General features: G+C 42.5%; 6 protein-coding genes across 10 annotated transcripts; 4 read left to right on the forward strand and 2 right to left on the reverse strand.

Moving 5' to 3' along the window:
* The first annotated feature begins 1,056 nt into the window (after positions 1-1,056).
* Positions 1,057-16,947, forward strand: grhl1 (grainyhead-like transcription factor 1). The gene is made up of 16 exons (XM_085766799.1): positions 1,057-1,262; positions 3,507-3,696; positions 4,003-4,076; positions 5,050-5,180; positions 5,276-5,514; positions 6,244-6,326; positions 6,695-6,848; positions 6,973-7,084; positions 7,534-7,628; positions 9,647-9,890; positions 10,121-10,248; positions 12,311-12,339; positions 12,591-12,676; positions 14,342-14,427; positions 14,997-15,061; positions 15,519-16,947. The coding sequence occupies exons 1-16, from the start codon at positions 1,243-1,245 to the stop codon at positions 15,631-15,633; spliced, it is 1,851 nt and encodes a 616-aa protein (XP_085622925.1). The 5' UTR covers positions 1,057-1,242; the 3' UTR covers positions 15,634-16,947.
* Positions 16,948-27,832: 10,885 nt separating this feature from the next.
* On the forward strand, positions 27,833-31,478 carry klf11b (Kruppel like factor 11b). Its single transcript, XM_085767035.1, has 4 exons — positions 27,833-28,001; positions 28,891-29,169; positions 29,831-30,812; positions 31,068-31,478. The coding sequence occupies exons 1-4, from the start codon at positions 27,963-27,965 to the stop codon at positions 31,367-31,369; spliced, it is 1,602 nt and encodes a 533-aa protein (XP_085623161.1). The 5' UTR covers positions 27,833-27,962; the 3' UTR covers positions 31,370-31,478.
* A 2,395-nt stretch (positions 31,479-33,873) lies between these two features.
* On the forward strand, positions 33,874-36,343 carry dnaaf2 (dynein axonemal assembly factor 2). The gene is made up of 2 exons (XM_085767225.1): positions 33,874-35,742; positions 35,836-36,343. The coding sequence occupies exons 1-2, from the start codon at positions 34,033-34,035 to the stop codon at positions 36,253-36,255; spliced, it is 2,130 nt and encodes a 709-aa protein (XP_085623351.1). The 5' UTR covers positions 33,874-34,032; the 3' UTR covers positions 36,256-36,343.
* Positions 36,342-42,004, reverse strand: lrr1 (leucine rich repeat protein 1). The gene is made up of 5 exons (XM_085767227.1): positions 41,366-42,004; positions 40,114-40,212; positions 38,974-39,226; positions 37,818-38,292; positions 36,342-37,138 (listed from the first exon to the last, which is right to left on the reverse strand). Exons 1-5 carry the CDS (start codon positions 41,546-41,548, stop codon positions 36,883-36,885), a joined length of 1,266 nt encoding a protein of 421 aa, XP_085623353.1. The 5' UTR covers positions 41,549-42,004; the 3' UTR covers positions 36,342-36,882.
* Positions 42,005-44,661: 2,657 nt separating this feature from the next.
* LOC146963775 (transmembrane protein 151B) lies at positions 44,662-49,186 on the reverse strand. Its single transcript, XM_085768024.1, has 3 exons — positions 49,010-49,186; positions 48,725-48,892; positions 44,662-46,449 (listed from the first exon to the last, which is right to left on the reverse strand). The coding sequence occupies exons 1-3, from the start codon at positions 49,184-49,186 to the stop codon at positions 44,818-44,820; spliced, it is 1,977 nt and encodes a 658-aa protein (XP_085624150.1). The 3' UTR covers positions 44,662-44,817.
* Positions 49,187-49,536: 350 nt separating this feature from the next.
* Positions 49,537-66,703, forward strand: rpap1 (RNA polymerase II associated protein 1). 5 transcript variants are annotated; one of them, XR_015034694.1, is made up of 28 exons: positions 49,537-49,618; positions 50,794-51,008; positions 51,931-52,079; positions 52,293-52,385; positions 52,579-52,759; positions 52,864-53,010; positions 53,117-53,347; positions 54,395-54,510; positions 54,602-54,700; positions 55,061-55,162; positions 55,257-55,424; positions 56,418-56,597; positions 56,719-56,853; positions 56,963-57,133; positions 58,620-58,777; positions 58,917-59,087; positions 59,180-59,375; positions 59,520-59,629; positions 59,762-59,957; positions 60,802-60,948; positions 61,159-61,301; positions 61,639-62,071; positions 62,912-63,030; positions 63,137-63,368; positions 63,480-63,656; positions 64,932-64,988; positions 65,885-66,162; positions 66,218-66,703. XR_015034694.1 is itself a non-coding variant. In XM_085766697.1 (27 exons), the coding sequence occupies exons 2-27, from the start codon at positions 50,798-50,800 to the stop codon at positions 66,032-66,034; spliced, it is 4,278 nt and encodes a 1,425-aa protein (XP_085622823.1). In that variant the 5' UTR covers positions 49,537-49,618; positions 50,794-50,797; the 3' UTR covers positions 66,035-66,703. The 5 variants fall into 5 exon arrangements, 4 of the variants coding, with proteins under 4 accessions (XP_085622823.1, XP_085622825.1, XP_085622822.1 ...); XM_085766697.1 differs by having other exon boundaries at positions 52,858-53,010; positions 65,885-66,703; XM_085766699.1 differs by having other exon boundaries at positions 65,885-66,703.
* The last annotated feature ends 3,083 nt before the right edge of the window (positions 66,704-69,786 follow it).

The raw sequence follows: 69,786 nt of genomic DNA on the forward strand, positions 1-69,786 counted from the left end.
TACATTGTCTCTATCACCATTAACGCACATCACACATTACGTAAATCTCTGTAATGGGCTTTGCTGATGCAACAGTCCAATACTCTGCAGATGGTGCCAGCACATACATGACATGAATGATCTGTGTTTGAGGATTTCCACAATTTTCACAACTCTTGAACTCGTGAAGATATGTACAGTATGTAGTAGTGATGTGATCGACTGTGGAGCACTGAGGGCTTGGCCTCACCAGCTTTAACATTGGAAACATATCATAACCAGGCTGACGAGGATTGATTACAGCACAAGAAACTGGTTTCAGGGTGCTTATGGGCACATGAATATTAGCCTACTTTAAGACTTTAAAAAAAAAGGTGTGAAACTTTTCCTTTGAAAAGAGCTTCTTTGTACATGTGCATTATAGGCTGAGTCAGCTTTTAGGGCTGCAGATTTCTGGCCACATCTTGCCACAATGGGTTGAGATCAATTCCTGGTTTCCAATACCCATGGATTCTTTGTCTGACCACTTTTGTGGGATTCTCTTCAGAGCATATGCACAAACATTGCATGTTTGTTACACTGCAGCCACCATCAGTCCCTTCATACAGCTGAGTGAACATGAGGCATATTCTTACTCAACACACACTATGTGCTCATAAATGCTGCAGTGATTAGCTGTTCCTTGCTCTTCCAGGTAAATCAGCACACACCCTCTGGGTTGTTTTGATGAATATAAGTTCCTCCAGTTCCTCAGAAGAGACATGTGTTGTGATTCAGTTGTATTACTGATCCTATATTTTCACTCCTGTTTACCTCTGACTTCACTGTGACTTCTTCTTTTCTCTCTCTTTTTTTCTGTTTGTTTGACTGTATAAAGAATTTGCATGCCCCCCGCCACTACAGTGATTAACCCTCCATGATAAAATCACATCTGTTAAACCCACTGCTTCAACGCGAGTGCCCCCTCCCCTCCCGCTCTTCCAGCCACTCCTATGGGGAGCCAATCAGGATGTCAGCGAGGGTAATTGACAGTGCAGCCCCGCCCCCTTGTCCACCTGTAATCCAATCCGCGTCCCTGTCACAGGTAAAACCGGCCTCAATTTCTTAGCATTGCCCCAAAAAAGCGAGAAAAGCCGACAAAACCCGTTCTCTTAGTAGGGGAGACCTTGTTTGTTGCCGCGGCCCTCATCCAGTGTTTTCTACGGTAAAGAAGACGGATCGGATTTTCAGTACCAACTAGAAAGTCCAGTTCGACCGACCGAGATGTCACAGGAGCATGACAAGTAAGTTGTCCTGACTCTCCACTTTTAGCCTGCACAGGGAGTAGGTTGTCACTATAAGGTTTTAAAACTATTTTCTGGATTTTTTTTAACTCTTTTGTTTGAGTTGATGGCACATATGGATTTAAAAAAGGAAAAAAGGAAGCTGCGATCACACTGTGGTCCACCTCTGACCTGCAATGACGCCTGATTATTCAAGATTTATTATGATATCTGTGTAGAATCTGAGCTTTACTCTAGGACCACTGTGTCTCCTTATTCGTTTTCTTAAGGGTAAGTTTACAAAAACAAGTGTAAGCCAGGCGGGAAAGTGATCATACAGTAGATTATCTCACAGTTTCTCCCATTGTGCAACTCCGCTTATTTCACCTGTCATGTTCAAGCCTGTACAGGTGTATCTCCTCCACCTGTCGTGCGAGCAGAGGCGCCTGTTAGAATAAAACACTGTCCCGTGACAGCGATGGGCGGTTTAGTGTTTGATTTTGCTTCAAGCTCTAACAGTTTAAATGTGGATAGTCTTAATGATGTTTGTTTAGGAATAAACATGGTCCTCAGCGGGGAGTCCTCAGTTGAAGACAACGGTCTCTGCAGGTGCTTGTATATCCAAGTAGGCTGATGTACTATAACAGGATGTATATGAGTATGTTTAATTTTTCGGGCTGGTTGTGAGATATGATCAGTCTATATATGTATGTTGTTGTGAGGGTAATGACAAGGAGACATTTGAGGGGAGTGAAATTGTACACCTGTTAGGCGTTGGCCAGACAGACAATGTGAGCAAGCAAAGGGCTATATGAGGTTTTAGTGGATTTTACTCCACATGACTCAAATGTTTGTGTTAAATTTAAGGGTGGAAGTGAAAAAAAATATTAAGATAACTGCAAATGTGTCCAAATGTTGATACAAAAGTATTTGTGTCTTTTTTTATACTGCATGTACATTAAAAAAAATACAGGTCTATTTCCTTCATGTGAGCTCTAATTTAATATCTGCTTTAAAAGCAATTAATCTCTTTTTGTTGTCGCCATAGTAATGGATTACATCTCCTTAGAGGGGAGTTTAGACTTTTATTGGCTGTAAATAATGGATCCTATCAGATTGCAGTTTATGACTAGCACAATTAGATATAGGATTACTAATGATCACTTTGGTTTGACCATTGAGAGGAGAAAAGGCTGCATTTGTTGTAGACACTCAACCTGGAAACTGAGCCAGTCCGTTTACAGTTTACCATAATGACTTTGTTGTGGCAGAACATTTGCAGGTGGATGATTGAGGATGTGTTAGAGGGGTGAGCATTTTCCAAAGTCTGACAAAAGCACCTGTGATCTGGATGAAACCATCAACACAAACGTTGGACTAATTACTTTGTTTCAGTCAGGAGGCCTAGCGCGCTCTAAGTAAATAGAAGCTGAGCAAATTTACTTTAAACTTTGCTCTTGAAATAAATGTTCAACATTTTCTTACATGCTGAAGCTGAGCACTGTATTGTCATTTCCTTCTAAATGCAATACATCAAATCGAAGTCTGTGATCTTTAATTAATAATTGAGGTCATTACATGCAGCTGAAATACATGGAGATGCAAACCGATGTGTAAGTCTGACACTGTCCTGTTTACAAAGCAGCGACTCTCAAGGCCTCACGAAATGGAAGAGGAAGAGAAGGAGAGATATGCGGGCGGCAGTGACTGCTCATAAGAACTCATGATTATTTTCCACAAACAGGTTCCTTTACAAAAACAGTTGCAAGGCGCTGTTAACGAAGGAATGCAGCAGGGTCAGATACGTCATTCGCGGTCAGCTCCTCAGCCAATGAGCGATTCCCGAACCAGAGTGGTTGCACTGGCTGAGCCTGTAGAGCATCTTTTTCTCACCCTCAGCTCGGTGGTTCGATGGCTGAGATTTGTTGCACAATCATGGAAAATCCTGAACAACTGGTCTCACAGATGAAGAGCATCTGCATGGTAGATCTCGGCCTCATAACCTGTTTGTCTGTTTTGAATGAGGCCGTGATTGTAGGTCTTGGTTTTATGAACACATTCAGTTTGCTCAATACTCAAGAGACGCCTAGAAGCCTATAGAGGATGTGTTCATACAGTACATTTTGAATGATTCCCTCAGTTGTTGCCATTAACTTACTTTTTTCTCTTTTTAAATATCACATGAAAAATTTCATCACATGAGCTGACCTCTGACTTAGATAAAGCACGAACATCAGTAACTTATGAAGCTCTTCTCTTTCACAGTAAACGTGCGGTCCTGGTTCTCCAGAATGACCCGAATTATGGAGGTCCACGTCGCTCCTTCACCACAGAGGACGAAGCTTGGAAGTCGTTTCTGGAGAACCCACTGACAGCCGCCACCAAGGCCATGATGAGCATCAACGGAGACGAGGACAGTGCTGCTGCTCTGGGCCTGCTCTACGACTACTATAAGGTATCGGTGGGGGGGAAACCTTAGAAAGTCACTTTCATGACCACACTGGAAAAAAAAAGTCTCCAACTTTCTGTTCAATCAAAAGTGAAAATCGTATGTTGGGGGATTAGTTACAGTACAAATCCTTAAAGGTTTTTTCCTTTATGGTCGTCATTCATACTGACAGCCAGCCATTAAGCAACATCTGTGAGGCAGAGCTTATGTCATGTAACTGATCCAGGCGGCCATATAGACGGCACGGTGACCCGAGTTGTTGGATGTGATGTGGTCAGACGCTGAGCGGCTGTGTTTACCCTTCCCATACAGGTGCCCAGGGAAAAGAGAACAATAGGCCAGAGCAAGCCAGAAGCACTGGTCTCTGATGTGGATCCCAACAAAAGGTGAGTGACATAGCTGTCCTAATGCAGCCGCCACCCCCCGCTACCCCCTCCCATAAAAATAAAAGCGCAGCAGAGGGAGCCGCAGCATGACGGGAATGGAGAGATTCAAGCTCTTTAGCATTCTCTGAATTTTGTGTGTGCATTTGCATATGCAGAGCGCTCATGTAGAGAGACTTGTTCAAGTCTGCTCATGCATGTAGCTGTGACCTTGGTTTTATCTTAAACTCATTAAGTTCAAGTTAAAAGATGGTTCATAAGGTTTTATTGACTTTAAATTGGGCTGAAAGATCTTCTGACAAATCTTAATTAAATTAGAAGTAGGCTAAGCGATATTTTTGTGTTAATATAAGTCTTAAATAGTTATATCTTCCGACAGCAATCACTTACATAGAGTGTTTGGACCGAAACACGGGTCTCTCAGTCCCTCTGCTCTGCTCTGAGCCGAGGAGAAAACTTTTCTCGTATCCTACAAGTTTTATCCAATGAGGAGAGAGAACGGCATGCAGGGCTGTGTGTGCAGCCAAGGGATGCGCCTGAATGTGGTGACGTAGGGACGAGGACCAATAGATCCATGACGAGGGCGGGGGCTGCTAACTCCATCGGCTGACAAGACGTTATGGTGCGTTCAGGGCAACCCGTAACTCGTGTTTTTCCGACCTGTGAGGTTGTACCAGTTCGATCTGGTGCGAGTTCACGGGTCAGAAGTTACAAGTGGCCGTTATAGTGACTTTCACAGGTAAAACAGGTCGGAAAAACACGAGTGGGTTGCCTGGAACGCTACAAAGTCGTAAGCCGTGACTTGAAGCTGTAATTTACGGTTTCAAAAGCCTGCCTCGAACGCAGCATTAGCCAAAACGACCGGATCGCTTACTTCTGCTTTAAGAGCTGTTTGATTATCACACAATTCACCAACATGCTAAAAAAAAAGACTTTTAATCCAATACCAAACATGTGGTATTTTCCAATCTTGCAGACACCAGATCCAGGCTGGACACCCCATTGCTCCGCTCCAGGATGGTATGGAGAACAGGATCCAGGTCCTGAAGGGGCCGTTCAATATTCTCCAGCTGTCCCAGGACAAGCGCGGCCAGTTCCCTTCACCAGGTCAGCTCACACTTCAGTTACCTTCGCCTGTGACCTAAGCAGCTCAAAGGCAACAAACCTTATTGTCAGTTCCCTGATTTTTAATTTTCACTCAGACACGACTGTCACAGTGTCAATTGCTGCAGTGCCGAACTACCCACCCGTCAAGACGGAGGTGCCCACCCACGGCTTCTCGGTGACGGTGCCAAACAACTGCGCCGAAAGCGACGGCGCGCACGTGAGCGTCTTTGACCGCCAGCTCACCCACAACACGGTCCAGTTCAGCCCCAGCACTCAGTCCCGCACGCCCCCCGACTCCACCTTCTCCGAGAGTTTCAAGGATGGTTCCCAGGAGGTGAGTGTTTCGGTCCCCTTCTCTCTTAACCCCCGCTGCTGCTCTCCCCGCAACCTCCTCCTCCTCCTCCTCCTCCCTCTCCTCTCCTTCGCTTTCCTCTCTTCTCTCTGAACTTTTCCATCAGACAATAGGATATTCACCCGATCCCATGGAGCCAGCGGTGGGCTCAGTCTTCCCTGGTTTTATTTGAACATGCCAAAATAGCGGCCAGTGTGTTATTATGTCATTGTCTCACCAACACAATAAAGTGCTGTACTTTTCTCCTACAATAGCCAAATCCCTTTCTCTCTCCTCTTTCTCTTTTTAACCTGGAGGCGAATTACCTTTAGTAAAAGCATAACCCAACAAAACTCCAGTACAGGAGGAGGTGGGGGTGGGAAGTGAGGTGGTGTGGGGGGGGTAAGGAACAGAGTGTAGAGGTATTTTAAACCAAAAGAAAGGGTGATGAGGGGGAAGGACGATTTAACAAAACCCGCTCAATCTGTGATAAGTGGCGGGCGAAAGAGAGGGAAGTCCCTGCAGGGCACTGATGCTGATTATCCCTCAGGCCAATTATGAAAAGAACAAAATCATCTCTCTACAGCTCTCATATCAATTAAAGGCATAACCCCTCCCAAAATAAATAAATAAATAAAAATAAATAAAAAATGTAATTTGTTTTGCATCCTCTTTCTGTTGTTTACTTCACACTTTGAACCCAACTTTATCTGTTTCCTGTTTGTGCTGCAGGTGTTTTCCTTCCCTGGAGATCTCCAGTTACGCATGGCCCCCATGACGGCGGAGGACTACACTCAATTCAACACCGTGCCGGGGTAAGTCGCGCTGCTGCCGGCCCACCGTCCGACTTCCTACCGCCACACCGCCATTCAGCTCTTGACACAACACGGCAGAATGGCCTCATTCATCGCAGTCTCGGGGGAGACACCGGACTCCCCTCCGTGTGAAAGACGAGAGTCTGCACACACGGGTGTTATCTGGCCCTGCTCTGACACCACGCTGATTTTAGGTCATGATTCACCTGCAGTGGCGTAATGCAGCGTGCCCCATTAAGTTTGAACGCTTACAGTTTTATTTCTGTCTGGAGTTTTCTCAGAGAGATATGCATTTCTACAGAAACAAAAGAGTGGGGCTTTGGTTCTACTGCGTCAAGTCTTTACTAGATTCTTTATTTCCCATTTAGGAATAATTTTGAGTACACTCTGGAGGCATCCAAGTCTCTGCGTCAGAAGACAGGTGATGGCACGATGACGTACCTCAACAAGGGCCAGTTTTACCCAATCACCCTCAGGGAGATCGACAACAAAGGCATGCACCAGCCCATCACCAAAGTCAGGGTAAGAAAGAGCAAAGAAAATAAACCTGAAACAAGCTATAATTTAGGATTATTGTCGGCAATCGCACGCCAGATGTTATCGTTATATGCGTGGTCATCATTTTATGTGTTGTATCGTTTTCCAGAGTGTAGTGATGGTCGTGTTTGGAGAGGAGAAGTGCAGAGATGATCAGTTGAAACACTGGAAGTACTGGCACTCCAGACAGCACACGGCCAAACAGAGGTGTCTCGACATTGGTAAGAACCACTTCTGTCTGTCTGTCTGTCTGGGACTTTCTTTTTTTCATGGCTGAAATGATCCAATGATTCATCCCGGGGCACTAATTGGCTGACAGCCGGGGGGCATTCAGGAGTTTAGTTTTACCGTGGAGCAGGCTGATTAATCCTCTGTGTGTCGGCACACTTGAGTGGATGGTTGAAAGGGCAGCTTAGCGGTGGCTGACAGTAAAAGGTGTGTTGTGGTTGTCACAGTTCTGCCTGTCTGGCCAGGGATTATAAGTCTGCAGTAGTTAATGCCTCCGTGTATCAGAGATTTCATTATTTGCTTTTCTGACTTGATAGAATATTGTTCATTTCTTTTACTCAGATTTATTGTAAGATTATTTGTTCATTATTGTTTCTGCTTGTGTTGTCTGTTTTACTTTTGTCTTTATTTCACCTAATTTCAATTTTTTTGGTTGTTACAGCCGATTACAAAGAGAGCTTCAACACCATCGGCAACATCGAGGAGATTTCCTACAATGCCATTTCCTTTACCTGGGACACCAACGAGGAGGCTAAAGTAAGACAATGAAATACACAGGATGCACACGCACAGCACACACAACTTCACAGATACACAAGTGATTGATTCCATCTACTGATCACGAGGCTGCTGTTAACATCCTGGACCTGGCAGATGTGGGCTGAAAACCAAAATTAGACGTGGGTGTTTCCGCCTCTGTGTTCATGTAAAAACAAACCCAACGTTTAGTTCACAGGGTCACCGCTGATCCATGGTTTCCATATGCTTCCTTGTCTTGAACTCTTAATATGAGCCTTGAACTTTTCACATTTAGACACACTTAAAACCTTAAGCCAAAAATACACGGCTCCTCATCGTTAACATCCCGTGCGGTTTTCCCCGCAGACCAAAATTAGGGTTTCAGGTGTTGACTCCTCTTTTGTTGGTGATTACCATCCACTTTGTTCATTGTGATCCTCCAAAACAGTCTTTTAAAGAAAGTAGGGGCGTAAATAGAAGAGTGAGGATGTTGTCATCACTGCTCTTCTTGTGTGTTAGTGAGTTCTACTGGGGCAAGAAGGTATGTTAGTTTGTGTGTGAGTGTGTGAATTTTCCTGCACTTTGCACATACATTCTTGACTGGTCCAACCTGCTTGTCACCCCTATTGTGATGCTGAATGTTTAAGGTATTTCTGCACACACCAGACAGGAGTAACAAAGGGTGCAGGAATGAGGAAACGCAGCAGGGGGGCACGAGGACCAGACCTGTCATTGCCAAAAAAAAAAAAAAAAAAAGTAGTGTGCAACTGGTGACAGAAAGGAGGAGCTCCTCTCCTCCCTCAACTCTTGCTTTTTCACATATTGTTGACCCACATGTCACTCTCGGGCATCACTGTCGGCTTCAGACGCATGACGCCAGTCAGGTTAACAAACAGACTAAGAGACAACATGGTGCCACAGCTCGTCTCCAGTGTGCTTCTCTCTTCTCTCTGTACACTACACATAAATAAAGTCAGATGCAACAAACCTCTCTCGTACACGCACACGCACCAGGATGTGAGTCCAACTGTCTCATGACTCAAGGCCTGTATCCATAGGATGTTCATCCTTGTGTGTGCTCATGTCCGTGTATTTTTTGGAAGCACCGCCCGGCAAGTTGTTTTAACATCTCATCAGCGTGGTGTTTAATGACTGATGAAGATATGTGTGTGTGCTGTATGTGGCCTTTGGGGTAACTAGCCTGAAGCATAGACGGTATGTAATTGTAGTATTATTTACAAAGGCCCCTCCTTTATGTTTATCTTCTCTGAGGCAATTGAGTGGATCAACACAAGACACACATGACAGTCTATGCATTATTTTTGGCTTTTGTTTAAATTGTCCTTACCGTCTCATATATCAGTATCCTTTTGGTCTGATTTATAATTTTATAATTTTAATGTAAAGTATAATAATTTAGTGACAAGTGACTCCAAATATTATAATAGAACAGGTGAACAGAAGAAGTGCTAGAAGTCAAACTAAAATCCAGTATATTTAACAATGTATAGTTGTTGTTTTTTCATGGAAAGTCTGTTTATGACCATAGATCAATGAAATTTCTCCTTTTCTCTCTGAGCTATTTCAATGCTGCTCTGACATCAATAATACATGTAGTATACTCGGTGAAAGCCACACATCAACACCCTTTGATGATTTGATTTTCTCACCTTGTCTCTAAATGGTGTATAAATAAAATTAGGCTGCTATAACTTTTACAAGCAATATGAAGACCTCTCCATTAGTTGTTTCAAACAAGCTGTTAAGATAATGTGCTTAGATGACATCATGGTAACCTGTTTTTAACAGGAGCACCAGCAGGACAAAGGAGCGTCTCTCCACACTATGAGCCTGTGATGACTAAAGTTGACCAATAGAGGGCAACACAGAACACTGAATACACTGTTGAAGCCTCTGCTCTGTATGCCGCAGACCTCCAATCCAGCAATTAGCTAATGAGAATAATAAGAGTAAGGAGTTTTGCCTTTGTCTTATTTGTCCTGTTTCTTTTTTTTTCTTCTGTCGTGTCTCTACAGATCTTCATTTCAGTCAACTGTCTGAGCACAGACTTCTCCTCTCAGAAGGGGGTGAAGGGTCTCCCCCTGAACCTGCAGATCGACACCTACAGCTACAACAACCGCAGCAACAAGCCCATCCACCGCGCCTACTGCCAGATCAAGGTCTTCTGCGACAAGGGGGCAGAGAGGAAGATCAGAGATGAGGAGAGGAAGCAGTCCCGCAGGAAAGGGAAGGTGGCCGACCTCAATACCAACATGAACTGTGAGTTTTTTTTACCTTGAATAATATGAACAAACAAGGGACTTTCCTTTATGAAAACTCAACAATACCTATAGCTGGAACCTGAGCATAGATGTTTTGTAGGGAATGTGTCCTTGTTGTGTTTACTGCTTGTTGTGCTGCCCCCTAGTGGTCACATTACTGCTACTACTGTCCTCTACATGAATAGACTTGTAAAACGACTTCCTGTTGTGACCCCTTATCTCTGCCAGTTGTGGACGTCAAAGTGCCCATCCTCCAGAAACGCAATGATGTGACCATCTTCAAGATGATGACCGACCTCGAGACGCAGCCCGTCCTTTTCATCCCCGACATTCACTTCTCTACCTTCCAGCGCCATGTGAGTGCCAATCACAGACACCAAACTACACAAAACCACCAGGACTGTTTAGCATAGCGCGCATTAACACGTCTTGAGTGTCGGTTCTGGGAATGAACGTGTTCTCTGCTCCAGTCATGTACCGCTCGTAGCACCTTAGGTGGTCCGTAAACAGTTTGCGTTTGAGCTTCCACCCACTCTCCAGCCAGCTGGGTCGAGGTGACCTGCTTGCTTACTAGTTGGCAAGAACAGGGAGTTCTCGTTTCCAGCTCTGATAGGAGACCTACATACTGATGGCTGCATTTCAGACTGCTTACTCACAAGATGAATCATTTGCCAGTGGCTCAAAACAAAACCAGGGGGGGTCAGAGTATATTACCTACGATTATATTCAGGAGCAAAGACAGTAAGTAGATTTGAGGATAGAAAGACAATTGGACATCAATGAACATGATGTGTGATTATGTGGCAGATAGATGTCCAGATCTATAAGTAAAGTGCTGCAGAAATGAAAACCTGAGAATTAGTTAGAATCTGTGCACTTATGTTTTAATGTCTTTTGACTGGTTTACTTGTATTGATGATAGAAATAAGGTCTGTGATTGACACAAGACATTTTCACATGTTATTCTATGACATCATTTATATAAGCTATTACTGCTTGAGACTTTTTAAGTGTCTTCAAAAAGACAAGTGGCAAAATGAAACGACAGAGTTTGTTTGGCACATTAAACATCATCACGGCCCCACATGAACTCCCCAGGTCACCTGAACATCCTCCTGTTCAAAACTACAATCTTGGTACTTTATCATTTTTATTTGACATCAAGTTTAATTTTGATTGAAGAAGAAAGGCCTTTGAAGAAAATGTACCATCACTGAATCAGTTTACATGTGCGGCTGTAACATGTGAACGGTTTGTCCGGTTTTTATCAGTGCTAACCAGCACCGGCCCGCCTCTCTATGACTGGACTCTGAGCTTTGCTAAAGTTTGGTTGCATGTCACAGGACACCCACATAAGTTTGGGCACATTCGTCGTTATTTCATTCATTTTAGGGGGTTATTTTAAGGATTTTTTTTGTTCTCTCTAAGGGTACATGTATGACACTGCTTTAATCATGGTGAAAATGACTGGACAGCAACACCCACTGAGAAAAGTCACTATACGTAGACTTGGAGTGCCCCCTGCTGGATGAATAATGAGCACATGTAACAGAGTCCTTTCCCTTTCTCCTCACAAGTTTCATTTCCTATCAGTAGGATCAAAAGGGGACCGACAGGAGGTTATTTTTGGTATTGCCAGTGACATTGAACCTGACTGAGCTGTCTACACAGACCACTATCAGTTTCTGATAAACTCTGACTTTACTGGGATCCAACTCAGAATAGAATTCTATTAACAGCAACGCTTGTAATCAATAAAGACACGGGGCAAAAGGCTACAAAAAAATGGAGGCTTTCCAGGAAAACTGATTTTTTACTTATTTTTGTAAAAATGAAAGAAAAACTGCTGGAAAAATCAATTCAATTGTTTCAGATTTTTTATTTAACAAAACAATCGATCACCAATAAGTTGTAGTTGAAGTTGTAACCCGTATTCTGTATTTCACGGGAAAAAATAACACAAAATTTAGATCAGGTTTAGCCTCAAACAAAAACCTGTGACCCCTATCAGGGTTCAGTCCTGCACTTTGCTCACCATTTCTCCAGCTGTAACTGTACAGGCTTTGCTTCACACATACAGTATATATAACTGCCCTGCTGATTAGCTGGTGTGTGTTGACCAGGGCTCAGTTCTGAGTGATAAAGGAGTAAATGGGTCAACACGGGAGACTTTTCGGACGTGACTGCTGGTTTTGCCTTTGAACTGGTTGACTGATTTAGCCGCCACTGTAACAAGTTTGAGCTGCATTAGTATGTAGGTTTTATACATGCATACATACTGTAGATTAAAATCAGATTTCAGATTTCACTGCATTTTAAAGCCAGTTATTGTAGTATAAAATCTATATCATCAACAGCATCTCTGACACTTTAGTATTGTTACTTGTTCTAAATTCCTGCCTGTTTGTTTTTTTGCAGCCTTTCGCAGCAGAAGATGGAGAAGACAGGTGAGTTCATGGAAACCCTGATTTCACACTTGATCTTTTCTCACTTTCTTTTTAGTAGATTTGAACCGAAACAACCTTTGACACCTTTCCAAGTAAAGGGCATACATGAATACATATGACATTTCTAGGAAATGCCTGTGGGCTTTGAATGCTGTAGAGTGTGTGTGCTTGTGTATGTTTTATAGCCTGTTAGCTGGATATAAAAGGCATTTAAGCAGTGATTTTTGCTTGTGTGTGTTTGTCCACTGCAGCTCGGCCATGAAGAGATTACCCTTCAGTGATGATGAGTTTGGTGCACCGCCAAACAAGATGGCAAGAGTCGAAGAACCAAAGAAAGGTACTAAATGTGTGTGTGTGTGTCTGTGTTGTACTGCAGTGTCGTGCTGTGACTGTTCACATGCTGGTCAGGGGTCTTTCAATGGTGCTCTGCTCTGGGGCTAAATCAGTGTGTGTGCATATGTGTGTGTATGTGTGTGTGTGTGTGTGTGTGTGTAACCACCCCACCCCACTCCACCATCCCACACTTTCTCGGCCATGTGATTATTCCAGGTCTTTCAAAACACACACACGTGTCTGAGGCCTCCACTGACCTAACAAAATACCACTGATCACTACGTGCACACACACACACACACATGCAAACAAGCATCTGCCCTTTACCCCACATCCTATTCATAGGCATATAAGGCTTCTTTCCACTACTAAATTTACTATATAAATCAGTACTGTCAAATGTGTTGTTGCTAGAAGAGGAAAGTCTGAAGTTAGGCTTCACCTTTGGTCTTTTAAAACCTGTTTCTCACCGATTCTGCATAAAAACATCTGCACATAATCAGTAGCTTCACAAAGCCACACTGCTGTAGGTTGTGTTGTTGTTGTGTAAGTTTTCGTCTTGGAACCGTCTACATATAATTGATTGAAGCAAATTAGATGCATAACAAAAGTGATGTGCCAGAGGGTCCCAAAAAGACGGAGGTTTTCTCCAAAGGTCTTTCAAATGAACAATAATTGTTGTAGTCTTTGAACTTCTCACAACTCATTCCCACACAAAGGCCATAACCTGTTATGAGAGGTTACAAGTGATTTGTCAACTTATATTTACTCAAAATGAAACCAAAAATAGTCAAGGTTAGGTTTCATCATCTTCCCACACAAGCTGTGGTGTTTTTGTAGTTTTCTAGTTTGCTCTGGAAGAGAACTTGTTAATGTCTGAGTAAAGAGACAGTCTGTCAATTATCTGTTGTAGGCTACTGTTCCCTTGAAATGACGTCTGTCTCAAATAAAATTATCCATGGCTGCTCGGGACCTCAGTGAGCGAAGCAGAACTGTGGCCTGTGACAGGAAACTTCACCACCACATCACCATTCAGTCACTTACTCCATCTTACATACTGTAGTTTATGTCCATTTACAAAAGTGGATCAAACAAGTGAAAACTCCTATACATGTAATTTCATCTTTAAATACAGGCCTACTTGAAAACAGAGGATGTTTTTTTGTCTCATTTAGAGGCCACAAATATCACAAGTTCCTGCAAACAGGTTGGAAAACAATATGAGAAAATCTATTTAGAGCCAGCGCTATTTTGAGAGGGCAGTGATGTGGTGAATGAGAGGTGGCTCTGTCACTCGCTGTGTGTCTCTTTACAAACATACCAGCGTTGCATGATGAATGTGCTTTCTAGGTGTGCTTTGCTGGGCCCTGTGCCACTTCTTTGATGAGTTTGGATGAGTGCCCATGCAGTGTAGCAGTGGGATTATTTAAAACTGCCTTGTGTATAAGTCTATATATTTGCAATTTTACTAAGGGACTAGCCAAACCACATGTGTGAGATTTGCTACTTATGAATAAAATTGGGAATGCACAAATGCCTCAAACCCACACAAATGTACCAAACTAGACTTTTGTCAGAGATCAGATTTGATCTAATGTTCTATCTATCCGATCCATAAATGCTTTGCTTTGACACCCGCCTGCCTCCTCTTCCTCTCTCCACCACACAGTCCTGCTGTACGTGCGCAAGGAAACAGAGGAGGTGTTTGATGCCCTCATGCTGAAGAATCCCACGCTGAAAGGCCTGATGGAAGCTGTAAGTTGTCCTCAGTTTATTGTGCTGGTAATGGCTTCTATTGCACTTAATGTTCCTGCTTCACTTTGGTGGTCTTGGCAACGTACGCCGCGGCTTGACATCTAGTTCTCTTGTGTGTTTAAGCGACTACAGCAAGAGAAATGAGCTGTGACAGGACCCAGGAATAATGTCAGGGAGGATAAGAACAAAGAGTGCATGGGGTGGGCGAGACACAGAGAGGGTGTGAGGAGGTTAAAAAAGGACACGTGGGACAATAAAGTCAAGAGAGGGGGCAAAAGGGGAAAATGGAGGGCAGGGATGGGGGGAAAAGGTTGTCAAAAACAGGACGCGGAGGCATCCTGGGGAGAGAGAAGGTTAGGCAATGGGAAATGGGGGTGTCAATGGAAAAAAGAAAGAGACAGGTGTAGGATTACCTAACAGTCATGTACCCTTGATAAATTTGAAACAGGTGAATGTGTTTGTGAAAGCACAAAGGACTAAATTCTTCTCTGTGCATAATCTGTTTTCATGTTTTTTGTAAATGATTCTTTCAAGATGTTTTACGCTGATTTGTGTCTTTTCTCAACCAGATTTCGGAGAAGTACGAGTTGCCTTTGGATAAGCTTGGAAATGTGTATAAGAAGTGCAAGAAAGGGTGAGTATCAGTCATTAACATACACACTCTGACTACATCTGAGACTTTAGAAAAGAGAAAGCATGATATAAATGAAGTGACAAATGCAAAATTGATTTCCTCGTGTTATCTAAGGTAATTATTCTCTAAAATTGTTTTATCTCCATTATTCTGATGGTTTTCTTTCAAAATATAAATTCAAAAATGTCAGTCAAGAAACTTGAGATTTAACCTAATAGGTATTCAGCCATTTATTGCATAATGAAACCAGCAATCAAACCAGCTGCTGTAGCCATCTTAGCAGCTGGTTGACTTACTGTAACGTCCAGTCTTTATGATAAGCTGAGTGCAGTTTCATATTGACTGTACAGACATTAAAAGCAGCAAAAAAGAAAAAGAAAAACACTCATATAAAAGAGTTTCTTTGGATGGGGATGTAGGAGAAAAGACGCTAACACACCTGTGTGTTTTAAAACAGAATTCTTGTCCACATGGACGACAACATCATCAAACACTACTCCAATGAAGACACCTTCCAGATCACCATGGAGGAGTTGGGCGGCATGTACAAACTCACCCTCACTGAAATCTGATTGGACTGGAGGATGTGACATCATCCTGGACAGAGGGGTGATGCAACAAACGGAGCCATGAGGAAAAGTGGTTTACACATCTAGCCATGCAGTGATTATGGACTTGATCTGACATTGAAATCATGTTGTCTGTGTGCTGTATTTGTGTCAAACAGATTTTAAAACATTAAGTCCCAAAGGAGGTATTTAAAAAGGCAGAGCTCTTAATAGACAAAAATGTTGATTAGAGATATAAGTTATACATTTTGCTATGTTTCAAAATGTTTTCTTTTTGTGCATGAGAAGTAACGAGTGAGGACAGATTTGATTGTTATGACACTTGTTTAGTATTTACTGAGACTATGAGTTGCACCTATGAGGGATTTTTTTTTTTTTTTTTAAATCTTGTTTGTAACGTCCCAAGTGACTGTGGTGCTGCTATACCTCATTCTATGCAAGCAGCATTGTTTCTCATATAATATTAGTCTTTGATCAGGAGAAACAACTATTTTTCCCTTCCTGGAGCCTTAGCACTGATGAGTACAATCTGTAAAGTTGGTAATATAGTGCACAAACTGAAGACAGCAAATTGTTGATGAAGCCTCAGTGGTTCAGTGTATTAATGCTAAACAATGTGGCAGTATTTAGTGTGTACAACTTTATTCCATCATACAGTTAGGCTAGAATATTGTACATGTTTGTCGTATGTTTTTGGCATAGTATACGTGCTATTTGTGAATGAATCAAGACATGTTTTTCCACAGATCAATCTAAATAATGGCCTTCTTATAAGTATTAAACAGATAAGTTTATTGATAAGAATTCTAAAACACAGCTACCCCTCTCCTGTAGAGTAGTTTTCTGAATGGTAGTAAAATGGGTCAATGAATGTCTAGGGCAGTTTAAACTGGAGGTGCAATATGATGTTCAAATTCTGACACATTCAGAAAAAGAAATTTCTCTATTGCCATAACTACAGTATATTATACATAAACAGCCTTTTTTTTAATGAAATATTGTACATATCCGCTGAAAATGGGATTTGGAAGATCCCTCCTTTTGTATCTCAGTACTTATTGTGTATATATTTATTAATAAGAGAATGGATGTGGGTCTTTCTTTTTTTTTAAAAAAAAAACAACAAAAAAACATATTTACCCAAATTTTTATTATTCCTAATAATATAATGTGTTTTTCTTTTTATATGAAGTTATTCTAACATTATGTCAAGGTATGAAAAGTTATTAACATGTTTTTAATTATGTATTTCTTTTATTTCTTTTGTAAAAGATTTGTTGCACAAAGTGCTCAATAAAAGCTCTCTAGTAGCTGCCATTTCTGTTGTCTAAGAAATGTTCCTGTTCATCTTCTGTCAAGCCATTTGATCATGATTTATTTTTTCAATTTTTCCTCTTTCAGGATTTGAAAAGAGTAGATCAGTGGTCAATGTCAGTGGTTGAGGTGTTGAGCTGTGCCAGTGTCTGTCCACAGGAACAGATGTCTGGGCCTCACTTCTAACCCTGTGGGCAGGAAACAGGCATGACAGGACAGACTGGAGCAGAGAGGCTGTTCTGTCGGAAACCTGGCCACAAATTTCTACGCACACTGTTTGCTTAAAGTAGACTGCCATGTTTCCATTTCTCTTGGTCCACTACTTTAGTGGTTTAGACTGAAATATCTCAGTGGCTATCCAACAGATTGTCATCAAAGCATGTGGAGATTTTCCCAATGGTGAATCCTCATGACCTCAGGCCTTTTCCTTTTGTGTCACCATTAAGTTCATGTTTGTGTGGTTTCTACAGCTATTTGGAATTACATTTTGTCCAGACATAAATGTTGCCTCCGGAGGACTTTCGTGATCCCCATCTTCCCTTTAGAACCTGACGAAGGTCTCAGGACCGAAACGTTGTTCAGCTCAATAAAATCTTTGCAAGTGATGACAGTGTGCGGGAGCTTTCTCTCACGTCACTCAACTACCAAGGTCTTCTCCAACGCACCTGCCAATCCGTGCCGGTGTGCACAAGTTTCAGCCTGGTTTTGTGATCCCCATCTTCAAAATGTTATGACCCACAAAGACAGAGGATATTTATTAGCATGAAAGCTTAAGCTAAGTAGTGACCATTATAAATGTACCATAGCATGCTAACATAAGCATTTTACTTACCTTTCTACCTCTACTTTTCTTCAGGCTTCAAACTTTATTATTCACTAATACAGTGGTTCCCAACCTTTTTCTTAAGGGACCCATATTTTTACCATTGAAAACTTTGGTGACCCCCCCGATGTAAAATAAAATAAGGAACATCATAACTTCTTTTACATTAAATACTTTATTATATTTCAGTAATTTAATAACAGCATTGAACAAACAATCAGGAGAACCTGTGTATGATTACAACATATTTCTTCAGAACTTGTACTTTTAAAAACATAATTGCGTTTTTAAAAGTACAAGTTCTGAAGAATATGTTGTAATTTTACACAGGTTTTTTCTCATTGTTCCATGCTGTTTTTCAAATTCATTGTGACTGATATTGCCCTGCTGTATATTATGTATTTAATGTTTTAAAACTGTTGATATTCAATCATCTATTGATATAGGCCTATAATTGCTCCTCAGGGATGGGTTAAATGCAGAGAAAGAATTTCACTGTACTAGCTGTATATGTGACAAATAAAGTACCTTTAATTTATTTGTTTATCTATTTAAATACACAAATAAATGTTTAATGTGTCCCTTGAATTTAGTTGATTTTGTCACATATATGAATTAAATGCTTAGCCTACTCATTTATTTAACATTTTAATTACATTAAAGCAGAAGTAAGTGGTCCGGTCGTTTTCGCTAATGCTGCGTTCCAGGCAGGCTTTTGAAATCGTAAATTACAGCTTCAAGTCACAACTTACGACTTTGTAGCGTTCCAGGCAACCCACTCGTGTTTCTCCGACCTGTTTTACCGGTGAAAGTCACTATAACGGCCACTCGTAACTTCCGACCGGTGAACTCGTACCAGATCGAACTGGTACCACTTCACGGTCGGAAAAATACGAGTTTCCTTGAACGCACCATAACAGTCCTCGTCCCTACGTCACCACATTCACGGCGTTCCTTGGCTGCACACACAGCCCTGCATGCCGTTCTCTCTCCTCATTGGATAAAAACTGTAGGATACGATAAATGTTTTCTCTTCGGCTCAGAGCAGAGCAGAGTGACTGACAGACCCGTGTTTCGGTCCAAACACTCTATGTAAGTGTTTGCTGTCGGAAGATATAACTATTTAAGACTTATATTAACACAAATATATCACTTACTTCTGCTTTAAAATTATTAAACCCCTTAAAATCAAGAGGGCTTCGCAACCCCCCCTGGATCTTTGGCGCCCCCCAGGTTGGGAACCACTGCACTAATACATTGGTTTATGATCAAATTTCTGCAAAACAGTTACATTTTCATCAGCTGTAGGCTAGGCCTACTATGTGTCTGGCACAACTTATCAAATGTTAACATGCTTTACTATAGTTTTACTGTTTATAATCAACTGCTAGCACTAACTGGCTAACTTCACCTGTAGCTCCTTTAAGATACACAATTAGACAACTGACAACTACATTGTGTTCATAGTCAGCTGTTGAACATGCAAAGTCATAAAAGATGAGGGTTCAGCTGTGCAGGTACAGGGAGGCCTGAAGCCTCATTTAGTTATAATTTAACTAACCAGCCACGCCAGCGTTGTGGAGCTGCTGCCCCATGGTCATAAAGTGCGAGGCCATCTGGTCTGTCTCTGGCTCACTGTCTTTAATATCCCTTGTTCATACTTGACACGTCCAGGGTTAAAACCACAGTTGGTGTCAAGATGCATCTCCCGTCTTCTGGATAGAGGAGACAGACGTCAAGGCGCTGGCCGGGCTGACAACCCAGACATATGGGTTCTCTTCTTTGTTTTATGACATGTGTTCCTGTTAACAGTTTATGCAAATGTCATATACAAACTGAAACTGGATGGAAACTGAAGGAGTCAGAATGAGTGAGTTGAAACTGTGAAAGTATAATAATACAAAAAAACAAAACCAACCACAAATGCATAACAAAATTCTCTGCTGAGTTCCACAAAGCTGCCTGTTCATCTGTTTTTTGTCTAGTTACTTTTGTTTAAGCTACGCACATTGTTGCAGTTGTGTGTGTTAGGACGTAGCCTGTGGTATGGAGAAAAAAAACATGTCATAAAATACAGATGTTTTTCATAAAATCATTATGTATATCAAATCATGGCAATTGTTTTATTATTCAATGTTACACTTTGCATTGGGGCTAAAACCTGGAGTTTTTCATAATGTTTGGATTGTTATCCTAACTAGAAAATTTCCTCGCACAAATTTTGAGAGTGCCACGGGGGGCAGTGCCTGGGCATGAGCTCTGTCAACATGGGAATCAAACCCACAACGTTTACATCAGCAGTCACATATTGCACAGATTTACAGAGCAACACATACTACAGTTGGATAGGTCAGTGGGTAATGCCTTTGTCTTCGGAGTCGGAGGCTGGGGGTTTGAGTCCCAGTCATGGCTAGTATTGTATGTTACCCAGGTCAACAAGCTCTGCAGAAGAAGAGTTTGCTGCCTCTGCAACCTTTATGGTGTTTCACTCTTTATGTCAGTGAAACTACTTCTCTGACACCAGCTGGCTGTGTCCTCAGTCAAAGCAAATGACTCCTGTTTAATCTCCCTGCTGTTGACATCTTGATATTGTTGACTTCCCTGAGTTTAAGTGCTACACCAGTGTAAGTTCTGCTCTCTGAAGTTGCAAACTGATGACAGTATAGTGTACCAGACCACCAGTGACCTACTTTGGTACTGTTCAAACATCTGAAGTGCAGCTCTATGTGATACGCACTCTTCAATAACCTAACACATTCTTCCCTCAGCAATCCTTCCTCTGAGATCCATGTTTCACGTATAGTTTCATGATAATATGACAGTATTAGTCTTTATATCTGTGGTGGCAATTTGCTATAAACACCGAACACCAAAATTAAATAATAATTAAATTATTTCTAGTTTCTTATCTTTTAGTATTCATTATTATAAAGCAGTTCAATTCTTAGTCACATGGATAGAGAAAGTCTGCGTTGTCCTCACAGTTTGAGTCAATATGTTCCAGCATTTTTGGATGATTCACAGCAGTGTTGAAAAACCAACCTCCTACTGTGAAGCTCTTCACTCACTGTGTGTGGAATTGATGATATAACAGGATGAAATGCCTCTTCATCATGCCTCTGTGATTCAGTGTGTAGGTACTGAAAATAGCAATTCAATTTAGTAATGAAAATAGACACATGCCTGCAGTGCCCACACAGTTATACCATGATCTTACACTGGTCTTTAAGGACATGTGCACTGTTCAGCACATTGACTGTCAATACATAACATACAAGTGTTAGGCTACATGTTGAGTGGAGAGTGGACTGGAGACCCTTGTCTAAACAATCAATTAGCATCCATAGGCCACTAAATGAACACAGTAAGGTTTATAAAAGTCATAAATACGATTACATCTCATGCTGTAAACAGTTTTTGTGTAACTAAATAATTGTCTAAGGTTCATAAAGGTTCAAAAAGCAGAACACAGACCGAATAGAGAAAGTTGAACTGAATTTGTGCCATTGATGGCTTGATGAAGAATGAGAGGTGAGCAGGAGATGAACACCTGAACAGTAAAAGTGTGAGATGGAGGAACACGGGACTGAGAGGGGACGACTGAGAGAGTGATGGATGGATGGCAGAGCTGAGCATGAGCAGCGAGCAGGATGACACGAGGTGGTGTCACGTTGAAGTACTGCAGGGCTAAGGAGATGATGAGATGCAGGTGTGGTGGCTCAATCAATCAGGAGTTGGGGTTGAGTGGAGCAGGTGAGGAGCTGGAGGGAACATCAGGGACATGCATTATAAACACACACACAAAGAGAACCAATTCAGGAAACACGGGGAAAAGTGGAACACACCTGGAGCCTTGACCAGGACCATGACAGTATCATGTTGTATCATATTGTTCACGTTTGCCAAAATGTGCATGCATGCACGCACATGGACAACTCTGGTATACTTAAATGGACAACCCTGTATCCTGACCACCACAAGCTCCTCTGCCTATAGTAAACTGCAGTACAGTGGAGCCTGTTGACTGCAAGGATTCACATATCAGTCAAAAACTATGCTGGCTGATATGAGTTAGAAATTGTACACACACAAACACACATCCTTGTAATGCTATCTTTGTGAGGACACTCATTGACATAATGTATTCCCTAGCCCCTTACCCTAACCTTAACCATCCAAAACAAATGCCTAAACTTAACCATTACTTTTAAAGCAGAAGTAAGCGATCCGGTCGTTTTGGCTAATGCTGCGTTCCAGGCAGGCTCTTGAAACCGTAAATTACAGCTTCAAGTCACGACTTAGGACTTTGTAGCGTTCCAGGCAACCCACTCGTGTTTTTCCGACCTGTTTTACCTGTGAAAGTCACTATAACGGCCACTCCGACCCGTGAACTCGTACCAGATCGAGCTGGTACGACTTCACAGGTCGGAAAAACACGAGTTACGGGTTGCCTTGAACGCACCATAACGTCTTGTCAGCCGATGGAGTTAGCAGCCCCCGCCCTCGTCCCTACGTCACCACATTCAGGCGCATCCCTTGGCTGCACACACAGCCCTTCATGCCGTTCTCTTTCCTCATTGGATAAAACTTGTAGGACTTGCTGTCGAAAGATATAACTATTTAAGACTTATATTAACACAAAAATATCGCTTACTTCTGATTTAACCTAATTTAAACCTAATTATAACCTAAAGTCTTAACCTAAGTCTTAACCCTCAAACAGCCCTTGGAAAAAGTGAGGACCGGCCAAAATGTCCTCACTTCCCAAAAATGTTCTCACTCTGTTGGTTAAAAACTCGTTCTGGTCCTCACAACGTAGCATGTAGCCTACAAGAACACACACACAAACACACACAGCCATCAAAAGCCTTGTTTGGTCATCACAGCTTGCTGTTTCTCTCAGTGGCGGCATAGCGTCTCTTTGTTGCATGATGTCTCATCATCACACCACACATCTGAGAACATATAGTCTAATGTCCCCAGTGACAATCTGACTACAACACAATCACGTTCTAGTCAGATGTCACCGTTAGGTCAGGCTGAGCTATGTATCTGAATCCAATCTCAGTGATGATTAGTTTGTACATTAGTTGGTCATAGTTGTAATTTGTCTGACAACATCCAAAAAATTAACTAGGTTGTGATTAAAGACCTTCACAATGAGTTTAACAGTCCATTAAAACTCCAGTGGCACCTAATGACATGTATTTTGACAATGCATTTACTACATTTATCTAAGTGACCCACATTTCCACTCAGCCAACCATTAATCCAATAAACCTATGTATTTAACTTTGTTCATATACATTACTCTCTGTGTTGGTGAGTTCAGTAGCCCATGGGTGAAGTCATTGTTAAACTCAGGTTGATTCACATTTACTGTAGTAATTGTCATATGTTCAGTTCTTTAGGATAGAGGATGTTGTATGTATAGAGAATGACTTTGATGGAAATGTCAAAAGCCCTGAATACAGGAGGAAGTTGCTCAAGGTACCATATATATATTCTTCCTAAGAGTACATTTAGGACTTCATATTAAAGATTTTTTTTTTACTTGATAGCATATGGTAAATACAGCTATTTGCAATATTAAAAACGGGCACAAAAACAAAAAAAAATCAGTATACTGCTACACTGCTACTCTCTGAAAGTGGTGATGAGAAAAAGAACAGCATGTACTTTTTTCATACCCACTGCAAGCAAGTAGACAAAACAAAAAACACCTCCCCTCTGGTGAGACAACCAGAGAGATTATGATTCAAAGTGTTTGATTTGATCATTTCACTGATTTCTGAGCCTTCATCATTAGGCACCACACATGCTCAGACCGTCTCCAGGGGGGGCTCCTCCTGGGAGCCTTCAAAGCTGCCTCCTGCTCCTCATGTTGCCAGGACAGCAGACAGTGAACTATAGCAGCACACGAGTCAGTGTCTCATAGCAACAGATTGGCTCTAGAACCCCAATCTGACCAATCAGGAGCCAGGCGCTTGTAGAGGAATCCCTGTTGTTGCTCCTCTCAGATGTGTAGGAGGAGAGGGGGAGGAGTCACATGGTGTGTGGTGGTACACAAAGCATCCTTCAGTGCAGAGATGCTTGTAAGAGAGAGAATAACTTAAAAGATATTGATATCATTCATCAAAAACCTCTGTCGGCTCCTTTCCAGTGATAAATAATTCAATAAATAACATTAAACTTCATCTTACACACAAACAAAACACAGACCAATTTTACCAGGTGCAGTAAATGAATGATGTTGCCTTTTTATGCCATTCATTTTTCTTATTAGTGCTAGTTTGGAGTATGCACACATGTGAAAAGGTGGAGGTGGATTTTAAACATGCAGATGACAGAAAAAGAGAGATTTTCAATTTAAAACTGAATTTTTCCTTTGATATGCTATACTATTTATTCCATTAAATGCTCATTCACAAACAGAATACATAACCCCATACATAACTACATACTAACATTCAGACATACAGAAATCAAGGAAATACATTTTAATCTTTTCAGGAAGGGTATATAGGCACAGTAGGTAAGTCTGCTTAATTTGGCTTGTCGTTTATTTCATAACAGTTTGTTCTCTGTCTGAAGTCAAATATGAAATCTAAAAGTAGTCAGACAATGTGAAAAATGAGGGAGGGGTGGAAAGAAGAATGAAATGTCCCTCGTCAGATGTTTTCTACAGCGTTGGATCGCTTTACTCGCAGTGTCCTTTCACCTAGATGCCAGCTTGTAGTGATGGGGAGGAGCAACTGACTGACAGTTTTCCACAAGTTCAAGTGAGCATACAAAAGTTTTCTGGATGCTTGTGTAACAAATGGCCACAAAATTGTGTAAAACACACAGAAATAAATATACATACTTTTCCAATATCTTCAGCAGTGATGTGAACATTTATTTTGACTCTGCCTTACTATACAGAAGAAAACACAAAAAAAATGTTGACAATACCGACCGGTTCACATAGAGCAGAAGATTTCATAACACCACAGCATCCGTCTTTCTGTTGAACTAGGTTGTTCATCTGGTTCTCTGCTGTTTGCTGTCCCAACAAATATACAAAATGATGTGACAATGATAAGGGGACTTATAATAATATGTGAATAATCACATCTGTGACCCTGTTATGGTGATGATGAGGATGGTTTGTAGCAACGAATACTCTTTTTTGCCACTTTACCTTTAAAAGGTCAGAATATTTAACAATTATCTAATGAAAGGATTCTCAACTTGAAAGATCACTTGTCATTTTATCAAAATCAATGCAAACATGTCAGTCATGCATTTGTTTTCCTAAATTAATTCAGACATAAGGGTGTGCTCTTATGTGAATATAAACCAATTTCAAATAAAGAAAATGTATTCAAAAAGCCTTGTGTTGTCCTTCTCAGCAATGGGAAAGACATCTCCAAACTAATGACAATAGAAAACAACATTATGATAAGTATAATGTTGCAGTCTACCTTTTATAATAACATTGTAGAGTTTGAGAGATGCTTCATGTGGAAGTAACACTCGTGTCTACATGACACTGCCTGTGGCTGCCTGTCAGAGCTCTGGGGCTGTTAGTGAAATATAGTCCGTAACCCTGCTGGGGCAACTCCCCCCTTTGCGAGTCCGCTCTTGGAGTTCCTGAGTTGGGGGAGTTGGCCTGACAGGGGAGGTGTGCATGCAGAGGCCCAGATAGGGCCAGTGTAACCTTTCCTCCAGATTCCCTAACTAAGTTGAAGCTGACTGCCCCACTTATATCACAAACAGGCTGCTGTACTTAGGCCCGAGCTGCCTGTCATGCCTGCGTGCTAACTCGTTTTCCCTGTAACTCCTCCCTCTTTCTCTCTCTTCTTGCTAACTGCTGGCACTGAGGTTGCACTGCTGCAGCGCTGGGCCCTCATTGCTCCCTGAGGTCATGCTTATGTGAGTCATACTGAGGCACGGCCTTCGATAGAGGCCAGGCGCTGCCAGAGCGAGGCCAACACACCTGCTCCACTCCCTTCTGCTGCAGGCAAGCTGCAAACAAACAACAGTTTTAGAGTGGCACAGGCTTAAGTCTGGTCACATGAGGTTTTTATATAAATGAGAAACAGAATATTTCCTATGCGCATTGTAATGACACCGGTCAACCATTATTCTGACCAGAGGATCTTGGCTATATTGAATGAAACAGCCAAGGAGAAATACTGTTAAAAGCATGCTGTGGCCCCACTTGTATACCATGGCTCCCTGAAGTTCGTTGGGGCTTCTGACACATTTTTTCCTTTGTCTAAAAGCAGTTGGTGATGTAACAGCAAATGTAGGTCAAGACCATTTTGAATTCACTGACATGCACTTATGGGAATGATCTCATGGAGACAGTCTGATAGTAGGTCACATATGTCACAAATGTACATTAAGATTTATGTTACGTTTAAAGACTGAGTTTAGTGTCACGGGAAAAAAGCATTAAATTCTTTACTTCTCAGGAGAACAGCTTATCAGTGCAGTGTATCTGTAGACTTGAACTACATGGGAAGTCTTTGTTTATGGGCTTAGTTTGCTCCTAATGTAAATGTAATTATGTCAATCAAAAACTTGGAGCTCTAAAGTTAATGCCGCCACAGAATTCCTTAAAAATAGCTACACCCACAGACCATGAGTGGGGTGCACCAGTTCAACTGTTGCCTTTTTCATTTATGTGTAGCCTATATCAAGTTTAATAGTTAACCTTGTTTTAATAAAAATCTAAAAACATTACACACTGGAAATCACTGAAATAATGTAGATATTTTATTACACTTACTCTTACACTACACAGGCTGCAGTGATAACATGGATTAAAAAAACATTCTTGTGCCATAGCTGGTGAGTTTGCATTTGTGTAATTAAATATGAGATTGTTAACAATTTAATAACTTCTTTATCTTTTTTTCTGTGAAAAAACTGCACAAATATTTCCAAAAAACAAGACAGAACTCTTCATCTGGCACTCGTGTTGCATTCAGGTGTTATGGGAAAGGTGGGACAAATGACTTTCTCACATTCAAGTTTATCTTGAAAATGTTTTGGATAGACACCATAATTAGGCTACAGGCAATCAAGTCAAAGTAGTATGCCACTCTTTGATTGCTTGAAAATACTAGGGTCATAAAGTGGGACAACCTTGCCTACTTGTTTTGCAAAGTGATAACTAGGCTACCGTAGACTACATAGGCTACTATGATTGACCTTTTGCGCAGGATGCAAATTCAGACTGCAAGGGAAAGCACAAAATGTTCAATGTAATGCACAAACTAAATCAATATTTACTTTATTGATTGTCTGATCTAAAGATTACTCAAGTCAAGTCAAGTCAAATAACATTGTGTAGCTCAATAATACATGCATATGTGGTGGTTGTTACACTGTTGGTGGACTACAAATGTGCCATCCTAAAAAATAGTTTCAACTTTGAAATTGAAAAAATAACATTGATAAAAGAAATCATGCATTTTATTAATATATATTCAATCCTATCCAAAAGTAAGCCAGATCTCTGCTTTTATATGTTTGTGTCTTGAATTTATGATACTTTGACACTGCTGCTGCTGCTGTGTTGTTCTTTGATATTGGCTTGTTGTGATTTCCCTTCATCAAAATACATTCAGATTATTAGTTCGATGGTGAGTATTGTTTTAAGTAAGTCATTTTGCCTTTTGACTTATTATAGTATCGGTTTCTGCTGCATCGAGCTGTCCTGTCCCGTTCTTCCGTTTTCAGCAGGGTGTTTCCCACAGCAAGTGAACGCCTCATAGACTGGATCGACCTTTCGCCTAGTTAAGCGGCTGGCAGTTCATCGGGTTTACCCTGACACTGCTGACTCCGCGGCCACGCCCACCAACGGCCACGCACCCTATTTCCTCCAACCGTCCTGCGAGCACGCACTGTTCACGCGCTCCCTGCCCTCCCATTGGCCGGAGCTCTGCACACACTCGATTCTGATTGGTCGAGTGTTGCCACCCGCCAGTGCGTGTTGTGAGTTTTGTTTTTCTTTTTCCTTTTTTTTTCTCTCCTCCCTTATGTTTTACACACACAGCTGAGAGAAAAGGCAGCCAGTCAGTGAAAAAAAACCTCCTCAACCCTACCACGGTTCAGGCAGCAGCACTGGCAACCGCCGTGTCTTTGTTCTACACTGGCTTTGACAACAAAAAAAAGAGTTATTTAACTATTTTATTCCTCAATGCCATCGCGAAAATTCACGGAGATGGACTCCAACGGGGTAAGAGAAATTCTTTAAACGAATATTTATTTTGTGTTTACCCTTTCTGTCCAGTGTCAGTCACTTGTTTACTGATAAATTAAAATTTTCAGTGCTCACGTCACTAAATTAGCACAACCCATCCTCTTTTTAATCTATTAAAATTGATATTAGTCTGTTTCATGACAGCGTCCAACTGGTGCCAACTCAACCTGATGAAATTAATATGTAAACACCTGACTTTGTTTTTAAATTGTGCAATGACATTACAATTTTTGCATTTGCATTTCATTGACTCTTGAATATGTAACACCCTTATATGACTCCCGTCTGTCTGAACTAACAATGTTGTTTTGCACTGGAGCCTGTCAGTGTCATCATGAATCATGAGCTATTGTGGATCAGTGTAATGATTTGTTTACTGTAAAAAAAAAATGTATCAAAGTTGTAACGTGATAAGCCTACTTCCTGATGCAAACCCGCTTTATGGGGATTTCACATGGCTCATCTCGGCAGCACGTCACTGTTTGGTCTATATTTGGCAGTGGGAGGTGTCCTGGCGCCAAGCCAGAGCTAGTGCATGCTGGGCTGGGGTGTAGTCACCAACACCCCCCTCTCCCTTATTGGCAGCATCATGCAGTTTGGCCCGGGAACTTTAGATACTGGAACAGTGACTGAACATATGACTGGAAATTTAAAAAAAAAAAAAAAATGTTATTTTTTTGGTCATCCTGGGTAGTGTCATGGGAAGCCCGTCTTTTGTTTGTATTCATGCCAGGGTCAGACCAGAGTTGAGGTTGAATCAACACAGCGTATCACGCACTTGAAATTAACCACGGAAACTAAATGATGTGGCAATACGCTTTGCTCTGCCTCCTTTGTCTGATGTTTATTTTATTGTTCCTCTCAGACTGAGTACATGGATCACTGTGTGTCGTACGCAAAGAGAAGGCGACATGACAGCGAGCAGTCTGTCTCGAGTGGAACCTGCGGCCTGGAGTACACAGACCTGGAGGCAGCTGAGGCGCTGGTGTGCATGAGCTCTTGGGGACAGGGCCTCTTCCTCAGCAGCAACAGGCCAAACCCCTGCAAACCCAGACCCCTCACCCCGGCGTCGGACTCTTGCGACTCCCTCCTGCCGCCAGAAATTCCAGAGCCCCCAAAGGACTTTGTGTCTCTTTCCTCCCTGGTAAGACACTCTTTACACTGCATAGGTGTCAGAGCATGCGTAGGTATGGGCATTGAAATCACAAGGAGCTGTGAAACCAATGAGATAATTGATGTTTGATTATTAAAACATATTCCTTAATGCCAAAGCTGCTGACATTAAAACCAATGGACTTTCAATGTCATGACCAAAGATAACTGTAGTTTATGACATTAGACGTGGGTTGACCTTCAGATAAAGTTTGTCCTTGCAGATGCAAGTTCATAAAAGTCTCAGCTGATAGCTCAGAGAGATCATTGTTCTAGGTTGCACCTGCACGCCACTGGTGATACTTATCTCTGTAAACACAGTTCTTTAAAAAAAAAAAAGGGGTGATTTTATTTATTTATTTATTTTTTTCATTTTCTTTTTATTGAGCATCAACAATATTGTACATAGATAAACATACAGAGGGATCACAATGCTCATATTCAAAAAACTAAACAAAACAAAAAGCACATACATGAGTTCGCCACACAGAAGCTGTGCACAAAACAAGAAGACAAGGTTTACATGGATTTGATCACAATCACAAATACAAGATGGATGCTAAATGGTCATTAAGTGGGCACAGTTTTAAGTTTTGGAGAAAAAAAAGGGGTGATTTTAATGCATATGCCTTTATATTTCCATTTCTTTGTAGTGTATGACCCCTCCTCACAGCCCCAGCTTCGTTGAGACTTCAACATCCAGCACCGGCCTCCAGTCGAGCTCCAGCCTGGCTGTGTCTTCGCAGCGCAGTGGGTCCGGTCTCCATCAACCTGTCCAAGCACCCGTTACTGAGAAGGCCCCCTCCCTCCCCCTCCCATCACAGTCTTGCAGAGCCATGGTGACCAGCGTCATCCGCCACACCGCAGACAGCTCCCCCTGCCAACACCACATTCCAGTAGCCCCCAGTCCAGAGAAGACTGGAGACTCAGTAATGGCTACGGTGGTCTGCCAGCAGCAGCAACAACAACTGCAGCAGCAACAACAACACAACACAAAGACTGAGCAGATCATTACACGTTCATCTAGTCCTGATCCCGTCATTAACTTTAAGACAGAACAACAGCTCAGTCCCATGAAACCCTGTTTGAACAGTGTCTCCACCCCAACTCCTCTCAACGCTCAACTGATACACAGCCCGCTCCCTCCCTCTGTTCCGGCGACCCTGTCCCCACCTCCAGTCACTAGCCCGCAAATCATCTGCCAGATGTTCCCCGTCAGCAGCCAATCGGGGATAATCTCAGCCTTCATCCCCAGCGCCGTTCAGACATCTAGCGGTACGATTCGGACTGCCACCACACCCATCCTCCCCCAGCCCACCTCAGCTAACGCCACGTCTGTCCAGCAGTCCCTCATTGTGGGCTCAGCGGTGCCACAGGGGACGGTGATGCTGGTTCTCCCCCAGTCCTCAGTCTCTCAGGCACCACACTGTCCTCAGACTGTAATGACCCTGGGCAACACCAAGCTGCTACCTCTGGCCCCGGCCCCCGTGTATGTGCCAGCGGGGCCCAGTGGTAGCGCCACAGCCACAAAAATGGACTTTTCCCGTAGGAGAAACTATGTCTGCAACTTTCCTGGCTGCAGGAAGACATACTTCAAGAGCTCCCACCTCAAGGCTCACCTCCGAACACACACAGGTGAGCATTTACGGCACTTACGAAATTGTTTTCATATGAAATCACATGAGGATGGGGAATAAAATGTGTTTACCACAAGATGAGTGGTGCATCCTGTTTGTAAAGCATTCCCGCTTTGGCCTCTTGATGGGAACAGAGTGAGCTCATTGTTTCATGTCAAACAGAGCACTGTGACGTGTGAAGGTTTTATGACTGCAGTGTGACTCACTTGCTGACTCCCTACTCCATGTTTTTCCTCTCTTTCTCTCTTCTTAGGTGAGAAGCCTTTCAGCTGCAGCTGGGACGGCTGTGATAAGAGGTTCGCCCGCTCTGACGAGCTCTCGCGTCACCGGCGGACACACACCGGGGAGAAGAAATTTGTGTGTCCCGTTTGTGACCGGCGATTCATGCGCAGTGATCACCTCACCAAGCACGCACGGCGCCACATGACCACAAAGAAAATTCCCTCCTGGCAGGCCGACGTTAGGAGCTTGAACAAAATGGCTGCTGGCAAAGCTCCTCCCTCAAAACCTGGCCTTGCTACACTAAGCATGCTGGTACCTGCCAGTTCAAAGTAAACAACGAACACTGCCATCCTACCCACTCCCAAGATGCCACAGGGATACAGGGAGCAGCCAAGCACACAAGGCTGCTGCTATTTAACTCATGGGAATGAAAAACAAAACACATGCACTGGACTCTTTCTCCTCTTTACTGCTAATTTGTATGTGTATTTTCCTGTAAAGGATTCTTATGTTTACTTTGATAGAAATGATAATATGTATGCACCCTTGCCAAAGCCTTTGTATGAAGTTTGTCTTACACATTTCACCCTTTCCACCCCTCCTACAACACCTTCTGTATTTGTTAATACTATATATATATGTATATATATACACACACATGTATGTGCATATACATATGTGTCTTTGTGAATGTACTGTTTGTTTTACTATGAAATGCATTTATTTGTCATATTTGGGAATATATTGATACAAAAACAGTGTAAATATGAATATTAATCAGTAATACCATGATTATTACCTTGATTATATCTCCCTGTCTAACTTTTCATATTATTTAATACGTATTTGTAATAAAAAATAAAAAAAAAAGTATCAGATGAGTCATTTGTATTCATTTTATGATTTTCCAGTAACTAAGCCCGGAAAAATAGTGTTGGATCAAAGTATAGGCTGTAATCTTTGGTCATCTTGCACAAATGCAGTATGAGTCTGCCCACATCCTGTGTGCGTCACAGTGACTGCCCCCCACCACCGCCCTCTTCTTGTCAGCTGAAGCTCACTCGTGTCCTTTAAAATGTGCTGACTGGCCTGTGGGTTGCTTCCTGCTGCCTGAATGATTTTTTTTTTCTTGTTGGTGTTATAAAAGCTCTTCTGGTGAGACCATCTGCAGACATTTTGTCCTGTTCATTAGCTCAGAGCCAGAATGCTTGATGAGTCAGGGCAGACATAAACAGACAGAGATTTGTTTGCCTTGTATTGGAGTTCATTAACAGATCACTTGAGCCCATTCAGCCCCGTCACATGGGAACAAGAAGGCGGTGGGTCTGTCGTTGCATAACCACTTACGCTGCTGAATTTTATTCATTCAAAAATTATTCTGTTTTCAATCTGGTATATTTATTAATTATTTATTGTATTTTAAAGTTGAAATTAAGATATACAGCTAAAAAAAAAAAATACCAGACTGTCCTTATCCTACCCTGGAGAAATACATGCACTGAGAGAGTGTGGTTTTAGTATTCCACAAGTATTCACACGTCACCTGTATAAATAAACTTTGCAAGTGATAATTTTACAATTTTAACAATAAAACCAAAGTATTAAAGATGAATCTGGACTGAGATGCGCTCTCTGCAGCATCCATCCTTTCTCATACACACATTCATAAGCGGTGGTCCCACACCTAGTAACAGCACACCCCCTCCAATCAGACTGTGAGAAATATGAACTGTTGGGGGTGCGACCAATCACCTCCATCCGCTGCATACCCGCCCCTTTGCCTTACTGACCGACTTTACTCACTGGCCATGTGCCACCTGCGCGCTGGTCTGTAGCGACACCTGCTGTTATAGAAGTGTCACATCACCATCTAACAGTTTATCATACAAAGAGGGAAAAAACGCTCATAATTGACAATAATTTCCCAATCACATGTGGTGCTTTGGCCTAAACATAAGAGTTAGTTGTTAACATTTTCGTTTGTTCTTTGCCATTGTTATTTGTAACTAGGGAACTCAAACTTTATATACATTGTCTGTAAAGAAGATGTACTTTTAAGCAACAAATAGGCCTGTTCATGATGTGAATGACATGAATGGATGGTTTTGTGACAAGGAGGAATTTCTTTAATGCATTTGTCCTTTTCTTCTTTTTGCCCCAATGAGTTGATTTTGTTGTCACTGTTCTTTGTTATCACTTACCACTAATTCATAGGCATGTACTTTTTTGTTTAACATAAACAAAGATTTAAAAAACAAAACCATATGGTTCAATAAAACCGAAGGGTAATGACTCATTTAATGAGCTTGTTTTGTCCAAAGGCCTGTAGCCACCCAGACAGATGCTAAAACATATTATATTATATTATCCTATTGCCAAGTTGTTCGGGTCAAGTGTTGTTAGTGCATAAAATGACAAGTACACATTTTAAAGTGTGAATGTTTGAATTGTAAGCCAAATAAAGTACAATTTTAATTTTATATTTAGGGAAATATTCAGTCTAATCTAGCCTAAGTATTTTATGCCTTGTGTTGTGAAAGATTGAATGTTTGGGCATAAAATAACCTACAAGGAAATATGTAGAGTAGAAATAACCCACTGGTGTAAACAGTGACCTGATAACTACATTTATTTATGGTTATGTTATTTATTCTAGATAGATTTTGTTTTTTATTTTAAAACCACTGTTTTCATCCCTATGTTTCATCCAACCTGTTTCTCGGGGGAAGTGTTTCCTTGTTGCACCGTTGGCCTTCGCGTTGCTATGGTTACGCCAACACAACGGACGCGGTAGTTTTCGGCCGTTTGGAGTTTGTGGTCGCACAACAAGAGCTGAGAGATACGTCAATTGAGGTAAATGGTGGTAAATACTTAGTACTTTTGTTTTTATCTAGACAGGACTCTAGCAGTTTGTGTGTCAAACTCTTACTTTGCCTCTCAACAGTTTTTCTGGACGGTCAGGAGAGTTGGTGGATAAACTCAACCGCGACTTAAACATGGAGGTCGGAGAAAAGCTGAAAGAACTGGACATGACAGTGGATGAAATCGAGAGGCTGACAAAAGCTTTCAAAGACGAGAAATTCAGGGAAATGCTGCGCGATTACGCAGAAGAGCTGGCAGACCCAGAGAATAAGAAAAGGTATGAAGAGGAGATCAAGCTTTTGGAGCAGGAGAGAGGAAACAGCATCGAGTTCATCCACCCGGAGCCGTTCAAGTCGTTCAAGACGAGCGTGGACGGTAAACAAAAGTGTTTTATCAATATCTGTGCCAATGATAAAATCGGAAGGCCCTCATGTGCGGGTGGAGTGAGCGAGCATGGCCGCAGGGGGCAGCGCTGGTCGCTGCCTCACAGTCTGCATCCAGGAAGACAAGACACAGATCCAAAAGGAAACAAGATTATGATCTATGATGTTATTTTCCACCCTGACACTCTCTACTTAGCGAGCAAAAACAAGAGATTCATGGACATGGTGGACAACACAGCCATTCAGGGGATCCAGACAACTTTCAAAGTGACTCTCGACAAAAACAATGTGCGACAGATGAACTGTAGCTACAAGGGCACCCCACAGCCTTGTGTCATTCGTAAACCCATACCTGGATACAAAGCCAAGGATCCCTCAGAAAAGCCTGACCCTCTTGCTTTCCCGTACCCGGATGAAAAAACGCCCACCACATCCTCACAAACAAAACCTACAGATTCTCCTGCAACAAACAACGGCAATGATGTCAAACCAGCAAGTTTCCCTATCCAGCCTGAGGAGACCAAAGAGCCAACTAAGCCAACCTACACCATAAAGTATCGATCTTTTGTCGACCTGCAGGACTTTAGATGCTCCAGAGACTCAGGCAGGAGCCCCAGGCCCAAAGAGATAGTCGTCACCATCGACACGCCGCTGTTAAAGTCCATCAGAGACACCAGCCTCGAGGTGAACGAGAGAAACCTGCTGCTGGAGTCCAAGAAACCTGCGTACCGACTGGAGCTGCCTCTGGCCTACCCTGTGGACGAAGACAAAGGAGAGGCCAAGTTCAACAGGCAGAAAGGACAGTTGACAGTCACACTGCCTGTTCTTCCGTCCAAGGAGGCTTTTGATTTCACTTTGGGACCTGCTACGACTGTTAGTGAAGCTCAGGATGTAGGCGATGATGAAGGGGAGGAAAAGGAAGGTGAGGGGGAGCAGAGAGATGTCGAGGAGGAGAAGGTAGAGGATGGAAGGGAAGCTGAAGAGGAGGATCTGAAGCAGACAGAGGTAGAGAAATGTGAGGACAAGGAAGGAGGTGATCACATGGGGAAAGGCCAGGAAAATGGAAAGGGGGAGGAGGAAAGTGTAGTCGAAGGTGAAGAGGAAAAAAGCAGAGAGCAGAAGAGAGAAGGAGAAACGAGTAAAGAAGTGGAAATTGGTTCGGAGGAGGAGGCGAAATGGCAGAAGAAAGACCAAGACGGTGTGGTGGAGGACATAAGAGTTGAGGATCAGAAGAGTGACACGAGTTATGAAACTGAAGTAGAAGAGGAGAAATTGAAAGAGGAGAACCAGGAAAACGAGAAAGAAGATGGAGAACTGCCAGAGAGCCAGGACATTTTAATCACTGCTGAACACACAGAGATAAATCTGAACTCACAGTTGGAATCAACACCCGAAATAAATAGTTCAGACATTCAAGAGGAGGCGGAGAAGACAAACAAAAACATCCCAGGAAGTGAGCAGGTGAGATGAACTCTGACAACCCGGTTAAAGGTAAAAGTGTGTGTTCGACCTAGCCTGATAAACTTGTTGACTTTTTATATTTCTGTGCTTTAGATGGAAGCAAATGCTGCATTTCAGCATCACTCATCCTGTGAGGAGGAGTCCAGTGCTCCTGCTGCTGCCACTGCATCTGCATCTCCTCCATCAGCTGTGACCACCGCTGCAAACCACAGCGTTGTAAAGCACTCCTGCGTTTCTGAGGGAACAAAGCAGCCGGCAACGGATGAAGAAAACGAGTCGGGTAGAGTTTCAGATACAGGAAAGCAGCAGGAGGAGGAGGAGGAAGAGGAGGACATGGATGAGGACGACCTACCAGCAGAGCAGATCTTCCAAACCGCAGAGCGTGACACCGAGCCAACGCCACTGGCCGCATTGAGGGAAATTGATAAAGATGGAAATGAAACAGTCATCAGTGATCACTCCACTTCTGTTACGCTCACCTTCCAAAACACCCTGATGTACGAGCTGGACTGAGGGACTGTTTTCTTGTATTGTAAATGTTTCTTTTTAAACACAACGCCTCATATTGCATATGGTGAATAAACTACTTAAGACACGACAATGGATGCTTTTATTTTATTTAAGTTTTCACATGTATATAAAAAAAAGTTGTGGGTCATTCGCACAGTAAAAACCAACTCCCTTTCAGTGGCGCTGATGGACCCTGAGGCACTCTGTTCAGGAGATTTATCTCATGTCTTTATTCCCCTGCTTAGTAGAAGTGGGTCAGTAGGGGAACCTGCGTTTTTCTCTTGGAGGCAGAGAAACCAGAAAAAGACTTTGTATGAGAGTCTTTTTGTGTCAGTGTTACTGCCCACTATGATTACATACAGTCAGTGCCTCGTACATACAGGCAGAGCAGGTATGAAGGTACTAAAGCTCGTCTCTTCGTCCGTCCTTGATATGTGGAAGTGCATTATAAGTTGAATGTAACTGTAAAACAGGCAGCTTGAAGCACTTGTCAAAAAAACAAAGCTTAACACTTGGTACTGTCTTATCTGATAACCTTTTACAGTATCTCATAACTTGCAAACTACTGTCGTATCCACAGCAATGTCCAGCTGTTGGTGGGTTTTCAGTAAAAACCAGAGTTTGTCTCCCTCATCTGATTCCTCTCTGGAGGGAGCTGTCTAGGAATTCAGAGTAACACGAGAGGGAGCAGAAGTGCTGCTGCACCGGAGCGTCTGTGCCTCCCATGTCGTCCACCAGCACCACGGTGTGAGAGACCTGGTGCAGGTTCATGCTGACCGCCGTCTTGATGAAGAAATTGATGCAGACGCGGCCGCAGTCGCAGGTCTTGGCGAGTTCAAGGTCCTTGCACAAGTGGGCAGGGATGAGGTGAGGTCCGTATGGTATCCTGTGAGGTGAGGGGAATCAGAAAGAGTGAGGATTTCACGAGTTTCATTTAAAGGGATAGTTCGACTTTTTGGCAAATTGGCCCATTGCCATAATCCCCATAGTTTTAGGAGTAGGTTCGTTACCTTTAATTGTCGGTGCGAGTTATTTTTAGAATGGCGGAGCAGAGCCATGAGCTGCTCAGAGCTACGCTACGGAGGCTCATGGGATTTCTTGGTTTCCCTCATCAAACTCATCAAATACACAATCCAACAACTCCAAAACGCTCTGGTGGACAAGTTGTGACCTGCACATTCACCACGCTATGAGATAATAACAGAACGTTACGAGACAGAGTTGTTTTCGAGGTAAATTCATGCAAAACCGCTGATCTCTGTCTCTGCATTTACCTCGAAAATAACTCCTCTCGTAACGTTCCCTTATTATCTCATATCGTGGAGGAGTTGTTGGATTGTGTATTTGATGAGTTTGATGAGGGAAACCAAGAAATCCCATTAGCCTCCGTAGCGTAACTCTGAGCAGCTCCGAGGCGCCGCCGTTCTAAAAAAAGGTAACGAACCTACTGCTGTGACTATAGGGATTATGGCAATGGGCCAATTTGCCAAAATGTTGAACTATCCCTTTAACAGCAATTCACAGTTTATATAAAAGATGATAGTCTGGGTGTGTTTGCCTCTCACCTGAGGTTGGACACAGCTCTGGAAGCCATCTCTTGGAGTGTGAGGGGGAATGTGAGCTGCATTGTGTGGTCCAGAGGGTTGGGCTGGATAAACGGGTTTCCAAACAAGTCCAGGTTCTCCAGACTCAGCTTGCGGAAGTCGCCCGGCAGCACGGCCAGCTGGTTATGCGCGGCTGACAGGAACCTCAGCTTGGAGAGTCTGCCGATGTGGAAGGGCAGACAAACAAGCTCATTGTCGTCCAGTTTGAGGTTCACCAGTTCTCTGAGCTGGCAGAACTGAGCGGGCAGGGAGTGCAGTCGGTTCTGGCTGAGGTCCAGCAGCTGGAGGGTCCGCTGCAGGGTGGACAGGCACAGCGCCTCGCTGAAGGCTTCCAGGTGGTTGTTGTGGAGGATGAGTTCAGACAGGCAGCTGAGGTCGCCGATGGTAGCAGGGAGCTTCTTGATGTGATTGTTGCTGAGGTCAAGCTTGCGGAGAGCTGCAAAAAAAAGAGAGAGAGATAAAATATGCTACTTAAAGATGTTTTATATGAAACTAGATCAGGGCCGTCAAACTCATCTTAGTTCAGGGGCCACATATTTGATCTCGAGTGGGCCGGACCAGTAAAATAATGGCATAATAAGGACTTTGATAATAACCTAGAACAAAAAAAAAAGTCCCTTTGTTTTAGTGCAAAGAAGTACATTATTAAATGTTACACCTTTTACAAAATATATTCTGAACAACCTGACATTTTTTGAGAAGAATATGTGCATTTTCAACAAAATTATGCCTCTTTTGTCTTCAATGTAATTTTCAGTCTTGGTAAATTCATCCCTCGGGCCGGGCTGGACCCTTTAGTGGGCCGGTTTTTGGCCCATGGGCTGCACGTTTGACACCCCTGCTGCACTTGATTGATCATGTTCCATAATAAAAACAATCAAGGTTATTTTCACACCTTGAAAAGCTTTCTCCAGGTTCACAGAAGACTTTATACAACAACTGTTAATGATAAGACACCCACGTGTAAAACTATTGAATTCACAATTTAAATCTGAAACATTATGCCATTATCAATGTTCTGTCAACTTGTCTATAAAAATAAAAGGGAGTAAGTACAGAGACAGTCCAGAATATCATTTTCAATCTAAAGCTGAAAACCTAAATCAACTCCCTTTACCTTTAAGGGACAGCATCCGCATGTCCACACGTGACAGTTTGCAGTAGGAGACCTGGAGCTGCTCCAGGGAGTAGGGGAAATTGGAGGTGAGTGGGTAGTCCTTCTTGGAGACGATGGTGAGTTTCTTCTTGGGTTGCTCTACGTCCCTGGCACGGACAGGAGTGAGCGTGGACAGAGGAAGGCTGCTCGTGTCGCTACCCCTGTCGGCCAAACGAGCGGCTGAGAGGAAGTTTTTCAAGCTGTTTGCATCAGCCTGCAAATATACAAGTAAAAATAAAAAAAGTTGAAGACAGCTCAATAGATGAATCAGGTGACAAAAAAAAGCACAAGAGTTTCAGTTTCTTCTCAGGTGGTTGTGTATGAGCCACTTTGAAATATCTAACCTAAATCCACTAGCCTAGAATATCCTGACATACTTCCTTTGAATGAACATGATGAACTCTTTGCTTTTGGGAATTTAAAACGTGTGAATGATTCAGGTTGGAACAGAGTACAGGGTTTATATGCCATGTCTGAACAAATCCAATACTCAACACAGACATTTTCATTTAAATTGAAATGTATGGACAGGGTTGGAGTCTGTGATCTCTGCTGCTGGTATCATGGTGTTTAGAAAACAGTGGCTCTGCGGGGTAACTGAACTTTGTTTTCCTTGTGCACCTGCATCGTGTGATATCAGTCAGTTTTCTGGGTGTGTGAGTGCATTTCTGTCAGTGGCACAGGTTAGGATATGGGTGAAAGGTCACCGTTGTTTCAAAACAACCAGAAGAGCTTTACAGCGGGTGGAAACAATGAGGCTGCTATGGTGTCTGTCCAGGCACTGGGCCGCAGTCAAAACAACTGTAAGCGTCTGTCTGGTTGATAAATGAGCGAGCGAACAGCCTGACTTTTGTCTCTGAGCATTGTGTTGCTGCTCTTCTTGCATGGTGAAGACTTAGAAAAGAGCAAACACCACAATAAATCAGCGTACATCTTGCACTCGTCAACAAAACGTCTGTCTGTGTAATTTATGAATCACCTGTGATTAACTTATTGAGAAAACAAGACTCAAGTTGCAACGTCACAAGTCTGAAAATGATGGTCGTCAATTGTAAACACCTTCGTGCACAGACGGAGATTACAACACGCTGGATGTCATACCTTGCTCAAGCAAATGTCGACCGCAGGTTCCTTCAATCTCACAGTGGCTTTGCCCTCCTCCACAAACCATGTGAAGAACTTCTCTATGTTGTCTTTTAGCTGTAAGAGAAAGTTGGCAAATGTGTGAGTAAAGGAAGACTCACATTTCACAACAGTAGGATGTGCAATGCGTGACAAGTGTAGACAGGGTTGCTTAAAGCTATTCAACCTTGATGTCATCAAGCTGGTTTAGGCCTTATTCATGAAAGTATGATTCAGTAGTTATTAAAGACAAACCAACAACACTTAATATGGTTTCCAATCTCGGTCTCCTTAAGAACATTGACAAATAATTATTAAAAAGAAGGTAGATTTAAATTTCTCTGATGATTGAGGGAGCTGAAAAGAGAAAAATATAGTCAATACAGGTTGCTGTTTTGCCAGTGCCTGACACAATTGGTTTAAAGGTGAAACAATGACAGAAGATCTGGTTCTGTTATAGTGACTGTCTGACAGAGAAAAAGGCTAAGAGAAATATAGCATGTAAATAAGATGGCTTTACAGAAAATGCCATGTCACCAAGTTATTTTGTTACCAAGTTGTGTGACGACGAGTTATGTTATGTTATGAGAGATTTTGCTTCAGAACCGCATCTGTCTGACTGTATACATTTCATTTTTTCCGCATTTCACCCACCAGATAAGTAACAACATGACTTCATGTACTAACTTAATCCGAAAAAGAATTAATGACATTAATGAAAATGAATTAATGACATTAAACACGTAGTTGTCTTGTGCATATTTAAGCTGGAAAAGGCTGGAGATTTGAAAATAGATTAATCTGTTGCTGAAACACAAACACATTGTACACAGACAGACTCAAAATGAGAAAAGACTAAATTGTGACTCGTGTATAGAAAATGTGAAAATAACATAACACCATGTGTGTTTATTTGTCAGTGATTGTTTGTTTTCATACTCTCAAACCTGCTTAATGATGGCCATTTACATTTAAGTTACTCTGCTGTTTTCAGTTCATTGAAAAGCCCCTCTGTAGTTTAATACAAAATAAAAGCAGCATATATACATACTATAACTAGAAGCATCTTTCAATCAGCCTGATTTGGCAATGAACAACAACCACAACAGAGGCCACTTACCCTAGAGAATATAATATGAACTCAACCCTGCTATGACAGCCAGCAGATGTAGACCAGTAGCTATATAACAATAACAACAGTAGCAGTAACAACAGTAACAGCACCACAGACCTTGTACTTGGACCCTGCTCTGTCTTTCGCCGTGCAGATCATCATGTAGATGTTGCTGCGCTGGCTCGTCTTGTCCAGGTGTCTGCCGATGGACAGCACCGCTCTCGTCCCCTTCCCTCGACTCCTCATCCCAAACGTGGGGAGCATCCGATTCACCACCTCGACATCGCACTGCAGCTTCATCTCAATCAGGTCACCACACGCTGGAAATATCCGGCTCTACTGCCGCCGAGTCCAAATCCACTCAGGCTCTAAACCAACACATAAGTTACCAGAGGGGAGGGAGGGAAACTTCCGCGAGGAAAAGTAACGTTAGCTGCTTGTAACTTGTCCGTTGACACCACACAGAGTCACGTCATGGATGTCAACAACAGAGCAGCTCTCTCTTCTCTTTCTTTCTCTCTCTTTCTCTCTCTCCGCCCGTCGACGACACTTCTCTCACTCCGCAGCGGGGATGTCAGGACTTACGTTTCGACGATTGCTACGGTTTTGTTGTCAGTTATCGTCACAAACTGTATCATATCCCCTTCCTCCTCAGCAGCAGTTTCCTAGGTGTCAGTTGGGCTGTTAGCTGCTGCTGCTGCTGCTGCTGCTGCCGCGCAACGCTAGCAAGAGCCCGCGCGCCTGGGAAGTGACGTCAGAGAGGGACAGAGAGGGAGGGAGGCGCGGCAGGACGACAGCAGCGGGACAAGACCATAATACATCCATGGACAAGACCCTCGAGTGGTCTCTCAGCAGTATGTGGGGGGCCACATGATCAGAAAGGTATCCTACCGGGGTTCATTCAAGTCATTTAAACATCCTGAGGTCTGCATGTGCATGAGCTTTAGTATATGTAATTTTAAGTCAATATTCAGCTTCTTTTATCTCACATTTGAGACATTTGGTGAAAATAGAATGGCAGAATGACAACATTTGTGCTCAAAAAACAATCTTACAAAATTTCATTTTAGACTTGTTTTCTACACTTATATATTACTGTATTCATATCCTATTTCAAGCACCAAAACAGTTCATTCTCATGACTGGAAGGAGTGTTTTTTTTTTTTTTTTTTACAAGGGATTTGACATTTTTCAAAAAGCAGACCTCAAATTTCCAGCATTTGGCCTAAATTATTTCTTTATATAGTGTTCTAGGGCAAATTGGCCTCAGTGTGCTTACAGCGGAGGTTTTAGACATAAAACACTTGAGTATTGTTACATCTGCAAGTATCTTAAAAAGATACATTTAAGAAAATATGTAAAAGTCGAGAAAATGGCCTCAAACCTCAGAGGGCATAAACATGTCTGTATTCAGTTTTAACCAGTGATTTGGTGTTTGCGCTTAGAGTGGGCCACAAACAAAAATCTTGTTTAGGGCCACCAAAATCCTAGGGCCGGCCCTGTTCATTAATAGCAATAATTATTAATAAACACTACCAATAATCAACTTCTGTGGTGGAGAAAGAGAGTTGAGATAGTTGTCAATAGTAAAAAGGTGGTGAAACTGCTGCAACCAAATACAGTGGCACTAGCAGCAAGTAAAAGTATCATCTTCCACTCTTTTATTAGGCCTATATTACATTATCTTAACTATCCAATGTTTTTGTCCAACTTCTACAAGTGTCAAATAAATGTAGTGAGGTGGAAATATAAAATGGAAATAATAAAGTAAGTAGGCTACCACAGCTTGGAAATGAACCGTTAAGTAGTCCTGCAATTGAGATATTTTTGTTATAGTTAGAATACTATTTCCAAAGTACTAGTAAACATTGGTTTGATTCATAATAGTTCATTGGGCCACAGAAAAATGAATGAAGATAACCTGTTTTCCTCATAAACCATAGCGATATGGTGACATCTAGTGGTCAGTAGAGAGAAAGCCATTAATACACTATTAATACACTACTAATACTATACTATTCTATACTATACTATACAATTGAGATGAATGTTTACATTGACATGATACATTGTGGTAAACTACATGATTATAAAAAGGTAGTTAGAGTTACCTGCCAGCTACAGCTGCAACCACGTCAGTGTATCAGTAACAATAATCCCATAATGTAATATATGCTGAGGACATAACCTTGATTGCTTGAGCTGGTTCCAATGGAGACAAGATGATAGGTTGAAGTTTACTTTTTACTCATGACATTATGACTTTTTGTCTGTGGTCATCACTGCAACACAGTGGAAACAGTGTAACGAGAAAACTCCGACAATGGAGTTTAAAGAAAAACATTTTAGCAGTGAAGTCTGACAGTGGCCTTTTGTTAAATGCTTCACTTTACTTTCGTACCAAGCTCAAGCTTTGTGTACAAATATGGAGTCTCTACGGCCCTCTACCCTTCGCCTTGAGGCCACATTGAAAAGTTGCTGGTAACTGAATATCAGGGTGTTTACTCATGAGCAGAATCCTTGTTTCTCCTCTTGTATTTGTAGCTACTTGGTACTTTGTACTTAGGACAGCAGGGACCCAATGATCCGTGAGTCTGAGAGTGTTTGACATCGTCTCCTCAGATCAACAAGATCACAAGAGCAACTTCACTCTGATCTATCTTCTCCTCCTTTCTCCGCTCTGTCTCATCTTCAATACTTATGCACACAAGATGTAAGTTTGCTACCTAAAAAAAAAAGGGAATTTACCACACTCATGATTCATTGCATGATTTGCAAGTTTTAATCAACTTATGAGAGAGAGGGAGAGAGAGAGAGACACAGAGAGAAACACAACCCGCAGTTCCACCCTGTTATGTTATCTTTTCCCAAAGGTCTCTATATCATTACTTTCTGTTTCCACTTTGAAAACATTCCTCTCAGTCTGGCAGGGTAGAACAAATTCATATACCTTACAAGTTGACATTAAATACTTGTATTCAATTACCCTTCAAAATCTCTCACTGTCATCAATAAAATAATAACAAAAACAAAAAAAAGTAGAATACACACATCTTTGGCTTCACCTTGCTGTCTATTAATAAACTAAAAGACAATAACCTTTGGTAAAAACATGCATTTACTTCTTGTTTTCATTATTCTCACATATTCCTTGGCTGGGATGGACCCCCCCCCCCCCCCCCCCCACACACACACATAGAGACAGACATGAGAACAGGTGAAATCTAGTTTCCCTCGATTTTTGAAAAATATAAGTGATAACATGTGGAAATGCTCAGATCGTGCAGTGTTATATATCAAATTTGTGTATGCACCATTTATTAGATTTCAACAGCTGTCATACCTACACACACACACACACACACACACACACACACACATACATAAACTGTAGATGACACAGTCTTGCTGCCACAAGGAGAGTATGACAATGCCAAGGTGAAAGTGTCCCAGTGCATTTACGTCATCACACCTGCATCTTTACTTTTGCTTCATATTTACATTGGGATTTTCTGAAGGACCGCACAACCCCGTCCTTTAACAGTGATCACTCAGTGTCTGTTTGTCCTTCACAGAGCCGTCTCCACGCTGGACGACCCTCTGCGTATATAATACCGCCTCACCTCCGCCCCGTCCTCGGTGCCACAGCCCTCGGGCCGGTGCACGATGAGAACCGGGAAGAACCGAGCGTCCCTGTAAGTGGGCGGACTGTCGCTGAGGGCCAGCTGGCTGGAGTCGGACCCGCAGCACTGCTCGTCCACGCAGCAGGGGTCCGTCAGGTTGCTGCTGCGGCTCCTCCACAGGGCCACCGTGCGGTGGGAGCCGTACATGCGGCAGAGGGACAGGCGGGACGTGTCCGAGGAGAGGTGGGACTGGAAGAGCGCTCCTCGACAGGAGAAGATGGAGGAGCAGCTGGAGCTGGTGACGGTCCTCCTCCTGCCTCCCCCGTCTCCCCGTCCGCTCAGCTCGTTGCATTGCTCGCAATCGACCTGGCCTTGGAGAGCGCCGTAGCTCTGGGCCGTCTGGCTGCTGTCCAACAGGAAGCAGTTTGAGGACGAGGTGCATTCAGTGTCATGTAGAGAGTTAGAGTCCGCCGTGCTCATGTTTATCAGCATGGCCTCCGAGTAGCTGGGGATCACCTGGCGGTTGCAGCGGATGTGCCACTCCATTTCCGTGCTGTCCAGCGTGTCTACTCTTGGGACGGAACAAACTGTGTTGTTCCTCCCGGGCCCGTCTTCATCCAGAGGCGAGGGGCTGCCGTGGCTGTACTCTAACCCAAATAGTTTCTCTATGCGGTAGTGCACATAAGCTGTGCGGTACTCGATGAGCACTCTGAGAGGCCAGGACAGCATGAAGAGAGCTGCCAGCCAGAAGGCAACCTGGGACGTGTACCACGGCATCCTGTCTGGGTCCACGAAGGCGATCAGGTTTTCTCTGAAGTCCATGTTCTTCAGCTGCATCCCCTCCCTGGCCTCCATGTAATCATCCAGACCCTCGATCTCGGAGAAGAACCTGGCTCTCTGGTTGAGGTAATCGTTTTCCGGGCCGGCCTCCGTGAAGCTGAAACACTTGGTGAAGCGCAGGCGAGTCGCCGGAAACGCCTCCAAGTCTCTGAGGTCGCGCGACACGTCTTTCATCCCACAGTGGCCGAAGTCGAACTCCCCCTCCGCCACGTGCGTGTTCACCCTCTCGTGGTACACCTGCGTGGTGGTGTAGGCGTCCCCGTTACGGTATCGGGTGACCTGCCGAGTCCGTCGGACGAAGTGGTAGCTGATGGCCTTCCACCATATGCAGGGCTGGGCCTGGCGCATCCGCAGCACGCGCTCGTACACGCTGTCCACGTCGGCTTTGCACTGCATCTCGCTGCGGGCCCTGCAGTGCCAGCACTCCACCATGTACAGCACATAGAGCATGAGCAGGAACGCCAGGGGGATGTAGATGTAGCCGTCGGAGCAGGGGCTGTCGTGGTAGATCATGGAGTGTCCCCCGACGCCCATCCCGGACGCCCCCCGCAGGGAGGAGGTGAAGGAGGCCGTGAAGGAGGACGTGAGGGCGGGGTTGAAGCTGATCTTGGTGACCCGGGTGAGCTGACACCAGGCCACCGCGCCCATGCAGCTGTACATGAGCAGAGAGAGCAGCAGGCAGCGCCAGTGGGACTCACGGCAGACACAGGCACCCAGGGACTGCTTCACTGGACGCTGCTGCAGAAAGAGAGAGAGAGAGAGAGAGAGAGCAATAAAGAAAAGGCACTTAGAGCGATGAACCCCCTGAAACATGGCCGTGATATCATGACTTGCAGTAGAAATGCAAATTAACTTGGCTGCACTATAAATTACCAAGCTTTTCCATACCTAAGCACAAAGTAAATCAAACTAAAGAAAGCTCAGTGGGATTCAATTAAAGCATGTAGTGTCATCTGTGAGGCTGTGTCAGTGCAGCTGACAGAGAAATATTAACTGAAATGTTTTCACACATCTATCTCTGAAATTAATTTAATGTATAATGCATTAGGGCAAATTTACTCGCTAGAAACGATTTCACATCGATACCACAGTGTAACCACAGCTTATCTACTGTGTAAACAATCCTGAAAGTCTTGGAGATTAAAACACACTTGGAAACGCAGCCTGAATGACACTAGGGTTTTGAAGCAGATACCAATATTGATATTTGAGAATTAAAACATTTACAACAAAACATAAGCTAATTTTTGTTTTTGTTTAAACATACATTTTTTTTTGATGAACTATATATTTTACAGTGTAAAGAGGGTTTGTTCTGCTTTTCTTGGTTAGATTTGGACATGATTTTTGGGCAATAAGTTGGTAACATGTTAATATGCTACCTTGGGCTTGGGGACACCATTAGAAAACAAATAATAAAGCAATTTATTCATTATTGAAATAATCAATAGTCATTTGGAGGCCAACATGTAATATAATATAATATAATATAATATAATATAATATGTAGGCTACATCTCAGTTTTACATTTCATCTGCTGAGCACTGGTTAGCTCAGTGCAAACAAACAGAAACAGAAAGTGCTCACCTTTGCAATACTGACCAGAAGTCAAATGATCCCATTCAGCAGAGCCACTGGCCCAGAGCTACCCCATCAGTAACAGTAACAGTAAAAGAAGCTGGGGTGGAACTCGTTATGCATGAAGAGACAGCACCAGGAGTCAAACATTTACTGTTACAAATGTGATTCAGTCTCATTCCATCAGTCACATTCAGGGAGATATTTTTTTGAACGACTTTATGGCGCTTTGTAATATAATGGTTTGTTTTAAGTGGAGACATTTCTCCCTATGAGATCCAGTGTTGTTGTAGACCACCACTGGTGTTTTATGGAGTGAAAGGATTTATGCTGACAACCAGCCATCCATTACTGCACTGACACACGGGTGGAGATGTCACTTTGCTGGTTCCTCCTCAGTTATTTATGGAGCAAACAGTGATTCAGAGAGGAGGGCCTCTTCAGTAGTCCAGGCGTCCTGACTGCAGACATTACATTATACGTACAGACTTTACTCATTTACCTCTGTGTTAATAGGCTGGGTGTTGCTGCATCATATATTTTATACTGTACTAATACGCAAGATGTTCAAAGATCTCAATCTAAAAAGTTATTCTGGTATTTAGTTTCTAAATCTAGTCAAGCTTATCCCAGTAAGTAAATGAATAAATGGGCCAAAACCAAGCAACTGAATTACATATGTTTCCTGATGATGAATGGGAAAATAGAGTTGGTGAAAAAGTTTACTTTAATCTGCTCCACACAGCACGGCTTTATGGACAATGGCTCTAAAGACAGCTTGTGTCATTTTACTGCCTGTGCATCATGGCTGGCTGCACACCACCACCAATTGCCCAGATGGATGGAGTAATCATGGCAGAAAGAGAGGGTGGTGGTGGAGGAGCAAATGCAGACATATGCTATATGCACTTCAAGTGGACTTATCAACACAGAGAAGAGGCTTTGCACAAAATACGTAACTCTCTCCAGAGCCAAATATATCCATTTGTTAACGAGAGTACCTTTCCACATGACTGGAGTCCACTGCCACTATGTGAAATGGGCTGTTCTGACATTTCAACAAGAAGAGGCTGCAGGTGGAAACAGCTACTGTATACTGTGATGGCACAGCGAGGATATCAATGGATAGTGTTTATTTTGTAGTGAGCTACTATCAAAACACTGTGTTTTAAATATTGAGCTACTCAAAAGAACATTTGTGTATTTTAAAGTGAAGTAAAACACATGTTTAGGAAACTTGTATCTAATTGTGGCCTTGTGTTGCAGTAACAGGCAATTTATGGTTCATTGCTTAGCCTACTTGATGTTATTGCATACTTTACTTCAAGTCGTTGATTTATGAGACCTGTCAGATGTATAATTTACAGCTGATGTAGCTATGTGTATATGTACCTTTTCTAACTTACAAATAAAGAATTGCTTATAGTTACCTACCTCTTCAGGGACATCACTCTCAGCCGGTGAGTCTTCCTCCTCCTCCTCCTCCTCTTGCTCCTGCTCCTCTTCCTCAGCATCATTGGGAGCACTGGTCGTCGTGTCCTCCGCAGCAGAGTCCAGGTCGGAGGAGAGCTGCATGCTGCTGCTGCTGCTGCTGCTGCTGCACTTTTCGCATGTCAGAGAGAAATTATAAACTCATTCCCTCTTATTCGCATGCTGCTCTGCTCTAGATGTCTTCGTCTTCCCGTTTGCTCCCCCGTTTTGTGCCCCATTCAGCCCAACAGCGTCTGGGCCGAAGCCAGCAGACTGCCGCCGCTGCTGCTGCTGCTGCTGCTGCTGCTGCTGCACGGAGGAGCGGGGGGGATCCCGTGGTGGTCCTCCCGACTGGCAGGAGGACGACGACGGAGGGGGGCGGGGTTGAGGGATTTCACCGCAGCAGAGACAGCAGAGGTTGACCATGGTGCAGTCAGCGATGCTGGTTGTTGTCAGTGACCAATGGTCCGCAGTTTAAATCACCTAATAAAACCATAAATCATAAATAGTAGCCCACAACGCACACCATCATCGCCCCCCGAGTTCATCATCCGGATACCAGTTGTCCAGTCGCCTGCATCATCAGGGCGAGAGGAAATTTGATGCAACCTATCTTAAATATCCTTGGCATCACGCGACATAAATTAGAAATGGTGCTTTAAATGTCTTATAATAATTCAGGTACATTTTGTAAGCCAGTCTAAAGCCTTAAAATTTCTATTTTCTGAAAGAAAGACATCGACGCACCCTCCCCTCTCCGACGGAGCTCTTATTTTGAAGGTGAGGTTTGGTGTTACAGTGAATATCTTCCGTGTGTTCCTGAGTTTCGACGAGTACGGGTCCTGCGCTTATCTAAAGGTTAGCCAAACACACACACACACAGCTGTAAAATGCGTTAAAACAACAACAAAAAACAGTCACACCGAGGTAATAATGTTTTGTATAATTTTAAAGCTTGAACTGAATCGTAGCTGACGTTAGATTTACGTGAACTGTGCGCGTCGTTTATCTCTCCGGTGCGTGCGTGTCCGGTGTAAACTTCAGTTACACGTGAAAACAACTGAGTTTTATTCAGCTAATATTACATTTGGATGAATTATTTCGTTAATTAGTCTAAGTTCGTCACTTGCCGTCCTTGCTAACACTCTTAAATAGCACCTGTTTAGCTAAGTTAACGTTAGCTAACCAAGTTCAACATGAAGTCATGGACAGATGTGAGATATTGCTGAATTCACATTATAATATTAGATTAAAATGCTTTTTTCCCATTCAGTCGGACAAAGCCATCAGCTAAACGCAGTAAAATGAGCCAGAGTTGGCTTGAATGGATCAGTTCATTTCCGATCTCATCTCATCAGGCACTTAAATGTTGTTTTTTTGGTCACCCAGCAGCTTTGAGCCCCTTGAATCCTCCTCCTCATCATCATCATCATCATCATCAATAGCTGAATGAATTTATTTATTTAAAACAGTGACAATGCACAAAAAACATTAATCTTGTAAAACAAGAAGAGATGCTTTGAGCCAGGTTATAGCAACAATTGCTAATTTCCGCCTGTAATCCCTGGGCAGGTAAAGTGCTAAACAGATACAATATTAAGATTAATTGAAATAGGACATAATAACCATAATATTTAAAAAATTGACAGAATGCACTAATAAAAGCAGGGAAACAGGAGCGCCAAATCATAAAGTGCACAATAGGGACTAATAACAGCACATACACTCTCTCTCACTCTCATCACACATTCAAACACATACACATACAATACACAGATAACAATCATCCTCCTCTAATAACCACACTCACAGCCAGACACATACACACACTCACATAATACTCAACAATGTGTGCAAACTCTAGCAGTCTGGTGCCAAAATCTGCTTCTCCATCAATGTTAGCTGTTATTATAGATGAATGGTTGGACTCAGGCAGGAGGAGACACTTGTGGATGTACAGTGAGAATTCAACACAACTGGGATAATGCCATTAATGTTTTTGTTGTTGCTCTTTGTTTGTTTGTGTACTTCAGAGGGATGTTGCGGCGTCCCAAGCCCACTGACTCGGAGGCAGACCTCCTGAGGGAGCAGCAACAGTTTCTGACCTCTGGTGCTCCGTCTGCTGCCAATGTGGTCCGTCGCCCTGATAAGAGGAGAGGCGAGGCCGGAGGGGGAGGAGGAGGAGGAGGAGGAGGAGAGCCCAACGGAGATGATGAAGGCAGCCAGAGGGACGTGGTCACCATCGAAGGTGTGAGAGTTTACTGACTGACTGACAGTCCATAACATTTTCTGGGTCTCCCCGATTCAACATGAGGCTAAGATTGTTCCTAACATGTTGGTACAGGTCTGTCATTCTATATGTAGGTTAGTTTGACAGAGAGCCGTTGTGTCTCATTTCTGTATCATCAGCTTTTTACCCTCTGCTGTTTTCCTTTGGCTAATTATTATGCATAGTATGGGTTTATTAAAACTGCAGCCATGCTGGCAACTTCATAGCTGTGTTCGAAACTGCCTACTACTACATACTGCATACTGCCTACTAATTGAAAGAATTAGTATGAAATTCCTAAGCTGACTTCTCACACTGTTCACAAGTGTACAGCCAGTATCCCAGAATGCATTTTGCACATTTGCAACAGCGACGACTGCCATGAATTTCAAAGAAGGATGACAGTATTCGCTGATTACACAGTTTACAGGTCAAATTTCAGCTTTTTGCTTTTTTTTTTTCAGGCAAGAATTTAACCGTGTTTGGGTTTCTTAATGGAAACAATGGCAGTTTGTAAATTTGGCACGGTTATTTCAGAGATAACGGTGCACTGTGCAGTGACATCGGGTACAGGAACCTCTGCCCCGAGCCAGCCATTGTATTTTGAAGAGCTGCAATGCATCATGGGGCAGTATGTCCAGTATGCTTGCAGAGCATACTCAGAAATTCTTTCTAATCAAGTACACATCCCTAAACATCTTCCCTGATTAAATGTACATACTCAATTTAATTATTATTTAGCAAAAACATTACGTCCACAAAATGTAATGAGTTGAAAAATGTATCCTTTTGTCATGTTTTAAAGATACAGATTTAGAAATATGACCATGAAAACATCTATTAATGGTCTATCACTAAGGTAATCAAACAATACATAATGTCCATGTATATTTTCTTGTAGATCTTCCAGACCAGCTCCCTTCTCTGACACCAGCCCCCCCGAAGAAGTCTCGGTTTAAAGCCAGTCGTGTCACCTTCGAGGATGAGGATGCTGGGCAGAGGCTGGACGCACACGACACTCACATCAGTGCTGTTCTCTCCAGGATCGTAGTAAGTTCTGGTTGTAAAGGCTGACCAATGTTTTCCTCAAGAATGGGAAATGTGGATGAACTCCATGAAGTGGCTGATGTTGGCAGTCGGGCCTCTTCTAGTACAACTTAAAGTTATGTGCCACATACTGTACATCTTGTTGTGCATGTTTGTCTCTTTTGTTCAAAGTTTTTCACCCAGGAATAATTATTAACATTATTTATTTTTTTCAAGGAGCGAGACACCAGCTCTACTCCAATATCTCTACCAGCATTTACAGGCATGGCTTTCCCCAAAGTACTACACCGCTCACAAACCAGCAGTCAGGTACAGAGATGTTTATGTTGTGCTTTTTAACTTGCAGTAAAACTACACAAATTTACTACTACTCTATAAAGCACATATTACCTTAATATATTATTTTACTGTTCATGCTTATTATGAATATGTTAACAGTGGTTGGATTGATGCCGATTTGTCTCCATTGCAATGTTTCATTTGGTTACTCCTTTGTAAGCAGGCGACTCTGTCTTCAGCTGGAGGAAAGAAAAGCATCTTTGCTCGTCAGATTGCAGCTCAGAGACTTAAGGAGGGAATGACACCATTACACTGTTCACCTGAAACCGCTCACACACCTGAACCCAGGCAGCAGAGCCTCCCTCCAGAGACCAGCATGGATACAGATCAAACTGATCCTACAGGTAAAAGTATAAATTGCTATTTGACACAGCTTATTTTTATTTTACTTTTTGACCAAACACACCTCTCTGTGTATTATTTAATTCTTGTTCCTCTCTAGTTTCAGGCCCCAGGTTGCTGACTGGTCTGGGACTTGTGGGCCCAGATAGCTCAGGAGAGACCTTGAGGATCCACAGGGAGAACCAGGCCAAACTTCAGGGGATGTCCAAGGCTGAGATACTAGAGGAGCAGAAGAAACTCTTATCTCAGCTCGGTGGGCAGCATTGTTCCTGTTTGAATCTTAACTAGTACATCTGAATCTCTTTTCCCTTTTTTAGGTAGGTACCACAGTTTTTAACACGATTATTTCTGCTTCCCAGATCCGAGATTGGTGGAGTTTGTTAGATCTCGCAAAGCCCAGAGCGTCCCGTCCTCTGCCTCGCCATCCAGAAACCCCGAGGGCAGAAGCAGTAAGGAAAATCTTCCTCTTGAAAGCGTGAGCAGAGAGTCAGACTCCTCCAGCGCTGCTGTGCTGTCTCAGAGACCCCAAGAAGTGGAGATGGAAGAAGAGGGCGAGGAGGAGAAACTGTCACCGCCACCTGCTGTGAGGGGTATGATTTAAAAATAAACCCTTTCATCACTTGTACCTCGCCACGTCCTGCTCTCTAGATAAAAAATAACCAAGAGGATTGAGGTCATGTGGATGACTAAGCTTTATAACGATCTGACATCATCTCTCAGTTGGCGACATCATAACCCCTTTGCTGAGGCTGAGTAATTATTTGATAAGTGCTACATCTCAGCTCACACACCAGCTTCGTCCGCCTGCTGTCTCTCCCTCCTTCCCTGTCTCTTGTCATTCTGATCTTCCTGCTTTTCACTTCCCTTCCTGCTCTCCACTCTGTCAAGCATCAACCCTCTAATGTGGGATGCTGCTGCTGCTGCTGCTGCTGCTGCTGCATGGCTGAAATCCAGACATAAAGCTGATTGTTGACTTCACTTTGTGTGATTAGCAGAAAGGCCAGACAGAGCCAGAAGTAGCCACTTTCTGCAATTAAGTTACTGCAGATCATTCAGAGAATACTCCCAGTGCTGATGAAAGTGTTGCTAATGGATCACATGAAGACAGATCTTACCCATCATTTATACCGTTCTGTTTTAGAAAGAAAAACTAATGAGTAAAGCTGTTTACTCATTGTTGAACATTATTTATTGCCTCCTCTAGCTCCCTTTCCAGAGAAAACAATCAACCTTGTTTTGGGTTGAGGATAATTAGCCAGTCTGTCTCATCTTCTTACAGAGCATCTCAAATCATAGCGGGAGGCGATTTTTTTTCTTCCCAATTATAACGCACCTCTCTGCTTTGGTACTATATTTTGCATTATGCCCTGTGAACTTTATCTATCTGTTAAACCAGGCAGGGTTGGACCCAATTTACACAGTGTGGACTAAATATGAAATAATTTGAATGTTTTCCACCAGCAGCAGCACTTAAAAAAAGTGAGGTATTATCATGATGGGCAACATTGTGCTCCCACTGTTACTATCATACTATCATGACTCAGTTACTCTCATTGTGTTGTTTTCATCTTCCAATAATGTGCTTTTGTTCAAGTGAATATTCAAGTGTATTTGTTTGTGTTTGTGTGTAAAATCAGCGGTGGATCTCCCGGTGAAACCTCAGAAAGAGTGGGTCCACATGGACAAGCTGGAGCCAGAGAAGCTGGAGTGGATGAGGGACTTGCCTGCACCCAGAAAGAAAGGAACCAAGACGGTGAGAGAAGATGTTTCCTACGACACCAGCCTGAATGAAACATATTGTGTAGCTGTGACGACTCATCCCGCGATTGTGTTTACCCTGACAGGCCATGCAGGCTCGGTTCGACTTTGCTGGGAGCTTGATCCCCCCCACCGAGGATCTGCCCACTCACCTGGGTCTGCACCATCATGGAGAGGAGCCAGAGGTCAATAAGCACAAAGTCAACTTGATTTTTAGTTTAGTTTTTTTCTCTTTGTGTTTGCATCTCAGAACGCAGATGTTATAAGTGCCATTATGGGGATTTGCTGCTCTTTTATTTACCTTTATCACCCATTTCAGTTCAGTGATTGGAGAGAGTCAAGTTTTTGAATTTTTGAATTTCACAGCCTTAAACACAACCTGCCCTTGACTGAAATGTCTCCTTTAGCCTGGGAGAATGTCATGGCCTTTACATTTTGAGGCCAGAAGCCAGGGTCATGTCATGTCATGTTTTTTAGAGGCTCTGGGTCTCTTTTTTTTTTTTTCCATTTGTAATGATCTTGACACTGTGAATTTCTCCTTCCAGCGGGCAGGTTACTCCTTGCAGGAGCTCTTCCTGCTGTCTCGGAGTCAGCTCATCCAGCAGAGGAGTCTGGCCCTCAGCACTCTAGCCAACATCCTCTCGAAGGTACACAAACAAACACACACTCGCTCAGCGTCACGCACATTATCTACAGTGCTTGCACTCACTCGTGCTGCGTTTTTTTTTTCCCCCTTTGTAGGCACGTGCTGGAGAATACAAGTCGGTTCTGAAAGGCAGCGTGACGTCCACTCTGCTCGACGCCGGCCTGCTCTTCCTGCTCCGCTTTTCGTTGGACGACAGTGTGGAGGGAGTGATGTCTGCAGCTGTGCATGCACTTAAATCACTTCTAGTGTGCGCAGAGGATGAAGTAAGACAACCTGAAGTGTTGCACGTTATTTAAGGCCCCTTTGAGACCTGGCATTAACATTTGTCTGCGATGATCTGATCACAAAATGACAGCTCTAAGTACCTGATTTCACACCTGGCATTAGAGTGTGTCCTCACCTACATCTCGAGTAGCCAAACCCTAACAAATAATATGCAAATACCCACATATGTGTTGTTGTTTTAGCCAATCCAACGAGTCCATTGTCAATGTGTGAATCTGAGAGAGTGTGTTTAAGATGCAGTGCGTTCTGCAAGGAGTGGCTGTGCAAATCAATGTACTTGTTATGGCTCAATGAGAAGTAGGGTCCAGACTAGTGCTCAGGAAGTATTTTACACATGTGACGAGGGTGCTTTTTGCACAAAGTTACAATAAATAAAATAAATTCAAGGCACTACTCTGGCCTTTATTGAGATGGCTATTTCATTATGAAATGTTTAAAAGCAGACTACTACATGGAAAAAAATGGAGCTTGGATACAACCCACGCATAGCGGCACACCTTCTTCAGGGTGTAACCCTCAGCACACAGAATCCCCTTAAGTAGGTCAGTGAATCACACACCCCTGAACAGGTAGGCAGAGACCTCACAGGTAGGAGATACCAGGCCTCACCTGTAGATGGCTCTTCAAAAATGAAATAGAGAAGTAAATACATATGATAAGTGAAAAAATATGCACACAAATAAAAGATGCATCTACATCATTGGTGTGTTCACACCAGTAATCAGAGCTGTCCACTTGTGATTGGATTACCAAAGGTAGATGTTAATACCAGGTCTGAACAGGACCAAAACCCTTTAATATGTGTTATAGGAAACCTAAGGAATGATTAATTGATTATGTGATCAAAGTAAGACTAACCAATTTCACAACAGAACTGAAAACCTGTTTTGTGTAAGATATAATACAGTGTGATTGTCTGTCACTGTCCCTTGGTTAGAGTTTCAGTTTTGTCATTTTATCTCTGCTTTCAGGAGTGTTTGGACTGCACCTTCTCCTGGTTTCGTGGCCAAGCCTCTTTCCCTCTGCTGCCGTCAGCTCAGGAGGAAGAAGATGAGGAGGATGAAGGGCTGGAAGAATGTATGAGGGAGACAGCCAAGGAGAAGGAAGAGAGGAAGAGCGATCATGATGTGGCCAGAGAGGATGTTATCAAGGTACTCATTCTGTTCATGATTTGCTTGTTTTCTTTCTCAGATTTATGATCTAAATCTAATTGTGAATCCCTCTAAATGAATGATTGTTGTTTTCCTTTTGTAATTCATGTCTGTATTTCAGGGTCTGCTGAAAATGAAACTTCTCCCCAGGTTACGCTACATCCTTGAGGTGTTTCGACCGTCTCCCCGCGTGGTCCAGGACGTCCTGGACATCCTGACTCGCATCGCTAGGCACTCTTCTTCGTCTGCCACACAGGTACCGGTAACCACAGTCACACAATAGATCATTCACTCGAAATCGCTGAATTACTATTGCCCGTATTTTTTTTCTAACCGAATTCAATTGAAATGTATTTCACTCGTAGGTGTTGGACTGTCCTCGCCTGATGGAGACTGTGATGTCTGAGTTTCTTCCTGCTTCGTGGGCGGCACCATCTTTGCCCCTCCCTCGGTCTGTTTATGGACTCCCGCTGGCCAGTGCCATGAAACTCCTAAGAGTTTTAGCGACCTCCGGCAGACATGCCTGCGCCAGACTGGTAAGTATTAAGTTATAATTGAGTTATTGAAAACTATTTGTTGTCTTTAATGCCAGAATGAACTGTGTTGATGACTTAAAAGGATGAAGCAGTATCTGGTCACCTCATTGCAACTATGTTCAATCTGAAAAGTGTCAAAATCTAATTATTAACACAAATCTGCACAGAATATATATATTTAAAAAAAAAAAAAAGACCCAAATCACCCATTTGATTAGTAGCCATAAGAGGTGGTGAAGAATAAGTAGTAAAAGTCATTCAGCTGAGATAAATAATGGGAAGTCCTTGTTGGGCTGTTTGGTGTAACCACACTGAACAGGTGCCAGAGAAAGAAATTAAGAAACATTATCTAATTAGATGCTGGTGTTGATGTATAATTAATTCAAATATCATGACAAGGAGAGTTTGAAGGTGATCCGTGACTAAATCTGACGTTAATTCCCATCTACTGATTACCTTGTTTTAACCAATCAATGACAGGCCTCCTGAGGTGTGTGTACTGTATATTAACCTACACCTGAAATACACAGCATCATAAAATATGTATGCACTTAAACTTTTATATGAAATAACAGGGTATCCACGGGGTCTTAAAAAGTCTAAAATTTGAAAATCTAAATTTTAGGTCTTAAAATGTCTTAAATTTGTTGAATTATTGTGTTCAAGTCTTAAATAATTTTAGACAGGTCTTACATTTTCTTATGCCCACCATGGGCGAGCATTTCACTCGCATTTGCCCCTAAAAAAAAAATACATGTGTGAACCAGGAAAATCACAAAAAAGGTCAAAAACTACAAATCCCACAATTCTCTGCCTCAACAATAACAGTAGTTAGGTGTATTTAGATAAGGAAGAAAATGATAACTAAGCGTGGTCAAGGTAAAAGCTAAAAGACCAACAAGGAACTTGATGTCTGGATGTGGAAAAGCATCAGACTCCGCTTTTGAAAAGAGAAACTTAAAAAAGCCAGAGTGGGGGGATTGCTAAAATGTTGATGAGCCACAATGCTGGCAGAAAGTCCTTTGGTAGACAGATGAAACAAGATCAGAGCTTTTTGGTAACTCTCATCTTCCCTGTACTCACAGAATAAAATGATAGAAGTCTCATTAAGAGATACAAGTAGTACTTCATTGCAAGGATTGCCTCAAAAGGGTGTGCTACAAAATATTAGGGTAAGGGTCACAATATGTTTGTCCAAGCTACATGCTGCAGCTACAGCTTGGACACCCAAAGGACGTTGTATTAGATATAGTACAGTGATAAGTGAATATTATTTATTTTGGTCAGTTTCAACTTATTTTCTTTTGAAAAGGACAGACACCAGATATATATATATATATGCTTTAAAATACAAAACCTGAAGAGAAAAAAAAAGATACATACAAACATAAATACCGTATTGATACCCATACAGTTCTATAAATACACTGCTTACCTACCTCTGTTGTTGTGCATGTGTTATTATGTTCTCCTCTCTCCACCCCAGTTGAACTCTCTGGGAGTGAGGGAGCGTCTGTCTTGTCTGCTGAGTGCTGAGCCCACTGAGCTGCTGCTGGAGCCCACAGAGACCCTCAGGATCACCACTGAGGCCTACAGGCTTTGGGCTGTAGCTGCCGGCTACGGACAGGCCTGCAACCTGTACATGTGAGCTCACATCTTAAAACTCTGTTTCTAAGCTCTGTTTCGAGTTCTGGTCCTCTGTCTTTGGCTCATAGATGCTTAATTTTCACCTCTACCTCCCTCTCTCTCTCTCTCTCTGTATTCATGGTTGTTTTTCCATCAGAGACCTGTACCCAGCCTTGGTGAAGGTGTTGCAGTCTGTGAACCAAGCGCTGAACCCCTCAGATCCCCTGTTGGCTCTGCAGCTCCAGCGAGTCCTGGCTCTGCTCTCTTTGCTCACACAGGTCACACACACAGCCGGATGTCATCAGGAGCTGCAGGCTGGCGTGGTCAGGTAACAGACGAGTGACTGAAATGGAACGAGAAAACCGTGCTGCTACGCGAGTCGTCACGAAACACATGGCAACCTCTCTTTTTCTACCACAGCTCCCAGGGAGAAGAGTGTCCCCCTCCTCCTGAAGTGTCCTGGGGTCACGTCACAGGGCTGCAGACGTCCCTGTTGGGTCATTTGAAAGCCTTTGTGAGGAACCTCGATAGCCCAGTTCAGAGAGACAGCAGCCTCGCTCTGATACCAGCTTACCTCATATACCTAGAGGCTTATTATCATCAGCTCTCCAGACAGGTACCATTTGTCTGTGATACCTTTCTTGTTTCTGAAGTGAAGTATCAACCACATTATCATGGCTGATATATCTTCACTTTATAGCATGTAGATGAATTGCAGAACTCAAATATTTATCTTGTTTATTGTAACTCGGCTCCTCAGAATTGTTTCAAGCCAGTGGAGACTCTTCAAGAGCTGGAGCAGCTCACATCTGAAGTTCTCATCCCATTGTTTTCTCACCACGTTGTGCAAAGTTTGATAAACAACCTCAGGTACGCTTTATTTTCTTTAAGTTAATTCTGTTCTCAAAATAGTATAAAACATGGATGTTACTTTACAGAACAGTTTTTTATTGTTATTCATTTTTTCCTCATCTTAGTTTATTGTCACTTTTTCTTGACCAGGTCTTCGTCAGTAGTGTGTAACGTCCACTCTAGTCATCAGGACCCCGACACCACCGCCAGCCTGCCTGGTTTGGCCTGTCCAGGCTGGAGGGGTCGTCCAGGCCTGGTTGTCCCCAGCTCCCCCTTCCCTCTTCTCACAGGCCTGGGGCTCCTTCTGAAAACAGTCACAGGCATCCACAAAGGTCTCTGCTGTAAGGTACGATGAGTTTGAATGCTTTAGCGAGTATCGTATATCATGATAGGACAGGGACAGGAGGAGGCTGTGGGGTTGTTTTACTGCTTAGCTCATCTCCAGTCAAAGAGGAGGAACTGATGAGTAATTGTCTTTGGCTGAAATTAAATCCAGCTTCTTCAGTCTCAAGCACATAGCTGCCTTCCTGTTGCCTCTTATACACAGAAATCCTGCCATATTGCTGTTCAGAAGACCCTACATTATTCTGACTTTGCTTGTTTAGACTAAACCAAACAAAGGCATCGTGTTGCCCCCTCAATGTGTGACCTTAAAAAGTATCCAGGATCAGAGATGTGTCTCCCACCATGCAGACTTTCTTTTTTACACAGAGGTTAATCTAGCTCCCCTCTTGGTTTAAAGGGGACATATTATGGAAATATCAATTTTTGAAGGCTCTTTAACATATATCTTTTTGTTTTTCTTGCCTTCCGGCCCCCAAAATGCAAGAATTGACAAAATAATCTGTAATTTGCAGGATCCCTAGATTGAGATCCATGTGGTTTTATGAGCTGTTCCCTCAGATGTCTTCCAGTGATGTAACTAGTTTTCGAATTTGCATATTATTTATTTATATTATTTTGACCACAGCATGTCACAGACACCTGGGAACTATTTTAATTTGTGGAAAAGGGGCATAGTATGTCTCCATTCGAAGGTTCCTCAAATGAATGTGAGGAGGAATACAGTAAAGATTGAGCATTTCCACCTTGAACAAACTGTGTAAAACGAGTCAGTTTATATAATTCTTATGTTGATATCACACATAACACTCCTCTTTTTTAATCTTAATTTGTTCCTGTTCTGTCAGTTCACTGGTCTCATCCTGGCAGAACCTGTGATTGGTTACCTGCGTCGTTGCAGTCAGGCCACACCCACCGTGTCTCACACCAGAGCCTGGCTTCTCCGACATGAACACCACCTCCTCTACCTGCTGCTGCGGCTGGCACACAGACTGGTAAGCTCCAACACAAATCATCCCCTGATAAACACACACATGTCAACCATACATATACAGACAGGTCATAAGTTAAAGATTGTTTGATGAGTATGAAAGTTTTCTGAGTCAGATCCTGTGGCCTTCACAGTCACCAGATCTCAACTCATCATGAAGATGTTTTTGTTATTTCATGTAACTGATTTAATTGTTCCTTCTGTCTTTTGTCAGGTTTCCATTGAGCCAGAAGTAGCAAGACATGCATCACTGTACCACCAGGTGGCGCTGGTTCTGCTGCCATGGTTATTACCAGGCAGCGAATACTTGGCACATGAACTACTCTCCACCATCCTCTTCAACAAAGACTTTATATCGTAAGTTTACATTATTTCACTGAACCTAATTTGGGGTTAAGTGCCTGCAAGTGCCGACGTAGTCACCACTCTGAACAGCCTGAGATGTTACTTTTGTTTTGATCACTGTGTCCTGCATAATACGTTCTGTGTAAATAATCATTTAATTTATTGCTTGAAAACAAGGTTCATAATTATAATATGATTTGACAAATTTGATTATTTTCAAAATTGCATTTCTTTGGAATTGGATTAAATTCAGAGATGACCCACTTCCACCAACTTGATGCTCGATTTTTCTTTGCTCCCTCTTTGTTCCAGTGTTTCTCAGTTTGTGTGTTTTTTGTGTACCTTCCAGCGAGGGCCACAGCGGAGGGCCAGAGGCCGTGGAGCTGGGGGAGCTGAGGCTCCACGAGGGAACACAACACCACGCCTCTCCCTCCCTCCAGACTGTAGGCACCCTCCTGAGGGAAGCCTGCGTCCAGCTGCCGTCCATCCGGGGCTGCTACCTCACTCACCTGGCACATCTGGAGTCGTCTGTCCTCGTGTCCCAAGATGCACTCCTGGGCCGCAACCCCTGGATCAAATCCCAACTCCTCCCAGAGCTCAACGGTCCCACTCTGCCGTCTGATTGGCCTTTCATCCCACTCATCAGCCTGTATGAGCGAACAGGAGTTTCTGACGGTGGGGGGTTAGCGGTGGAGGAGCTGCCTCAGGGGGCTCTACAGATGGTGACCCACTGTCTGCAGTGGCTGCTGCTGCTGGAGGTCTGGAGGGAGGAAGCTCTGAAGGTACATATCATAGTCAAGTTGTTTATATAGCACTAAATCACAACCTCGCCTTAAAGCTCTTTGTAATCGGTATCATTTATCCTTAGAGGCCTGATATAAATAAGAAATTTGTCCCACAAGAGAATGATGATCTATTTCTGAGGCTCTGTTAGTTCCTTTTCAAGCTAAATATAATTTATGTAATAGTTACAGCCAAGTAATACTGGATTTATGAGGTTGAGTTGTGAGTTTGATACAGGCAGTAACAAAATAAAATTGCATATCATCCATCTTAATGTATAACAGCTGGAACTGAAACAATTACTCATCGAATGAATTAATAATAAAACAATATGGATAATTGCTTTTGTGGGAAATATTAAGAGTCACAATTAAGATGAGTGAGAGGAGATAAGAGAGTAAAATAAACAAATGGGACACAAATAATCAATCTCTAGCCTAATGTTAAATGCACTTTTATAAATAGTTGTGTTTATTGAAAGGTGCTACTTATTGATTAATTGATTTATATAATGGATGAAAAATAATTTTCACACAAAAGTGCAGAACATCCTCTGGTTCCTGCTTCTATAATGAGGTGATTTGCTGCATCTGTTTTTATATATTGCAGTGAACTGAATATTCTTTGGAACTAGAATAACTGGTTTTACTATTAAAGTAAGATGTGGACGTCTCTTTGGGTTCTGAGAGAGTATAAAAGAAAGTGTTTAACTGAGCAATAGCCAAACTAATTGATGATAACATAATCATTAGTTGCAGCCCTACTGGCCGTATTATTATTCTCAAGAAATCACACATTGTAGTTGTTTGTAACATCCACAACATTTTGTCGTGTTGTAGGTCATTCCCTCGGTTGCCAAGTTGGCGCGTCTGTCCTGTGTGTTCCTGTGCTCCAGTGACTTGTTCCTGGAGAGACCTGTACAGAAACTGACCTGGGGTCTGTTTAGACTGCTGACCAGGTCTGATATAACACAGAACATGTTTAATGTCCTTATTCTTTTGATGAAAAGTTTGAGTTGAGTTGGGCGGCTTTGATCCAGATAAACACAAGATCTTTGTTTACAGGCGATCCAGACTGGACTCTCTGGACCTGAACGCCCCTCCTCCAGGTTTAGCCTCTTTCCAGGACCTGTACTCCGCCCTGCTGGCTCAGTACGAGGCTGTGTCGTTCGGAGACCGGCTGTTTGGCTGTTGGGTCCTCTTACCCCTGCAGAGGAGGTACAGCGCCACCATGAGGCTGGCTGTGTTTGGAGAACACGTGGGGATGCTGAGGTCACTGGGAGTCACTATGGAGCAGGTACCGATGATGATGATGATGATGCTAATGCTAATGTCTAATTTCTTATATAAATGTTCATACAGCTCATGAAATAAAATCATGCTAATGTCCCTGTTTTGTCACTTGAAGCTGTCCCTCCCTATCGAGCGCTTCACCTCTCCGCCTGAAGACTCCCTCCCTCTCCTCCGTCTCTACTTCCGCTCCTTGGTAACTGGGACGCTGAAGCTCTGCTGGTGTCCGGTCTTGTATGTGGTCGTCTTGTCCCACGTCAACTCCTTCATCTTCTCTCAGGATGCTGCAGCACAGGTACAGCACAGCATGATGGTCATGGTACCTCTGTACTTATTACTGTAAACACAATCAACATAACAGTATTAGGCAGGTTGAGGTTAATATGAGTTTTAACGGAAGTGTTTCATTTTATTTAGCTTTAACAACATAAAACAACCAGATAACCAGCTTGTAAAGGAATAGAAATTCAATTCTGACTGTCTCAATACCTCAGTGTATCCTCATCTACCAAATAAGTACAATGGGATGCACGCACCTTATCGAAGGTTTCCTTGGTGGATCTATCGCAAACACAACAAAGCCACTGGCACGCAAAATGTCAATCAGTGTTATAAACCAAAAACTATGAAAATACATCATTTCTCTCAGAGGTCTTATATACACTGTCGAATTTTGCCTCATAGTTCAGGCCGCCAGCAAAAATCAGTCATGTGGTATCGACGGGAAGTGAGGCTTCACACATCATCAGTTACATCATATGTCCACAACGATATGCGTGGATTCGCGCTACAAAAGCTCAACTACACACGACACATTGTGAAGCCTCTACCTCTCACGTAACATCACTTCTACGTACATGGCACAGAGCTGAACAAAAACAGCCCTCAGAACAGATGGAAAACATTTGACCTCTTGTCAGCGCTGCCAGTGTTTTCCTGGTTTACAAAAATCGCTCCCCCGAGGGCTTCAAAAATGAATCAGAGCCTCTCTTGTTGTAGTCTGTTGTCCTTCTCCCTCTGAATATTCTAACTACATTCATGTTAAGACTGCGTTTGGTAGCATTTAAATAAATACGGCCACAGTGAAACCTAAGGCAAACGCCACATGTGTAATGATTTATCAAACCCAGAGGGTGCTGCAGCTGCATTGGCTAAGAGGTTGGATTTGTGGGCAGTTCTCTGGAGGCTTTACAGGGATTTACGCACGTTTTCTGCGTCAAATATGAGCTCACTGGATGCAAACTCTGTACAATTTTATGAGTCGGAAAAGTAGTTCTCTTGTTATTGATAAACAGCCAAATTCATCTTAGCTCTCATGTCCATAAACACTCAGTTTTGAGTTATGGTATGTGGCTGATATTTTAACATCCAAGGATAAGAAACACATTCACCAACTTAATCTTATTTACTTCTCTCAAAAAAAAGCACTATTTTAGAGCGGCGAAGCTGAAAACATTCATACACGCAGGTGAAGAGTTTCAGTTCAGTTGACACACACACACGAGTGCGTCAGTACAGTTCATCAGTGAGCTCTTTGATCTTTAATCTCCTCATCCCTTTCCTTTTCCAGGAGGTTGAGGCAGCTCGACACAGCATGCTGAGGAAAATCTACTACCTGACTGATGAGGTACCCGTCGCCTTTGTTCACCCACTGCTTGTCTTTCCCTCGCTTTGTCCTTCTCTCTGATCTTTATGCGCCGTGAGGTGTTTATTGATCGTTCCCACTTTCCTCCGTGCTTCTCATGTAACTTTCTGATAATCTTTTCTCCACATTCCCCGGACAACCCAGTCAGTTTCTTGGTGTTTTTCTTCTTGTTGACCGCCGTCCAAGACACCACTGGCCTGCTGGACTGTTTCCTTTTCCATCTATGGTTATTGTAGCTTAGCTTTTATCTCATTTGTCATGAATGTGTGGTAGCTTTGTTTTTTTGTCTGTGGATTAATTGTGTGTGATGAACCTTTCAGTTCTTTTTATATAAAGGATTTTTTTTTTATTCTGTCTCTTTAAAATGTCTTTAACAACAAGTTTTTGTTTTTGTTCCGGCTGCAATTTTCAGTAATAACCCAGTTCCCCGAGTTTTATTGAATGAATTTGCAACTTAAACTCCTGCTGTGATATAATTTAGAAGCCTTTTGTGGTTTTTAACAAGCCGAAGGCTTTGTTTATACTAGTGGTTCTGTTTTTGTCTGCTACGCCTCCACAGCTTGCATGTCATGTCCCACATGTTCATATTTAATCTGGATCTGATTTAACACTATTAATTATATATAAGTGGATATTGTTATATCGTATTTTACTATAATTGACGTGTCATGGTTTAGGTTAGTTTGATCACGTTTGTGTTTGTACTGCTACCAGAGGGTGCAGCTGTTTCAACTGTTTATCAGATACTTATTTATTTAAACTTTCTCAGCAATTTATCAATTGGATTAAATTAAATCAGTATTTCTATTCACTGTTGAAACACCAGCTCCTCTGCTCTTCTTCTCACCTCTGTCTCCCTGTGTTTATTTTTTTGCCAGGTGTTGAGGAGCCACTTGCTGCTCTTCCGTCTTCCCCAGCAGCACTCAGAGTTGGGCTTTGACATGTATGAGCAGTTGCCTCCCATCAGGGCGAAACGCTTGGAGAGTGTCCTGAGACTGCAGGACAACAGTGATGAAAAAGGAGACTGAGTGAGGCAGAGAGTACAGAAAAACAAAGGTAGTGAGCCAAAAGCAGAAGGTGCAGTTGAAGTGACAGGACAGGTATGAAGTGGAGGGAGACATGAGCATCAGTAGAGGATGCTGGGAAAGTGAGGTCAGTGGTAGGAGACAAAGTGAGACATTAATTTCAAATACTTAAAGTGTCTCATCAAGATGGAACAAGAACCAACAAGGTCACAAGAAAAAAATTCTGTGGCCTCTTTCGTGAAAGGAAACAGAAGCTAAGGTGGACTTACTTGGATAAAGACTGGATAAAGCAGCATTTGCAAATAAATTTTAGACAATGCAGAGCCGTCTCTGGTAATGATCTGAAATCCATTTTGGGGTTTCTAAGTTTACTGTAACCTGTCAGAACCACAATACAGCCACAAACTAAGAACAAATGCTAAAAATTAAAGTGCAGATGCAGTGACGCATGAGTCCCATAAACGTTTCCTCTAAGGGAATGATAGGAATGACATGTTTTTCCTTGTGACACCAGCACTTTGCCAGGGTTACTGTGTCTGTGCGTGCCAGGGTTACTGTGTCTGTGCGTGCTTTAAAAACAACCTAGACCCATTCTTGGCATCTCAGAGCAAAGACAAATGTCCTGCTTTACAAGTGTCTTCTTTTGTAAATAAAACATGATTTGGAGTATGTCTAAACTTAAGTGTTTTTATTCTTTAATCACTGTATGACTCAGCACTGCAATTACAGCCCATAAAAACAGTACATTCAGATCGGGTCTCGGAAGAACTAAGACAGGGAGAATCCATTGTTCTCTCCCAGTGTTACTGATCAATAGCACTCACTCTGAAGTCCTTTACTGACAGAGGCTCCAATACTTTTCCATTGAAGCTGCTCTAATTGTTGCCAGTGTTAAATCAGATTTGGAAAATGCCCATAAGGTGCTGGTGAGTTTGCTGTGCATGTGCTTTTCCACCCCGTTTTTGCACGGTTAGATCACAGTGTAACATTGACAATTTATCATTAGCTGGTGAAGTTTAGGTCTTTTGACCTAATCTATTAAACATCATACATTATAGCAAGCGTTTTGGCATGACATAGGAAAGGTGAAGAATTCATTTATAATCGTTTTTGAATTGAAATCATTTAAGAGTTTGAAAATTTTCCAGAAAATCGTTTAAGTTAGATATAGGTGATTTAAAAAAAAAAGAAAAAGAAGAAAGAAGCATATTCAATCATTAAAATTCCAACACATCCCAGGGATGTCTGGGTCTCCTGCATTTTTAGTTTAGCCATACATAACGTCACATCTGTGTTCAATATTTTATATTCACCTCAATTCACCTCACCTCAACCTCCTCTTTAAGCTCCTGTCCTTTTCATGATCGTGTTGTCTTACAGTATAAAGCTTTAGACAAAACACAGTTCTAGTTCAGAAGATGATAAATTACTTTTTCTCTTGATAAATGACCCCTTTTAAAAAACAACCTTAACCGTAATACAAAATAACATAAAGGTAGAATAGAAAATAATTGAAAGATTCAGTGGTTAAAAAAAAAAACAACCTCTGGGTCTCATAAAAAATTGCAGAACCAAAGCTGGAGCAAACTCTCTCCAATAACTGACACAGTCCTCATCATCTGATAAAATGAACGTGACCATGAATCCCCTCAGATGAAATGAGGTGGAACTGGGAACTGGAATCTTTATTTGTGGTTTTGGTGCAAAAGTGCTTCCAAAATGATGATGATACCACGAAATATTAAGAAAACAGATTCTGGATAATAACATTTCCCTGCTGAAATGTAGAGCTTTTCTAATGCGTGATAGCAACACGTCTCATTATGGTTTTACTGAAGCTGTAAAATTCAACCTCCACCTTCCTTTGTCAACATGTGAAATGTTTCTCAAGTGAGATCAGTCCATTCCTGGAATAAAAGGCTCTCACAAAATTCACGGCCTACTATTTAATGCATACTCAGATTCTCTCCATACAGTCAATTTACCAGGTTTTAATGTCAAATGAAAATTATTCACAGTGGCTCTAATTCTGCCAAGTGTCATGTGGCTCATCTTTTCACTGAGTCCACCTCTCTAGCACCAGCAGGATGTTTTCCCTTAAACACCAAACTCCTGCAGCCTCCAGGGAGAAAACCAATTCCTTATGGCTTTATTTAAAAAACAAACATTCAGCAAACTGATACTTTAAACGCCCCACCTCAAAATCACAACCAAATATATAAATACCTCATGAAACATTCAACTTGTGGCTTTGAACACACTCTGTTTGCCTTATGTCCATCATGCGTTAATTAGGTTGTGGAGGTGAATTTCTGTTTCTGATTAAACTGATTTTTCAGCTTCAGCAATGTCCACGTTTTCACATGAAGTGTCAGAGTGCAGATTGGCACCGGTCAGCTTGATGTAATGTTGTTTATTCGTTCCTTAGTTTCTTCTGAACTGACCTGACATTTTGTTTAAGAGATCTTTTCTTTTGAAAGACAAAAAGTCTACAGATTTTTTGGCTGCTTTAGATTCTTGTTCCCAGTTAAATTCCTTGGCATGTTCTTAGCCGGTGAAAGACAATGGCACCTCCTGTGGGTACTAACTGGTCACACGGTTCACTCCACATCTGGTCTGTATTTGGTCTCATTTGTGGGGAAATTTGCAGAATTGTTTGGCTACAAAAGCAAACAGGACAACCTTCATAAATTGAAAAATTGACCAGTGTTATTCAAAAGTAAGTGGAGTCTCCTGGGAATGTACACTTGAAGGTTTATCTCAGCTAATTGCCTAATAGTTCTCAATTAACCTCTTTTAACCCGGTGCATATTCTCATTTGCCCAGGTCATAGTATTTCAAAGGAGGTTAAATCGAAAGCAAGCCGGTGCATATTCTCATTTGCCCAGGTCATAGTATTTCAAAGGAGGTTAAATCGAAATGTACGCATCTGACCAGTCCCAGCCTGGTCAGATGCGTACATGAACTGATGAAGCCTCTTGGATGAGAGGTGAAACGTCTTCCTAGACAAATAACTAAGTCCAGTTGCTTTCGATTTAACCTCCTTTGAAAAACCTCTTTTAACCTTTTTTAAATTATTTATAGTATTAGCATCATTAGACCACCCTCTGTGTTGATTGTTTTGAATGATTTATAAATGAGCTATGAAGTACTGTGTGTAAGAAAAGGGAGATAATACAAATGCATCAAGCCTTTTGGAGCCTAAAAGCTGTAGCGTGTCACTTTTACATGTCCGATAAATGTTATAAGGCTACATACAACACAACACAGATTAAACTGACCAGCCCTACAAATCTCTTGCAGTATTTTACAGAATTTATAGTTTTGAATTTCCCGTCAACCGGGGACATTCCCGCGCTCAGCACAGGAAATGATGCATTTACCTCGGCCTAAGGAGGGGAGAGGAAGGAGGAGCATTACCTCAAGCATTCCTTGTTTCTTGTTGTTGACAGTTACCTTGTACACTGCACTGTGTAAATAAAATTGGGAAAAAAAAAAGGAAGCAGGAGCAGTGAGTCTCCTAGTAACAGGTAGAAATATTGCAGAGAAGCCAAAGAAACGCCCCCGGACACGGCCCAGAAGTGGATTGTACAACAAAGAAAAAGTCTGTTTGTTGATAAGAGGGTATACAATCACAGGAAGAAAGGGACCAATGGAGAAGACAAACACACATTTTCTCGGTGGAGAGCCCTGAAAGCAGATATCAGACTCGGAGGGTAGACATAGTCATAGGATGTGCTGCTATTACATGTAGT

Source organism: Trachurus japonicus, chromosome 22, assembly GCF_045865225.1.
Source record: "Trachurus japonicus isolate A0001 chromosome 22, Traja_1.0".
NCBI classification, from domain to species: Eukaryota; Metazoa; Chordata; class Actinopteri; order Carangiformes; family Carangidae; genus Trachurus; species Trachurus japonicus.

What these genes read in the sequence shown, in the direction of transcription:
- grhl1 (XM_085766799.1), top strand. Translation starts at nt 1,243, where the DNA reads ATGTCACAGGAGCATGACAA. An exon ending in TGCTCTACGACTACTATAAG is followed by an intron (nt 3,697 to 4,002) that starts GTATCGGTGGGG and finishes CTTCCCATACAG; the next exon opens with GTGCCCAGGGAAAAGAGAAC. An exon ending in TATAAGAAGTGCAAGAAAGG is followed by an intron (nt 15,062 to 15,518) that starts GTGAGTATCAGT and finishes GTTTTAAAACAG; the next exon opens with AATTCTTGTCCACATGGACG.
- klf11b (XM_085767035.1), top strand. Translation starts at nt 27,963, where the DNA reads ATGCCATCGCGAAAATTCACGGAGATGGACTCCAACGGG. An exon ending in CGGAGATGGACTCCAACGGG is followed by an intron (nt 28,002 to 28,890) that starts GTAAGAGAAATT and finishes TGTTCCTCTCAG; the next exon opens with ACTGAGTACATGGATCACTG. An exon ending in TCACCTCCGAACACACACAG is followed by an intron (nt 30,813 to 31,067) that starts GTGAGCATTTAC and finishes CTCTCTTCTTAG; the next exon opens with GTGAGAAGCCTTTCAGCTGC.
- dnaaf2 (XM_085767225.1), top strand. Translation starts at nt 34,033, where the DNA reads ATGGAGGTCGGAGAAAAGCTGAAAGAACTGGACATGACAGTGGATGAA. An exon ending in ACATCCCAGGAAGTGAGCAG is followed by an intron (nt 35,743 to 35,835) that starts GTGAGATGAACT and finishes TCTGTGCTTTAG; the next exon opens with ATGGAAGCAAATGCTGCATT.
- lrr1 (XM_085767227.1), bottom strand. Translation starts at nt 41,548, where the DNA reads ATGAAGCTGCAGTGCGATGTCGAGGTGGTGAATCGGATGCTCCCCACG. An exon ending in GAGCAGGGTCCAAGTACAAG is followed by an intron (nt 40,213 to 41,365) that starts GTCTGTGGTGCT and finishes TTTCTCTTACAG; the next exon opens with CTAAAAGACAACATAGAGAA. An exon ending in GCGGATGCTGTCCCTTAAAG is followed by an intron (nt 38,293 to 38,973) that starts GTAAAGGGAGTT and finishes TTTTTTTTGCAG; the next exon opens with CTCTCCGCAAGCTTGACCTC.
- LOC146963775 (XM_085768024.1), bottom strand. Translation starts at nt 49,186, where the DNA reads ATGGTCAACCTCTGCTGTCTCTGCTGCGGTGAAATCCCTCAACCCCGC. An exon ending in CTGGCTTCGGCCCAGACGCT is followed by an intron (nt 48,893 to 49,009) that starts GTTGGGCTGAAT and finishes ACATGCGAAAAG; the next exon opens with TGCAGCAGCAGCAGCAGCAG. An exon ending in AGAGTGATGTCCCTGAAGAG is followed by an intron (nt 46,450 to 48,724) that starts GTAGGTAACTAT and finishes CTCTTTCTGCAG; the next exon opens with CAGCGTCCAGTGAAGCAGTC.
- rpap1 (XM_085766696.1), top strand. Translation starts at nt 50,798, where the DNA reads ATGTTGCGGCGTCCCAAGCCCACTGACTCGGAGGCAGACCTCCTGAGG. An exon ending in ATCATGGAGAGGAGCCAGAG is followed by an intron (nt 54,701 to 55,060) that starts GTCAATAAGCAC and finishes TTCTCCTTCCAG; the next exon opens with CGGGCAGGTTACTCCTTGCA. An exon ending in GGAGGGAGGAAGCTCTGAAG is followed by an intron (nt 62,072 to 62,911) that starts GTACATATCATA and finishes GTCGTGTTGTAG; the next exon opens with GTCATTCCCTCGGTTGCCAA.